This window comes from Oncorhynchus masou, unplaced genomic scaffold (assembly GCF_036934945.1).
Source record: "Oncorhynchus masou masou isolate Uvic2021 unplaced genomic scaffold, UVic_Omas_1.1 unplaced_scaffold_926, whole genome shotgun sequence".
In the NCBI taxonomy this organism is placed as follows: Eukaryota; Metazoa; Chordata; class Actinopteri; order Salmoniformes; family Salmonidae; genus Oncorhynchus; species Oncorhynchus masou.
In genome coordinates this window covers 91,396-158,258 of record NW_027015742.1, presented here as the reverse complement: position 1 = coordinate 158,258, position 66,863 = coordinate 91,396, and the positions used below count along the sequence as shown (strand labels likewise).

Genomic DNA, 66,863 nt, shown 5'->3' with positions numbered 1-66,863 from the left:
TGTCTCATACTATATATATGTCTCATTCTATATATGTCTCATACTATATATGTCTCATACTATATATGTCTCATACTATATATGTCTCATACTGTATATGTCTCATACTATATATGTCTCATTCTATATATGTCTCATACTGTATATGTCTCATACTATATATGTCTCATTCTATATATGTCTCATACTATATATGTCTCATTCTATATATGTCTCATACTATATATGTCTCATACTATATATGTCTCATACTATATGTCTCATACACAGTAGAGCTGAGTACACTGACTGTACCAAGCAAACATCAGGAACACCTTCCTAATATTGAGTTGCAACCCTCCCCCCTTTTACCCTCAGAACAGCCTCAATTCATCGGGGTAGGGACTCTACAAGGTGTTGAAAACGTTCCACAGGGACTCTACAAGGTGTTGAAAGCGTTCCACAGGGACTCTACAAGGTGTTGAAAGCGTTCCACAGGGACTCTACAAGGTGTTGAAAATGTTCCACAGGGACTCTACAAGGTGCTGAAAACGTTCCACAGGGACTCTACAAGGTGTTGAAAGCGTTCCACAGGGACTCTACAAGGTGTTGAAAGCGTTCCACAGGGACTCTACAAGGTGCTGTTCCACAGGGGCTCTACAAGGTGTTGAAAACGTTCCACAGGGACTCTACAAGGTGTTGAAAGCGTTCCACAGGGACTCTACAAGGTGCTGAAACGTTCCACAGGGACTCTACAAGGTGTTGAAAACGTTCCACAGGGACTCTACAAGGTGTGTTCCACAGGGACTCTACAAGGTGCTGAAAACGTTCCACAGGGACTCTACAAGGTGTTGAAAGCGTTCCACAGGGACTCTACAAGGTGTTGAAAGCGTTCCACAGGGACTCTACAAGGTGTTGAAAGCGTTCCACAGGGACTCTACAAGGTGTTGAAAACGTTCCACAGGGACTCTACAAGGTGTTGAAACGTTCCACAGGGACTCTACAAAGGTGTTGAAAGCGTTCCACAGGGACTCTACAAGGTGTTGAAAGGTCCCACAGGGACTCTACAAGGTGTTGAAAAGCGTTCCACAGGGACTCTACAAGGTGTTGAAAGCGTTCCACAGGGACTCTACAAGGTGTTGAAAGCGTTCCACAGGGACTCTACAAGGTGTTGAAAGCGTTCCACAGGGACTCTACAAGGTGTTGAAAGCGTTCCACAGGGACTCTACAAGGTGTTGAAAGCGTTCCACAGGGACTCTACAAGGTGTTGAAAGCGTTCCACAGGGACTCTACAAGGTGTTGAAAACGTTCCACAGGGACTCTACAAGGTGTTGAAAACGTTCCACAGGGACTCTAGAAGGTGTTGAAAACGTTCCACAGGGACTCTACAAGGTGTTGAAAGCGTTCCACAGGGACTCTACAAGGTGTTGAAAGCGTTCCACAGGGACTCTACAAGGTGTTGGCGTTCCACAGGGACTCTACAAGGTGTTGAGCGTTCCACAGGGACTCTACAAGGTGTTGAAAGCGTTCCACAGGGACTCTACAAGGTGTTGAAAGCGTTCCACAGGGACTCTACAAGGTGTTGAAAGCGTTCCACAGGGACTCTACAAGGTGTTGAAAGCGTTCCACAGGGACTCTACAAGGTGTTGAAAGCGTTCCACAGGGACTCTACAAGGTGTTGAAAGCGTTCCACAGGGACTCTACAAGGTGTTGAAAGCGTTCCACAGGGACTCTACAAGGTGTTGAAAGCGTTCCACAGGGACTCTACAAGGTGTTGAAAGCGTTCCACAGGGACTCTACAAGGTGTTGAAAGCGTTCCACAGGGACTCTACAAGGTGTTGAAAGCGTTCCCACAGGGACTCTACAAGGTGTTGAAAGCGTTCCACAGGGACTCTACAAGGTGTTGAAAGCGTTCCACAGGGACTCTACAAGGTGTTGAAAGCGTTCCACAGGGATGCTGACCCATGTTGACTCCAATGCTTCCCATAGTTGTGTCAAGTTGGCTTGATGTCCTTTGGGTGGTGGACCATTCTGTATACAGACTCATTATTGTTATTTGATTCTGTAACTATTTTGTACTATTTTTATTTTTACTGTATTTTATTTAGTAAATATTTTCTTAAATCTATTTTATTTAAACTGCACTGATGGTTAAGGGCTTGTAAGTAAGCTTTTCACGGTAAGGTCTGTTGTATTCGGCACATGTGACAAATACAATTTGATTTGATACACAGGAAACTGTGGAGTGTGAACAACCTAACGATGTTGCAGTTCTGACACAAAAGGCGCCTAGGTTTTTCGTCTTTCCCATTCACCCTCTGAATGGCACACATTCACAATCCATGTCTCAAGGCTACACTGGTTGAAGTGGATTTAACAAGTGACATCAATAAGGGATTACAGCTTTCATCTGGTCTGTCTATGTCATGGAAGGAGCAGGTGTCCTTAATGTTTTGTGTACTCAGTGTATGACTCTTATACTCAGTACAGCTTATAATGTGCATGTCTAATCGATAGTGAAGAACTACCGTGACCAGTCGATAAGATCTGAAAAAAAAAGATTTTGGAGTTTCATTTCATTTATCCCCCTCATGTTCCCATCACATCAGACATGTTTACACCATTAGACTTGTGATAATCGATAGCAGGGCAATTCAAATCTGGAATACTGCTGGATATGGACCGGTTCCGTAACCAGACGCTGGGAGACGGGAAGCAAGGACAGGATGAGGATTTAATGATAAATAGACATGAAAATAAACATGAACAGCGTCTGGAGATGAGAAATAAAACAACATCAATGCAAACACAGGAATGAAACAGGAAGTGACAGATATAAGGGAGGCAATCAATGGCGTGGTGGAGTCCAGGTGAGTCCGAGGAAGCGCTGGTGCGCTTAATGATGGTGACAGGTGTGTGTAATGATGAGCAGCCTGGCGACCTTCGAGCACCAGAGAGGGAGAGAGGGAGCAGACGTGACAGTAACCCCCTCTAAGGGCGCCACCTTGGCGTCCTACCTGGGTGAGCCGGCTGAGGGCGTGGAAGCCCCGGCCGGCTGGCGTGGGAGCCCGACGAGCAGGCTGAGGCTTGTGAGCCTCTTAAGCCAGCTGAGGCTTGGGGAGCCCGACGAGCTGGCTGAGGCGTAGGAGCCTGACGAGCTGGCTGAGGCGTGGGAGCCTGACAAGCTGGCTGAGGCGTGGGAGCCTGACGAGCCGGCTGGGCGTAGGGCCTGACGAGCCGGCTGGCGTAGAGCCTGGCCAGCCGGCTGAGGCGTGGGGCCCTGACGAGCCGGCTGAGGCGTGGGAGCCTGACGAGCCGGCTGAGGCGTGGGAGCCTGACGAGCCGGCTGAGGCGTGGGAGCCTGACGAGCCGGCTGAGGCGCTGAGGAGCCTGGACGAGCCGGCTGAGGCGTGGGAGCCTGGACGAGCCGGCTGAGGCGTGGGAGCCCTGGACGAGCCGGCTGAGGCGTGGGGCCTGACGAGGCCGGCTGAGGCTTGGGGAGCCTGGACGAGCCGGCTGAGCGTGGGGCCTGACGAGCCGGCTGGGCGTGGGAGCCTGACGAGCCGGCTGAGGCGTGGGAGCCTGAGGGCAGGCTGAGCCGGCTTAAGGCGTGAGGCGAGGGCCTGACGAGCCGACTGGGCGTGGGAGCCTGACGAGCCGGCTGAGGCGTGGGGAGCCTGACGAGCCGGCTGAGGCGTGGGAGCCTGACGAGCCGGCTGGGCGTGGGAGCCCGACGAGCCGGCTGAGGCGTGGGAGCCGACGAGCCGGCTCAGGCGTGGGAGCCTGACGAGCTGGCTGAGGCGTGGGAGCCTGACGAGTTGGCTGAGGCATGGGAGCCTGACGAGCCAACTGAGGCGTGGGAGCCCGACGAGCTGGCTGAGGCTTGTGAGCCTGACGAGGCAGCTGAGGCATCCCCAGTTGCTGGGGCAGAGGCACCCGGACCCGACGTCAGCCCTCCAAAAATAAAAAAGACATAAAAAAATTCCCTGGTGACAGGTGTGCGTAACAATGAGCAGCCTGGCGACCTTGAGCGCCAGAGAGGGGGAGCGGGAGCAGACGTGACAGGATATCTGTTCAACCTGAAACTGAATTGCACCCACCTGGTGTGCCTGGTCTAAATCAGTCCCTGATTACACGAGGAAAACATAAAGAAGCAGTGGAACGATGTGGCTTCCATGTCCAGATTTGAATTTGAGGGGTCGAAGGTACACCACGGTGGCCATTTATGATTTACTTTATAAAACAGCATAATTACATACCATGTAATGTAGCACCTCTCTTACTCTACGTCTCTGCTTGATACTGTAGCAAAGCAGAACGTCTATTAGATTCTAATAAAGAGTTTGGAGTTGAAATGTTCATGACATTCTGATTGCAATTCTTCCTCTAGTTATATTCCCATTAGATTAGATATGTTTATATCGTTAGACTTCTGACGGTCTATAAACCATGATTTATTATTGACACTATCAAACAGCCACAGTGCAGTTTGCAAACCAGATCATCTAGAAGGTAATATCTACATATAGCTCCATACATAAACTGACATTTATTCTGTAGTGAACTGTGGGGTCTGAAGGCTGGCTGTGAGGAAAGTGTGTCTCTCAGCCACTGAATACACTGGCACTTTTAGATGGTTTCTGCTGATGTTTACACTAGTGTTTGTTTCTGTTGATGTTTACATTAGTGTTTCTGCTGATGTTTACACTAGTGTTTGTTTGTGTTGATGTTTACACTAGTGTTTCTGCTGATGTTTACACTAGTGTTTATGTTTGTGTTGATGTTTACACTGGTGTTTGTGTTTATGTTTGTGTTGATGTTTACACCAGTGTTTGTTTGTGTTGATGTTTACACCAGTGTTTCTGTTGATGTTTACACCAGTGTTTCTGTTGATGTTTACACGGGTGTTTGTGTTTATGTTTGTGTTGATGTTTACACCAGTGTTTGTGTTGATGTTTACACCAGTGTTTATGTTTCTGTTTACACTAGTGTTTGTTTGTGTTGATGTTTACACCAGTGTTTATGTTTCTGTTTACACTAGTGTTTGTTTGTGTTGATGTTTACACCAGTGTTTATGTTGATGTTTACACTAGTGTTTGTTTGTGTTGATGTTTACACCAGTGTTTATGTTTCTGTTGATGTTTACACTGGTGTTTGTGTTGATGTTTACACCAGTGTTTCTGTTGATGTTGATGTTTACACTGGTGTTTCTGTTGATGTTTACACTGGTGTTTGTGTTGATGTTTGCACTAGTGTTTCTGTTGATGTTTACACTAGTGTTTGTTTGTGTTGATGTTTACACCAGTGTTTCTGTTTCTGTTGATGTTTACACTGGTGTTTGTGTTTATGTTTGTGTTGATGTTTACACCAGTGTTTATGTTGATGTTTACACTAGTTACCCTAGTGTTTATATTTGTGCTGATATTAACCCTAGTGTTTATATTTGGGCTGATGTTTACTCTAGTGTTAATATTTGTGCTGATGTTTACTCTAGTGTTTATATTTGTAATTATGTTTACTCTAGTGTTTTATTTGTGCTGATGTTTACTCTAGTGTTTATATTTGTGCTGATATTTACCCTAGTGTTTATATTTGTGCTGATGTTTACTATAGTGTTTATATTTGTGCTGATGTTTACTCTAGTGTTTATGTTTGGGTTGATATTTACCCTAGTGTTTGTGTTTGTTTTATGTTGATATTTACCCTAGTGTTTATAATAGTGCTGATGTTTACTATACTGTTTATGTTTCTCTACAAACTCCACCCGCCCTCCAAAACCTCTGCCAAAAAGCCTTCATCCAATGTGTTGTAGACATATCTACCCCCCACACAACACCTCAACCTCAAACTCCCAACACCAACTATCATAAACATGCTCCCTAACCCCCTTGCCATCAATACCCGCCTCCTACTGTACCAACCAACCAACCAACCCCCTGGTAATTTGAATGTTAATCTCAAACAAACACACACTGCCCTGAATCTCTTTTATCAATCCCTACCAGTCTGTGTGCCCCAAAACTACCCACAACCACCCACCCTTCATCCAAAGAACCCTGTGTCTCTCATTGCCTCCCAGGCAGCACTTCAGTGATCTGCCTGCCTGCCTTCCTGTCACACTCCAAAGGTCCACGTGCCTCATGATTACTGTTCTATGTATAATAGGTAGCATTCATCATCCACTAGTGACAGGAAATGATGGAGGAGTCTGGGGCGCGGAATAAAACCCAGCGCCAGAGCACTAATCTCTTCTTCTCCTCTTTTCTTTCTCTGTTAATACAATGACATGCTCATATTCCTCCCATTAACACACTCATCCCCACTCCACTAATACAATGACATGCTCATATTCCGTTCACTCATTAACACACGTTCACTCATCCCCACTCCACTAATACAATGACATGCTCATATTCCTCCCGTTAACACACTCATCCCCACTCCACTAATACAATGACATGCTCATATTCCTCCCGTTAACACACTCATCTCCACTCCACTAATATACAATGACATGCTCATATTAAAACACTCTCCCACTTAAATTCCTCCGTTAACACACTCATCCCCACTCCACTAATACAATGACATGCTCATATCTCACACTCATCTCCACTCCACTAATACAATGACATGCTCATATTCCTCCCATTAACACACTCATTCCCACTCCATTAATAGAATGACATGCTCATATTCCTCCCGTTAACACACTCATCCACACTCACATCCCTACAGTAAAGTGTGGGGATATAGAAGTTCATTTGTTACATTGTTGCCCCTGTCTTACCCCTTCCTTGTTTTAAGATAGCACCCCCTTCCTCCCTCCCTCTCTGTCTCCCTACCTCCCTCTCTGTCTCCCTCCCTCCCTCTCTGTCTCCATCCCTCCCTCTCTGTCTCCCTACCTACCTTCCTCCCCCTCTCTGTCTCCCTACCTCCCTCTCTGTCTCCTCTCTGTCTCCCTACCTCCCTCTCTGTCTCCGTATCTACCTTCCTCCCTCCCTCTCTGTCTCCCTACCTACCTTCCTCCCTCCCTCTGTCTCCCTACCCCTTCCCTCTTTCTTTCCATCTCTCACCCTCTTCTACATATCCTTTTTTGATCTTCCTCTATCCCCATCTTCCTCTATCCCCATATTCCATTATTCATTTTATTTTTCACTTTTATTTTTCACATTCTGTCTTTCACAACCCTCTTTCTGCAGCTCCCCAGCTAATTTGAATCAAGCTGGAAATGGGGACGTTCAACCCTCCCTCCCTCCCTCCCTCCCTCCCTCCCTCCCTCCCTCCCTCCCTCCCTCCCTCCCTCCCTCCCTCCCTCCCTCCCTCCCTCCCTCCCTCCCTCCCTCCCTCCCTCCCTCCCTCCCTCCCTCCCTCCCTCCCTCCCTCCCTCCCTCCCAATGCATTGCAGCTCCTCCCTGCACCTTGCTCAGCAGCAGCCCCTCCCTCTATCTCTCTCCTCTCTATCTATCTCCTCTCTATCTCTCTCCCCTCTCCCTCTCTCCCCTCTCCCACTCTCTGTCTCACTCAGCTCGGTGCAGCATGTATGTTAGAGTGTCTGAGACACTGGAGCCTGTGTTTACATGCAAGCCTATCAGTGGAGGTGGATTTAGAGCATCTGGAGGATCCAGGCATCTCCCATGCTCCTCACCGGGGACTCACCTCCTTTTATCTCGCCTCGGGTATCCCATTTCTCCCTTTGAATCCTCCTTTCAATGGCCTCTTCAATCTCTGCCCTGCTCTCTGAGGCATTTTGGATTTCCTTGGCAACGTGGAGCAGCTTAAATTAGAATTCTGTGCATGACGGTCCTGGTAAGTAGCCTCCTCTGTCTGTTCTGTGGGTTTCCAGCACTGAGCCATAGAGGCAAGCTCATCATGGTGCATTGGTGGGGCAGAATTGGCAGGAAAATTTTTGTCTGGACAAATGGTATGTATTGAAAGGGGGAAAGGGAGAGCGAGAGAGAGAGAGAGAGAGAGAGAGAGGGAATGTTCAATGATCATTCTACTGAATACGATTCAGGACCAGGTTTGTTCTGTCACCCGGATGCTGCCATTTATTTAAATGTGTAAGAGCATACATGTAGGCTACTGTGTGTGTGTATCGTGTGTGTGTGTCTGTGTGTGTGTGTGTGTGTGTGTGTGTGTGTGTATGGTGGTGTGTGTGTATGGTGTGTGTGTGTGTGTTTGCATTTGTGCACCAGTTTGTACCTGTATGTTGTGTGTGTACGGTGTGTCTGTCTCTGTGTATATTGTCTGTGTGTGTGTACGGGGTGTCTGTGTGTGTGTACGGGGTGTCTGTGTGTTATAGTACAGTGTGTGTCTGTGTGTGTACGGTGTGTACGATGTGTCTGTGTGTGTGTACAGTGTGTCTGTGTGTGAGTACGGTGTGTCTGTGTGTGAGTACGGTGTGTGTGTGTGAGTACGGTGTGTGTGTGTGTGAGTACGATGTGTGTGTGTGAGTACGATGTGTGTGTGTGAGTACGATGTGTGTGTGTACGGTGTGTCTGTGTGTGTGTACGGGGTGTCTGTGTGTGAGTACGGTGTGTGTGTGTACGGTGTGTCTGTGTGTGTGTACGATGTGTCTGTGTGTGTACGGTGTGTCTGTGTGTGAGTACGGTGTGTGTGTGTGAGTACGGTGTGTGTGTGTGTGAGTACGATGTGTGTGTGTGTACGATGTGTGTGTGTGTGTGTGTACGGTGTGTCTGTGTGTGTGTACGGGGTGTCTGTGTGTGAGTATGGTGTGTGTGTGTACGGTGTGTCTGTGTGTGTGTACGGGGTGTCTGTGTGTTATAGTAGTGTGTGTGTGTGTGCGGTGTGTCTGTGTGTGTGTACGGGGTGTCTGTGTGTGTGTACGGTGTGTCTGTGTGTGTGTGTACGGGGTGTCTGTGTGCGTGTACGGGGTGTCTGTGTGCTATAGTACAGTGTGTGTCTGTGTGTGTACGGTGTGTACATTGTGTGTGTGTGTGTGTGCGGTGTGTCTGTGTATAACTGTTTCTCTTTGTGTGTGTGCATGAATGTCTCTGTATGTGAGTCTCTCATGTGCTCCCGTGTCCCTGCAGTCTCCATATGTATTTTAAAGGTGTGTCATATTGCTAGTGTAGGGGTGTGTGTGTGATGGAGCGTGCCTGCCGTGTGTTCCTGTCTGAGTGCTCCTCCACCACCATGCTTATTGTAGCGCCAACTAATCTGTCCTTGTTAGCACGCCTCTTTCTAAAGACCCTAAACACGTCGTCTAGCCTGACACTGATTTGCTTCCGGAGGTCAAACCTCATTCAATCACAATGAATTTGCTCTGTTCCCTCTGGGGTTGAAAGAATGGTGTTTCATTTCACCCACAGGTTCCAGGGAAGGCTTTTTGTCCCATTTGTATGTAGGTCAAACACCCCAGCCTCTCATCCGTTCTCTCTCTCTGTGTGTGTGTGTGTGTGTGTGTGTGTGTGTGTGTGTGTGTGTGTCTGTGTGTGTCTGTGTGTGTGTGTGTCTGTGTGTGTGTGTGTCTGTGTCTGTGTGCTTGTGTGTGTGTGTGTGTGTGTGTGTGTGTGTGTGTGTGTCTGTGTCTGCTGAGTCTGTGTGTGTGTGTGTGTGTGTGTGTGTGTGTGTGTGTGTGTGTGTGTGTCATCCTTTCATCCTTCCAGCCTGCATTATTTGCATCCCTCATAATTCTGCCCGGCTGCAGTGCTCTGGCACACAGTATAAATCTATAGAGACTCTTCTACCTCCTATAGATGTACAGTACAGGAGCTGCCTGCAAGCCACTAGCTGACACCTCTAGCTGGTGAAGTTGAGGCTGTTTTTGCTTAGAGACACACTACACTGTTGGTTACTGGACACGAGGCTCCCTAAGATAGGCGAGACGGGGAAGAGACTTCTCTTCCACTGGTTTCACCCCACTGCTATTTTGTAACACTGTGAGACACAAAGATGCAAAAATGCAATGTTTCCTAAATTGCTTCCTAATCTAAAAAAATAATCCTATCCAACACTACCTAGTTCATCTCCTTCATCACTACCTAGTTCATCTCCTTCATCATTACCTAGTTCATCTCCTTCATCACTACCTAGTTCATCTCCTTCATCACTACCTAGTTCATCTCCTTCATCACTACCTAGTTCATCTCCTTCATCACTACCTAGTTCATCTCCTTCATCACTACCTAGTCCATCTCCTTCATCACTACCTAGTTCATTTCCTTCATCACTACCTAGTTCATCTCCATCATCACTACCTAGTTCATCTCCTTCATCACTACCTAGTTCATCTCCTTCATCACTACATAGTTCATTTCCTTCATCACTACCTAGTCCATCTCCTTCATCACTACCTAGTCCATCTCCTTCATCACAACCTAGTCCATCTCCTTCATCACTACCTAGTTCATTTCCTTCATCACTACCTAGTTCATCTCCATCATCACTACCTAGTTCATCTCCTTCATCACTACCTAGTTCATCTCCTTCATCACTACCTAGTTCATCTCCTTCATCACTACCTAGTTCATCTCCTTCATCACTACCTAGTCCATCTCCTTCATCACTACCTAGTTCATCTCCTTCATCACTACCTAGTTCATCTCCTTCAGCACTACCTAGTTCATCTCCTTCGACCCACATGCACCTCTATGTAGTATTGTTGTGTCAGTAGGATACATGTTGGCATCAGCAGCCTCTGAAACGGTAGAAACATGGTCCACTCATCTCACATCCAACTAGTCCCCGACACAAGCATATGTTGTAGGCCATTACGTGAAATCTTTTTTCCTGTCTTCTCTAATATGTCATGATTATGAAGAACAAAATACAGAGGGAAACAAACAATCTAAACCTGAGATAGAGGTCACTTTGGAAATGTTGAAGAAACACAACATTGGGCTGAAAGGTTTCACCTGACACACAGGGCTACATTAATATACTGATAGAAAAGGGTTTGATCTGACTCACAGGGTTACATTAATATACTGATAGAAAAGGGTTTGATCTGACACACAGGGTTACATTAATATACTGATAGAAACGGGTTTGATCTGACACACAGGGTTACATTAAAACGGGTTTGATCTGACACACAGGGTTACATTAATATACTGATAGAAAAGGGTTTGATCTGACACACAGGGCTACATTAATATACTGATAGAAACGGGTTTGATCTGACTCACAGGGCTACATTAATATACTGATAGAAAAGGGTTTGATCTGACACACAGGGTTACATTAATATACTGATAGAAAAGGGTTTGATCTGACACACAGGGCTACATTAATATACTGATAGAAAAGGGTTTGATCTGACACACAGGGTTACATTAATATACTGATAGAAAAGGGTTTGATCTGACACACAGGGTTACATTAATATACTGATAGAAAAGGGTTTGATCTGACTCACAGGGTTACATTAATATACTGATAGAAACGGTAGAGGGATTGTTTTCCTTCCAATATTCTGAAAATATGCACAACCAAATACTTCAAGAGTAAATTCGATGCCTCCTCTACACATCAAAATAACAGAAATGAATATGTCTTTTAAAAACGTATGGATTGTGAGGTCAGAATGCTGCCGTGACGACCATTCGTTATATGGTAAAGGAGTAAGATAGGAGGTTCTCTCTCCAGATGAAGCCAGAAAGGACAACCAAATATTACTGAAAGTAACTTACATACATACATACATACATACATACACACATACACACATACACACATACATACATACACACACACACACACACACACACACACACACACACACACACACACACACACACACACACACACACACACACACACACACACACACACACACACACACACACACACACACACACACACACACACACACACACACACACACACACACACACACACATAGGAAAACTCCCAGAATAGTTGATTCTTTCAAAAAGATACGCCACTGTTCAAAAGTTTGAGGTCACTTAGAAATGTCCTTTTTATTGAAAAATAAAAGTCCATTAAAATAACATCAAATTGATCAGAAATACAGTGTAGACATTGTTAATGTTGTAAATGACTATTGTAGCTGGAAGTGGCAGATTTTTTATGGAATATCTACATTTTGGCACACAGAGGCCCATTATCAGCAACCATCACTCGTGTTTCAATGGCACGTTGTGTTAGCTAATCCAAGTTTATGATTTTAAAAGGCTAATTGATTATTAGAAAACGTGCTGATTAAAGAAGCAACTAAACTGGCCTTCTTTAGACCAGTTGAGTATCTGGAGCATCAGCATTTGTGGGTTCGATTACAGGCTCAAAATGGCCAGAAACAAAGCACTTTCTTCTGAAACTCGTCAGTCTATTCTTGTTCTGAGAAATGAAGGCTATTCCATTCGAGAAATTACCAAGAAACTGAAGATCTTGTACAACACTGTGTACTACTCCCTTCACAGAACAGCGCAAACTGGCACTAACCAGAGTAGAAAGAGGAGTGGGAGGCCCTGGTGCACAACTGAGCAAGAGGACAAGTACATTAGAGTGCCTAGTTTGAGAAACAGACGCCTCACAAGTCCTCAACTGGCAGCTTCAATAATTATGCAAAACAACAGTCTCAACGTCGACAGTGAAGAAGCGACTCCGGGATGCTGGCCTTGTAGGCAGAGTTCCTCTGTCCAGTGTCTGTGTTCTTTTGCCTATCTTAATATTTTATTTTTATTGGCCAGTCTGAGATATTTCTTTGTCTTTGCAACTCTGCCTAGAAGGCCAGCATCCCGGAGTCGCCTCTTCACTGTAGACTTTGAGACGTATTCCAGGTATTTTGAAGGGTAATGAAACATTTTCCTCATTTGGATCTATGTTTGGGTCTCGCAGGGTGAAATGGGAAAGCAGAAGGTCTATAGTAGTGTTTGTATTGTTTGTGCTGCAGCTTTAGGTTGATACATACAGTGTGTGTCACGATAACAAGGTGACAGTAGATATCAAACTACAGAACATCGATGCCACATGAAATGTGGGGCTTTCACATCGTGACTGAGCGAGTGATTAAAACCACGACGGTTACCTGGCAACACGTTACTGTCGGTGGTCTCATGTAACAATCTATGAAACCTTCATAAACACTCTTCTCCAGTTAGTCTTGCCATAATGAAAGCACAGATTCTTTAGCAAGCTCATCTGTTCAAGCACAATGTCAACACGTGATTCCTTATAATAAGTACAGCAGCACGCACATGATCTGGATATCAGGCTCATTCATATCAATGATGTGCAGTAGAAACGTACTGGAACAATATAATGTTCATTAAGTACCACTGAAAGCAGGACAATGTGTGTGAGCGCCACAGCGCCCCCTGGTTGTTTCAATACACTCACTGTTCATAGGCTACTACCGTTCGCTGATGTATGAGCCTATTGTGGGCCGCTGCTGTCTTTAAACATGCGATTGGCTCAACCGTGACATATCAGACAGGAAGTCATCACTCAGCACTGTTTTGACTCTGTAAGTAGATGTGTCTCACACATAATTCTGTTTTATCCTCTCAGACCACACAGAGATGCTACAGAGATGCGGTCATGGTATAATGATTGTCTATAGCCTTGCTGTTACATTGTTCTCCTGGCCTATAGTGGTCATATGAAGGGTCTGTTCTGAATGTACACCTCAGGGTCTTGGTACTTAAACTGAACCCAATAACCATGGGCTCTTTCTCCCATTTAACCTGTGTAATTGATTGTGTTGTCTGTACAGTTGGGTAGCATGTAAGCACTGGGAACGCCAATCTATATGCAGTTCCAAGATTGATAATTGCACTTTGATCGATTTGATTCAAATGGGAATGTTTTAACTATCTAGCAGAGGATGCCTCCATAGCGTCCTACTTGGCTTTTAACAGGATGGAAAACCAAATAGTGGTTAAAGTTGAGGACAATGCAGACGATGGCTGCACACAGTCTCTCTGGTGGTCTGACTGGTCATTACAGTAGTGAGGCGGTTCACTAGCCCCACTTCTGTTACACACAAGACGGAATAGAATGCAAGTCATCAACAAGCCATGACTCGTTCAACTCTTGACACGCAAAAAAAACAGATCTATAGATTAACATGTACACTGTAGGCCAACTTCCTGTTCAACAGTCCATCCACACCGCCCATCTCTTCCATTGTGTGACCCTGTTGTGAGCAGTAGCTTTTCATGTAAATCAAGTCTGTGCCAAGGATATTTAGTCTGCCTGTCCTGTACACTAGTCCTCGGTGAGATATGGGGGGAAGTCAGAGAGTGAATGGAGCTACAGAATGCTGTAATAGTGATGTGGAAGGATGGATGGATTATAATCTCAACAGGAAGAGTGTTAAGGATGCTGCTGAAACCACAGCATTGCAGTAAACAGATGTAGGATCTTAATTTGGTCACACTTTTATTGCTGAAAATGTTCCTGCAAAGCAGGAAATAAAAATGGTTGTGTATTCAAGGTTTAAACGTTTCTATACATTTCAGCCGATTCAATTTTGGATTGGAGACGCTTAATGTGAGTATGGAAGGAGAGTTTACAGTCTTGATTTTCCCTAACGAAAAATCTATCAGCCAGGACAAAAATGTCCATTAATTGTAATCCACATAATAATTCCCACTTCCTGTTGCTGCAGGATTATTTTCCTGCTGTAGCAAAGTTGCTCAAATTAAGATCCTAAATATGTAATGGTTCCTTCCTGTCAGGGACCGTTAAGACGGTCGGACCACATGTGGACCGCGTGCAGTGCAGGGAGGACGACAGGTGAGACAGACAGACAGACAGACAGACAGACAGACAGACAGACAGACAGACAGACAGACAGACAGACAGACAGACAGACAGACAGACAGACAGACAGATCAGATCAGATCAGTCACGGGGTAGCCTACTCAATCTTGCTCTCTACAAATGTATTCACAAGGTCACAGTGGCGCTTCGCTGCAGCAGCCTCTCCCATTTAAATGTAATCATAACAGCTTTATGTAAAATATGATCCAGGCATGGTGGAGGATGTGGTTTGATTCTCCCCCTGACTCCTACACTCCACCGGCTCTATAATGCAGTGATCTTTGCATATTCTAAAACAAAGTGTGGGCTCCCGAATAAACACTCCTCCTGCCCATTTGTTGTAATTGTCACTGTGAATATTTAGGGAAGTATTGGCTAGAGTGAGCTATATCAGCTAAATGAATATGAGAACGAAGATAGCTGGTGGTAATTATTATACGGGCGATTTGGGATGAAAAAAAATCTCCCAGAATCGTCCATTGTGCTGTCCATAAAGGGCCTTAAGAAGCTTGGCCGGTGGAAAATTGCCTTCAGGATTGCATTGAGCCACAGTTTTCAATTCTACTGGAAACTTGGATCCCTGTTGATACAGAGGGGAAAAGGTTTGTGTAATTACCAGCTTAGGCTGCTGCTATAGCGGGGAATCTCCAAGAGGAATGGTGTTAATGAGGAAAGAAGCACATCCCTTTACATAATTATTATTAGACATTCAGTCAGAGCAGAGAGAGACAGATCTGTGTGGAAATATGACCAATTAGACTCGGCGCAGGCTTTGCACCGCAAGTCATTTCATACAGAACAAAGCACCCAAATGAAGTGAAACCAACCGAACAGCGACCATTACAATGTGTTCAGCACTCGTACAGGGATGTGTCATGCAGCACCATTTTCTGCACATTACATAACGAGCTGATGTTCTTACAGATCAGATATTCTATTTGGGTTTTTCACATTTCAGGTATTCTTCGTCTGGTGCGTTCCAGTTCCTTCAACACAACAGGGTATTAGAACAGAGTGTAGCTAATTACGTAAGACGTCTTACTTACTAGTCCCTATGTACTGTACATTGGAGCAGGCCTATTGGTGGTAGTGGTGGGATCTCCTTGTAGGGCCAAGTCCAATGGATAAGCATGACAGAGGCATAGATTAACAGCAGTGGAGGCTGGTGACTTGAAAAATGGAGGAGGATGGGAGACCCACGGTGTAGGAGCGGACCGCAGGGAAACGACAGTGTGTTTCAGAAATCGTCAAAGACGTATTATTTTAACCGATGTGATTACGTGTTATCATCTTTGCTAAGTAAATACCGGAGGAAAGTGGAAAGCCTACTTGAGCGCACGTGGAAAAATGCGCTGCGTCAACATCTCTCTTTAATCAACATTTTTTTGGATGATGAGATGGAAGTTATCTAATCATTTGGAATTGTTTTCCCAGAAAAGACAGTCGATAACGTTCGATGTGTTCAGCAAGTAAAACATTGTAAAGTGCAATTACCTCTGAAAGCTCCTTGTCGTTGCCCTTGTTGGCAGAACTTTCCCTTTCCCCATGTCCTCTATCAACGAAGCTTTTTCCCAGAAGCTTGAATCTGACGTGGGCATTTATATGCTCCCTGCTTTTGTTTTGCCGTTTAGCTGATCGATCGATGTTCTTCAGGTCGCTGTACCCACCATTCCACCAAGGCTCAGACTGTCCAAAAAGCGGGCGAGCAATACAGGCTTTGATGACAGGCTCCCTGTTTAACCAGCTATACTTTCGAAACCAGTTGGTTTTGAACAGAGGTCAGAGGTCAACCTTTGCTTTAAATTTGCACCTTTTCTGTGTAGCCCAGAGAATGAAAGGGGTTCTTCAACAAAACGTCCACAACATTTTCGTCAGTGTTGGCCATTCTACCATTCTGGTAGAATTTGTATTTATAAATTGCACTAACTCGACACAAAAATGTAGTTTTAAAACTAAGAAAATAATGTATAATATACCTCCTCCGTCTCCTGTAATTTGAAAAAAACTAATTTGAATTGAATAATATCCCCAAAATGCTCAAATATCACTTTTCCTCTCTATCCAACAATGTCACAAAGCTTCTCAACACATTGAACCCCCATAATGCTCTGTGGCACAATCCCAATATAACACTAGGTTAATTCTCTGACTATAATTCTGTGATTGGATGGACAACATGTCAATTCATGCTGCAAAAGCTTTGATTGGTTGCAGGACGTACTCCGGAAGTGGTCATAATTAGGGGGTGAGGCCTATGAGCCTCCTAGGTTTTGTATTGAATTCAATGTAGCCAGAAGAGGACGGAAGCTAGCTGTCCTCCGGCTACACCATGGTGCTACAGTACTGTTGACGTTACTGTAGACCTTCACTGTAGACCTTCATTATAATCAATTATTTGGTGACATATGAATATATTTAGCATAGTTTTATCTAAAAATTATAACTTTTAAATGTTTCTAATGATTTTATTTGTAAGAAATTGGTCCTCCCCTTCCTCCTCTGAGGAGCCTCCACCAATTAACAGTAACCGCATATTGTTTTGTTGTTAATTCTACAAAGTAATCAGTCATTTACACTAAAAAGTCATATTCAGAGTATTTAAATGATGGAGAATTAGCCTACATGAGCAGGGGCCACTTGGAGGACATTTTCGGGGTCCCTGTGTCTTCAGATTCACGGACACCCAAATATCACCTGAGTATATTTTAACATGGCCTGTGGATTAACCAGACACACCATTTCTCTTATTAGTAGTAATCATTTGCCATTGACCTTGAAACATGTTATCATAATGGGGAACCATTAACTTGAAGAGCATATCAAGATATTATTTCTGAATCAGAAGGTATAACACAAGCTCTCTGGTAGGAGCTCAGCTCTTCGAATCCCCCAGCCTAGTTTTGCTATCTTCACTTCAGTGTGCAAGGGCTTATTCTGTGGGATTCAAGGCTGCAGATAGAAACGATTTGCAAAGCTGGTAAAATCCCCTATTCTGCAAGACAGAGAACAATGGCTCTTCTATTAACACTCCATTTCTGTCTGGATGTGCTGTGACATTGTGCCCTAACAAATCAGCCCACGGGGGAATCCCAATGTGGTCGTAGTATAAAACGTGTTCTTCTCCTTTCCTGCACCAGCACTGACTGGAAAAAGTGAAAGCAATCATGATATGGAGGCATTCAATACTTAGCTTTCACTTTCCACATGTTGTCAGATCAGCCGAGAAAAGGAGATGAGGAAGCCTCTTTAGACTATTGGGACCAACTGCTGTCTGGTTGCCATGGCAGCGGACAGTCTTTCCAAGTGTTCTGTGTCTGAGATCCAGTAACCAATTGTAGTTCTTGCTCTGGCAGTTCCTCCCATGGTACACATACATTAGAGAAAAAGACAGACCCCTAAAATAGTCCCAATCCAATATCATAGACAAGCAACCAGGATGTTGAAACCTTTGGAGTAAACATGAATTTGAACTGAGATCACTTTTCAGTCCAGTAGCAGCCGGGGAGGCTTTCACCTAAACAAACCTACATGTACATAATACAACAATACAACCTCGTACCCTAGTACAGTGACTCGGTACCGGTACTACTTGTATATAGCCTGTATATAGCCTCATTAATGTTATTTTATTGTGTTACTGTTACATTTTTATCTATTTGTTAATGTTCTTTCGTTTTAACTGCATTGTTTGGAAAAGGCTCGTAGGTAAGCATTTCACGGTAAAGTCTACCTACACTTGTTGTACTGAATTTGGCGCATGTGACAAATAACATTTGATTTGATTTGTTTGTGTTGTGTGGTTGGAGCCCTGTGTTCCAAGCTGTCAATTTTATCCCCTTGTTTTGTGTGTTCTCTAGAGTAGGCGTGCCTGCTCAGATCTCCTTGTTTTGTGTGTTCTCTAGAGTAGGTGTACCTGCTCGGGTCCCCTTGCTTTGTGTGTTGTCTAGAGTAGGTGTGCCTGCTCGGGTTCCCCTTGTTTTGTGTGTTCTCTAGAGTAGGTGTACCTGCTCGGGTCCCCTTGCTTTGTGTGTTCTCTAGAGTAGGTGTACCTGCTCGGGTCCCCTTGCTTTGTGTGTTCTCTAGAGTAGGTGTACCTGCTCGGGTCCCCTTGCTTTGTGTGTTCTCTAGAGTAGGTGTACCTGCTCGGGTCCCCTTGCTTTGTGTGTTCTCTAGAGTAGGTGTACCTGCTCGGGTCCCCTTGCTTTGTGTGTTCTCTAGAGTAGGTGTACCTGCTCGGGTCCCCTTGCTTTGTGTGTTCTCTAGAGTAGGTGTGCCTGCTCGGGTCCCCTTGCTTTGTGTGTTCTCTAGAGTAGGTGTGCCTGCTCGGGTCCCCTTGCTTTGTGTGTTCTCTAGAGTAGGTGTGCCTGCTCGGGTTCCCCTTGCTTTGTGTGTTCTCTAGAGTAGGTGTGCCTGCTCGGGTCCCCTTGCTTTGTGTGTTCTCTAGAGTAGGTGTGCCTGCTCGGGTCCCCTTGCTTTGTGTGTTCTCTAGAGTAGGTGTACCTGCTCGGGTCCCCTTGCTTTGTGTGTTCTCTAGAGTAGGTGTACCTGCTCGGGTCCCCTTGCTTTGTGTGTTCTCTAGAGTAGGTGTACCTGCTCGGGTCCCCTTGCTTTGTGTGTTCTCTAGAGTAGGTGTGCCTGCTCGGGTCCCCTTGCTTTGTGTGTTCTCTAGAGTAGGTGTGCCTGCTCGGATCTCCTTGCTTTGTGTGTTCTCTAGAGTAGGTGTGCCTGCTCGGGTCCCCTTGCTTTGTGTGTTCTCTAGAGTAGGTGTACCTGCTCGGGTCCCCTTGCTTTGTGTGTTCTCTAGAGTAGGTGTGCCTGCTCGGGTCCCCATTTTTTGTGTTCCCTCCAGTGGTGTGCCTGCTCGGGTCCCCTTTGTGTGTTCTCAATCAGCTGTCACTCTTTGTGTGTTCTCTAGAGTAGGTGTATCCTCACTGTTTTAAAGGGTCCCATTGGAACTTTGTGTGTTCTCTAGAGTAGGTGTGCCTGCTCGGGTCCCCCCCTTTGTGTGTTCTCTAGAGTAAAAGGGGTGTGTCCTGCTAAGTGTATTGAATACCTATTCAATCCCTTCATCTGTTTGTGTGTTCTCTAGAGTAGGTGTGCCTGCTCTGGGTCCCCTTGCTTTGTGTGTTCTCTAGAGGGGAGCACAGATGTGTGCCTGCTCGGGTCTGTTGCTTAGATAAGAGAAGTGTTCTCGAGACAGTTCTAAGTGTGCCTGCTCGGGTTTGCTTTGTAAAATCAACCTGCTGCACATGCAAAGTGTACCTACTCGGGTTTATCAAGTACTTAATAACACTCAGCTTTTCATTTTACGCAATCTACAGTATGTGCCTTCTTTTGAGAGTATTTTTAAAATGTTGAAATGCCTTTGAAATCCCTTTGTTTGATGTGTTCTCTAGAGTAGGTGTGCCTTTTGGTCCCAATCTGTTCTGAGAAGTGTGTATCTCAACATCAAGGTGTCCAGGTCCCCTTTTTTTTTGTAAGTCCTGATTCTCAGGTCCAAAGCTTTGATCTAAATCTTGTAGTGTTCTCTAGAGTAGGTGGGCCTGTTTTAGGTAAAGCTCAAAGCATAAAAAATAAGTTGTGTTTGTTTCTAAATAGGTGTGCCTATTGGGATCCCCTTGCTTTGTGTGTTCTCTAGAGTATGGTGTACTGTATCTTGAGATGTGAGGGTAACTCATTAGCTTCATGGCATGTTCTTGAGATGTGAGGCTAACTCATTAGCCTCTTGCATTTCATGGTATTACAGTATCATTGAGATGTGAGGCTAACTCATTAGCCCTTCAGATGCTGTCACTCAAACCTCATTAGCATATCCATCACTGTTTTAAAGGGGGAAAGGCCCATTGGAACAGGCTCCTGTTGGAGATAGGTGGCTAACTCATTAGCTTCATCATTACAGATGGACTGATACCATTAGTCTTTTGTCTTTTCCCCCCTTTGTGGTAGGCATTCGCTTCATGGTAAAACAGTATCATTGAGATGAGGCTAACTCATTAGCTTCATGGTATAAATCATTGAGATGTGAGGCTAACTCATTAGCTTCATGGTATTACTGTTTGTTGTAATGTGAGTCTAAAATTACAATATCATTGAGACAGAGGCTAACTCATTAGCTTCATGGTATTACAGTATCATTGAGATGTGAGGCTAACTCATTAGCTTCATGGTATTGAGTATCGTTGAGACGTGAGGCTAACTCATTAGCAGTATCATTGAGATGTGAGGCTAACCCCATTGTTCATGGTATTAAGTATCTTGAGATGTGATAACTCAGATTAGCTTCATGGTATTACAGTATCATTGAGAGTGAGGCTAACTCATTACAGATGTTGAGATGTGAGGCTAACTCATTGCTTTATGAATTAGATATCATTGAGACAGAGGCTAACTCAGACAGTTCAATATCAATGAGATGCTCTAATTTACTTCATTTCTCATGTAAAATGAACCTAACTCATGCAATGGTATTACAGTATCATTGAGATGTGATAAACTCAGCTTTTCATGGTATTACAGTATAGTATCATTGAGATGTGAGGCTAACTCATTAGCTTCATGGTATTACAGTATCATTGAGATGTATCTTTGTTGTGATGGTTTTGAGATGTGAGAATATTAGCTTCATTTTGGCTCAATCTGTTGAGATGTGTCTAACTCATTCAACATCATGGTATTAGAGTATAGTATTTTTGAGATGTGAGGTCAACTTTCATTAGATTCTCATGGTATTACAGAAATCATTGAGATGTGAGGCTAAGTAGTCAAACGGAAGTATCATTGAGATGTGAGGCTAACTCATTAGCTTCATGGTACAGTAAATTGAGATGTGAGGCTAAAGCATAAAAATCATTGAGATAAGCTAACTCATTGTTTCATGGTATTACAGTATCATTCCATTTTAAATTGAAGGTCATTGAGATGTGAGGCTAACTCATTAGCTTCATGGTATTACAGAATCATTGAGATGTGAGGCTAACTCATTTTCTTCATGGTATTACAGTATCATTGAGATGTGAGGCTAACTCATTAGCTTCATGGTATTACAGTATCATTGAGATGTGAGGCTAACTCATTAGCTTCATGGTATTACAGTATCATTGAGATGTGAGGCTAACTCATTAGCTTCATGGTATTACAGTATCATTGAGATGTGAGGCTAACTCATTAGCTTCATGGTATTACAGTATCATTGAGATGTGAGGCTAACTCATTAGCTTCATGGTATTACAGTATCATTGAGATGTGAGGCTAACTCATTCGCTTCATGGTATTACAGTATCATTGAGATGTGAGGCTAACTCATTAGCTTCATGGTATTACAGTATCATTGAGATGTGAGGCTAACTCATTAGCTTCATGGTATTACAGTATCATTGAGATGTGAGGCTAACTCATTAGCTTCATGGTATTACAGTATCATTGAGATGTGAGGCTAACTCATTAGCTTCATGGTATTACAGTATCATTGAGATGTGAGGCTAACTCATTAGCTTCATGGTATTACAGTGTCATTGAGATGTGAGGCTAACTCATTAGCTTCATGGTATTACAGTATCATTGAGATGTGAGGCTAACTCATTAGCTTCATGGTATTACAGTATCATTGAGATGTGAGGCTAACTCATTAGCTTCATGGTATTACAGAATCGTTGAGATGTGAGGCTAACCCAACCTGACTTATTGGTTACACTTCATGTGTCAGTACCTTTGACAGAGCTTTTGATTTATTTAGATGGGATTCATTTTAATAACTGTCTCTAAGTATTATTTGGTCCAATAATTTGAGTAATTTGGTAAAGGAATTTTGAAGCAGGAAAGTATGAATTAGAAGTATCAACCTCTTTTAATACCCTGGTTTTCACTGATAGGCATAGCAGAATTGCTGCCTGTAAAATCAATATTTTTCTTGCCTTGAAGGTCAGTCACTATGTTACCAATTTGTGTGGAAGGGAAGAGAAATAACAACATCCAACACGTTGTTTGCGTTTTGTGTTCCGACAAGTGGAAATGTGGAAATATGTTGTGTGCTGACGGTGTTCCCATTTCTCTGTTACAAAGTCAAACAAAATCCTTCATACTTCATGTGTTGTGAATGATTGAAAACATGTAGTGAATGATTGACAACTATCCTTATTTGCACAGCTGACACAATAGGCCAAGTTGTCTCATCTATAGTATGTTGTGTAAGGTTGTTTGCTATAGTTAGTTTTGAATATTTTGCCTTGAATAGTTTTCTTTGAATAGATAGCCTTGAATATTAAACATTGAATAGCTGGCCTTGAATAGTTAGCCTTGAACATTAAGCCTTGAATAGTTAGCCTTGAAAAGTCACTGGTCATAATAACAACCCCCACCCGTTGCACGCCAGCAGGAATATCTCACTGGTCATCCCCAAAGCCAACATCTCCTTTGACCGCCTTTCCTTCCAGTTCCCTGCTGCCAATGACTGGAACGAATTGCAAAAATCGCTGAAGTTGGAGACTTATATTTCCCTCACTAACTTTAAGCATCAGCTATCTGAGCAGCTTACCGATCACTGCACAGCCCATCTGTAAATAGCCCATCCAATCTACCCGCCTCATCCCCCATATTGTTTTTATTTACTTTTTTTTCTCTTTTGTACACCAGTATTTCTACTTGCACATCATCATCTGCACATCTATCACTCCAGTGTTAGTTTGCTAAATTGTAATTACTTCGCAACTTTGGCCTATTTATTGCCTTACCTCCTCACGCCATTTGCACACACTGTATATAGACTTTTTCTGTTGTGCTATTGACTGTACATTTGTTTATTCCATATGTAACTCTGTGGTGTTGTTTGTGTCACACTGCTTTGCTTTATCTTGGCCAGGTCGCAGTTGTAAATGAGAACTTGTTCTCAACTGGCCTTCCTGGTTAAATAAAGATGAAATGAAAAAAAAAAATAGTTGAATAGCCTTGAATAGTTGGCATTGAATAGTTAGCCTTGAATAGTTAGCATTGAATAGTTAGCCTTGAATAGTTAGCCTTGAAAAATGAGGCTCATAGGTCATAGAATAGTATTTGGATTTATTATGGATCCCCAATAGCCAAGACAGCAGCTACTCTTCCTGGGGTCCAGCAAAATTAAGGGAATTATACAATTTAAAAAAACATTACAATACATCCACAACACATTAAGTGTGTGCCCTCAGGCCACTACTCTACTACCACATATCTACAATACATAATTTTGTTATCGTGTGTGTGTGTGTGTGTGTGTGTGTGTGTGTGTGTGTGTGTGTGTGTGTGTGTGTGTGTGTGTGTGTGTGTGTGTGTGTGTGTGTGTGTGTGTGTGTGTGTGTGTGTGTGTGTGCATGAGTCTGTGCCTGTTTCTTCACAGTCCCCGCTGTTCCATTAGGTGTATTTTTATCTCTTTTTTAAATAAAAATGTACCGCTTGCATGAGTTACTTGATGTGGAATAGAGTTCAATGTAGTCATGGTTCTATGTGGTTCTGTATAGACAGGGAATGTGTAGACATTCACAGTGTAAGTGGACCACTCCCTGTGATAACCAGCTTCCTTGCTCAGCTGCATCTTACAGGAGAGAGAGGGGGGAACGGATGGTAGAGAGAAAAATGTGTCAGAATGTGATGAGAACGAGAGGTCCAGAGAGGAAAGGGAGGAAGGTCCACTGTGATTCCTCCCAAGGTCATTATTAAGAGGACATGGAGAGAGGGATGGAGAGACAGGGAGAGAGGGATGGAGAGACAGATGGAGAGACAGGGAGAGAGGGATGGAGTGACAGGGAGAGAGGGATGGAGAGACAGGGAGAGAGAGATGGAGAGACAGGGAGAGAGGGATGGAGAAACAGGGAGAGAGTGATGGAGAGACGGAGAGAGAGATGGAGAAACGGAGAGAGAGATGGAGAGACGGAGAGAGAGATGGAGAGACAGGGAGAGAGGGATGGAGAGACAGGGAGAGAGAGATGGAGAGACGGAGAGAGAGATGGAGAAACAGGGAGAGAGGGAGGTGGAGACAGGGAGAGAGGGATGGAGAGACAGGGAGAGAGGGATGGAGATGGAGAGACGGAGAGAGAGATGGAGAGACAGGGAGAGAGGGATGGAGAGACAGGGAGAGAGGGATGGAGAGACAGGGAGAGAGGGATAGAGAAACAGGGAGAGAGGGAAGTGGAGACAGGGAGAGAGGGATGGAGGAACAGGTTCTATGTGGTTCTGTATAGACAGCGAATGTATAGACATTCACAGTGCAAGTGGACCACTCCCTGTGATAACCAGCTTTCTTGCTCAGCTGCATCTACCAGGAGAGAGAGGGGGGGTGGATGGTAGAGAGAAAAATGTGTCAGAATGGGATGAGAACGAGAGGTCGAGAGGAAAGGGCTAGCAGTCCTACAACTGCAGGAGAGAGGAGGAAGAGGAAGATCCACTGTGCTTCCTCCCAATGTCATTATTAAGAGGACATGGAGAGAGTGATGGAGAGACAAGGAGAGAGGGATGGAGAGACAGGGAGTGAGAGATGGAGAATCAGGGAGAGAGAGAGGTGGAGAGATGGAGGTGGAGACAGGAAGAGAGGGATGGAGAGACAGGGAGAGAGGGATGGAGAAACAGGGAGAGAGAGAGATGGAGAAACAGGGAGAGAGGGATGGAGAGACAGGGAGAGAGGGATGGTGAGACAGGGAGAGAGGGAGGTGGAGAAAGGGAGGTGGAGAATGGGAGAGAGGGATGGAGAGACAGGGAGAGAGGGATGGAGAAACAGGGAGAGAGGGATGGTGAGACAGGGAGAGAGGGATGGAGAGACGGAGAGAGGGAGGTGGAGACAGGGAGAGAGGGATGGAGAGACAGGGAGAGAGGGATGGAGAGACAGGGAGAGAGGGATGGAGAGACAGGGAGAGAGGGAGGTGGAGACAGGGAGAGTGGGATGGAGAGACAGGGAGAGAGGCAGGGAGAGGGGGATGGAGAGACAGGGAGAGAGGCAGGGAGAGGGGGATGGAGAGACAGGGAGAGAGGCAGGGTGAGAGAGATGGAGATGGAAACAGAGAGAGAGGTAGGTGGAGAGAGGGGTTGAATTTCCTGTTTTTATGGGTTGAATTTCCTCCAAAGTGGAAAGAAATGAGATCATGCACTAAACTCCAATACAAACATGCAAAGTGATTTGAGACAGAAAGCAACATTGGTAATGGGTTCTCTTGTCATTTTAATTTTAAGGGTTATTTCAATTACATTGTTTGGTTTATTTCTGCCCCATGTAAAATAACAAATAAAAATACAAACATTTGCAAGTGAATCCCGGATGACATAACTCAGTAAAATATCCTGTAACCCTTCTCTCACTGCAACATATTTTCACAGGAAGACGAAACATCAAATAAGACTGCATGACTTTAGGTTAGGATACAACTAAAGCACCAAAGCACAGCAATGCCTTTCATCCACACGTCCATGTTATTGTCTGGACATGCAGTGGGCGATACAGGCTACGTTTACACAGGCAGCCCAATTCTGATCTTACGCCCAGTTACGCCCAGTTATGAGTTGGTCAAAAGAACAATTCTTCGCAAAAGATCAGAATTGGTGTGCCTGCGTAAATGCAGCCTTAGTCATGTGTTAGCGAGTTGTTATTCCAGACCCCTTTGACTCATTGTGTTTGGCATTTCATCACAGTTCAAAATGACGTCACAACATTTACATTCAAGTGCTTTTATCAGTTCAAATATCAACATGTCTCCTTCGTCCTTTTTATTTTCCTCGGCTGGTAGACTGATGTCCTGTCTGGGCTCAATGAAGACCAGCCATTTTATCTATCAGATGTTACAAAAATAAACAATCTCTAAAGCTTTGCATGGAACAAAATGTTATGTTTGTCATGTTAGTTTCTTTTCTTCCCCATGTGCTGGTATTTTTTTGTGTGTTAAGATTATTGCGTATTAGTTCGATGTTTGATAGATGTTTGATTGTGTGGAATATTCCAAACCCTCAATTAGCATCAGTGAGATTTCACAGTCATTAACCCAATATATTCATGAACCCAAGGTTCAATTCTCATCTATATTGTGTGGCATATCCCAAACCCTCAATTAGGTTGGGTGGAGGTCTGTGAATGCTTTTAAACCAACCTGATCTATCCATTCACAAGCCACACAATAATACTGTATGGTGAAAGGTTGAAACATGTTCTTGCAGTTTGAAACCAACAGAGTAGATTTTGTTGTATTACAGGAGTCGTTGTATTACAGGAGTTGTTATATTACAGGAGTTGTTGTATTACAGGAGTTGTTGTATTACAGGAGTTATACTGTCACTATACAACCCTTTGAAAAATGTGAATTTAGATTGGAGGAGAAATGTAGAAGACAGTTAGACCTACTGGGTCGCTGGTCCTGCTAAAAGAACAGTCCCAACTGTTCTAATGGCAGTACTTTCTCTCCGTCTGGCATTTGTAAGGTGTAATTTGTGTTACCACACTGCTACCAGCAGAATCCCTCTCATCCTACTGTCACGTCTGTTTTGTTAATCGTACAACTATGTGACACAAGTTGCACAAAGAGAGATACTATCGAGCACTTCCGCCGAACAATTGAAGCACTCTTGAAAAACCATTATGTGTTGCAGAGAATGAGCTCCCTCACTTCTCATCTGTGTGAGTTCAAGCTGTTTATATGCTGATTCAGTACCACCACTTATCAGCAGTGACGACATGCCGGCTCTCTGGCAGGAGACTGTTTCTGTTCCACTTGATACTTCCATTCATACTCGACAACCTGGACAGCTTTGTACAACTCTCTACTGTACACTCATCATTTTGCTCCTCTCGCTGGGGGAAACCCAGTCCAGGTAGAGCTGTGGTTCTGATCTAGTGCGTAGTACTACTGGCGTATTATACTTTCATTAAACTGTAATGGAGTGTTTCTCAGAAATACCTGAAAAACAGATGTCTGTCGATCAAAGTGAAATACTTCCTAGAGTATTTATCTTTTGGAGAACGATATCGGAGACCACAGAAATGTTTAATAACAATGGTTAGCTTACTACTTCATCAACCACATAAACCATGAAATCTTACTGTACTGCCCAGTGGTTAAATATGATGTCGACCGCAGCCACTCTTGGAAGCCAAATGCAGCATGTGCCATAGAACTAGAATCCATAGAACAAGCCTCCCTATTCAAGTCAATGATGGCATAATGGGTGGATTATATTTCTATGGTATGTGCCACATAGTTTTGGTTACTGCGGTTACCGTGGTCCTAAAATGGAACCTTTGATCATTCGTTTATGTCCAGGAATCTGTCCCTGGAGAAATGTACAGTCTAGTGAACATGTTTAGTCCCTGGAGAAATGTACAGTCTAGTGAACATGTTTAGTCCCTGGAGAAATGTACAGTCTAGTGAACATGTTTAGTCCCTGGAGAAATGTACAGTCTAGTGAACATGTTTAGTCCCTGGAGAAATGTACAGTCTAGTGAACATGTTTAGTCCCTGGAGAAATGTACAGTCTAGTGAACATGTTTAGTCCCTGGAGAAATGTACAGTCTAGTGAACATGTTTAGTATCTGTCCCTGGAGAAATGTACAGTCTAGTTAACATGTTTAGACCCTGGAGAAATGTACGGTCTAGTGAACATGTTTAGACCCTGGAGAAATGTACGGTCTAGTGAACATGTTTAGTATCTGTCCCTGGAGAAATGTGAACCTCTCCCAGGAGTGAACATGTTTAGTATCTGTCCCTGGAGAAATGTACAGTCTAGTGAACATGTTTAGTCCCTGGAGAAATGTACAGTCTAGTGAACATGTTTAGTCCCTGGAGAAATGTACAGTCTAGTGAACATGTTTAGTCCCTGGAGAAATGTACAGTCTAGTGAACATGTTTAGTATCTGTCCCTGGAGAAATGTACAGTCTAGTGAACATGTTTAGTCCCTGGAGAAATGTACAGTCTAGTGAACATGTTTAGTCCCTGGAGAAATGTACAGTCTAGTGAACCCTGGAGAAATGTACAGTCTAGTGAACATGTTTAGTCCCATGTTTAGTGACATGTTTAGTCCCTGGAGAAATGTACAGTCTAGTGAACATGTTTAGTATCTGTCCCTGGAGAAATGTACAGTCTAGTGAACATGTTTAGTATCTGTCCCTGGAGAAATGTACAGTCTAGTGAACATGTTTAGTATCTGTCCCAGGAGAAATGGAGAACATGTTTAGACCCTGGAGAAATGTACAGTCTAGTGAACATGTTTAGTATCTGTCCCTGGAGAAATGTACAGTCTAGTGAACATGTTTAGTATCTGTCCCTGGAGAAATGTACAGTCTAGTGAACATGTGGAGAAATTACAGTCTATGAACATGTTTAGTCCCTGGAGAAATATACAGTCTAGTTAACATGTTTAGTATCTGTCCCTGGAGAAATGTACAGTCTAGTGAACATGTTTAGTATCTGTCCCTGGAGAAATGTACAGTCTAGTGAACATGTTTAGTATCTGTCCCAGGAGAAATGTACAGTCTAGTGAACATGTTTTTTATCTGTCCCTGGAGAAATGTACAGTCTAGTGAACATGTTTAGTATCTGTCCCTGGAGAAATGTACAGTCTAGTGAACATGTTTAGTCCCTGGAGAAATGTACAGTCTAGTGAACATGTTTAGTCCCTGGAGAAATGTTTAGTGAACATGTTTAGTATCTGTCCCTGGAGAAATGTACAGTCTAGTGAACATGTTTAGTATCTGTCCCTGGAGAAATGTACAGTCTAGTGAACATGTTTAGTCCCTGGAGAAATGTACAGTCTAGTGAACATGTTTAGTCCCTGGAGAAATGTACAGTCTAGTGAACATGTTTAGTCCCTGGAGAAATGTACAGTCTAGTGAACATGTTTAGTATCTGTCCCTGGAGAAATGTACAGTCTAAATGTACAGTCTAGTGAACATGTTTAGTATCTGTCCTGGAGAAATGTACAGTCTAGTGAACATGTTTAGTCCCTGGAGAAATGTACAGTCTAGTGAACATGTTTAGTATCTGTCCCAGGAGAAATGTACAGTCTAGTGAACATGTTTAGTATCTGTCCCAGGAGAAATGTACAGTCTAGTGAACATGTTTAGTCCCTGGAGAAATGTACAGTCTAGTGAACATGTTTAGTATCTGTCCCAGGAGAAATGTACAGTCTAGTGAACATGTTTAGTATCTGTCCCAGGAGAAATGTACAGTCTAGTGAACATGTTTAGTCCCTGGAGAAATGTACAGTCTAGTGAACATGTTTTATCTGTCCCTGGAGAAATGTACAGTCTAGTGAACATGTTTAGTATCTGTCCCTGGAGAAATGTACAGTCTAGTGAACATGTTTAGTATCTGTCCCTGGAGAAATGTACAGTCTAGTGAACATGTTTAGTCCCTGGAGAAATGTACAGTCTAGTGAACATGTTTAGTCCCTGGAGAAATGTACAGTCTAGTGAACATGTTTTATCTGTCCCTGGAGAAAAATAGTGAACATGTTTAGTCCCTGGAGAAATGTACAGTCTAACATGTTTAGTCCCTGGAGAAATGCACAGTCTAGTGAACATGTTTAGTCCCTGGAGAAATGTACAGTCTAGTGAACATGTTTAGTCCCTGGAGAAATGTACAGTCTAGTGAACATGTTTAGTATCTGTCCCTGGAGAAATGTACAGTCTAGTGAACATGTTTAGTATCTGTCCCTGGAGAAATGTACAGTCTAGTGAACATGTTTAGTATCTGTCCCTGGAGAAATGTACAGTCTAGTGAACATGTTTAGTATCTGTCCCATGTTTAGTATCTGTCCCTGGAGAAAGTACAGTCTAAATGAAATGTACAGTCTAGTGAACATGTAGTCCCAGGAGAAATGTACAGTCTAGTGAACATGTTTAGTATCTGTCCCAGGAGAAATGTACAGTCTAGTGAACATGTTTAGTCCCTGGAGAAATGTACAGTCTAGTGAACATGTTTAGTCCCTGGAGAAATGTACAGTCTAGTGAACATGTTTACATGATTAGTCTAGTGAACATGTTTCCCTGGAGAAATGTACAGTCTAGTGAACATGTTTAGTCCCTGGAGAAATGTACAGTCTAGAACATGAAACCTGGAGAAATGTACAGTCTAGTGAACTGTATGTTCAGTCCCAGGAGAAATGTACAGTCTAGTGAACATGTTTAGTCCCAGGAGAAATGTACAGTCTAGTGAAACCACAATGTTTGGTTAGTTACTGTAGTGAACATGTTTTCCCAGGAGAAATGTACAGTCTAGTGAACATGTTTCGTATATACAGTCTAGCGAAACCACAATGTTTGGTTAGTTACTGTATGTTCAGTATGTATGCCTACATTACCTGCATGCAAGTGAGCCTTCCTGTTGCATGTATTTCATCAGATGTTTTTGGACTTGAGACCTTTTCTTTCACCATGCATTTTGGGAGAAACAAACAGTATTTCTGATTGACTTTTGAGTTTGTAGATTCTTGTTGCACTGTGCAGACAGCCTTTCCTCCTCTCGGTCTCTGTGGACTTTAGCCAGGAGTCAGTGAAATGGTTTGAGGACAGTGACATTTACCCTGTCCTTTAGGGACATTTAGCAACATTAGCGCATATTGATGGATGATACAGATTTTTAGATTGACTGTCAAATAAAGCCCTCTCAATACAGAGAATGTCCAGAGAGCTATTATTCTAACTTAGCATGGCTTCTTCACAGAGCACATCCCACAGACATGGATGAGCCTCAAAATTGTATGATCGATGTGGGAACCAGAGCTTGAAGGCTTTTGCAAGTTAAAGCGTCCCTGAGTCTAAAGCAAATAAGAGTTTAAACAGTCTCTCTCTCTCCGTTTATCACTTCTCTGCAGCAATCTCCGTTGTAAATCACTCCAAGGTCGACAGCTCGCCAGCCAGCCGCATGGTGGTGTTGTGTTTAGTTGCAGGCAGCACACTTGTTTAGGTAGCACTTTGTTCATTTAATCCATTGAATTAAAGCACATTTGGGTAAACTATTTCTCATTCCAACTACTTGTCACAGGGAGATTGACAGGTGACTCAAGGTGTTTCTAACATCTGGAACAGTAACTGACAGACCCTGGAGCCCACAAGGCAGCCCATTTCTCCCTCGGCCAGCAGATGAAGAGTTCATAAAGCCAGGATAAAGAATGTATCTGTCACGGTTGGATGGACAGTAGTTCTTTGGGGTTTACAGAAGACTTACAGTCCTATGTCGATAGAGCAGCAGTTGGTGTTTAGGACCGTGACACACAGATAAGAGAAGAGTAACAGAGAAGAGTAACCTGCAATCGGAATAGACAGAGAGTCTAGAGTACAATGTCCTTCAGGCAATTGTACAGAACAATACATTGTGTTCCATACAAGCCTGGCATAATTCTCTTTCACATTGGAAGTAGGTATCTCTCCATCATTTGTCAATTAAACTGACATTTGTTTATGGCTGTAAATACTTTGTCTGCTTCATTTAGTTGATTGAGGTTTATGCGAGAGTCTAATCGGAAGTGAGAAGGACGAATTTGAGCATTGTCGTTTATTGCATTAAAAAAAAACAATTAAAGCTGTAATTCAGATGTGTCCTCTGTGACTGGCGTAGTTACTAAACAGCACAGGAATAGTTTGAAGAAGATTGTTGTTGTGAAAGGAAATCTGAGGTTTTCTGTTCACCTTCTGGTATTTCACCTGATATTTATACCACTTGTCTAACCCAGAGCCTTTAGTCCAAATCTGAGGCGGATGTAACCCCGTGACATCATCTTCTGGGCAAGAGTTATGATTTTTGTCTGTTGTGTGGCTAAAGTATTGTTTGTTAAATAAACACAAATGTTTTTTATATCAATAATACTTCAGGAGATAAGCGTCAAACCTGACAAAATAATATATTTAAAAAAAATGTGTTTATACATGTAGTTCTCCTTTAAATGTGCCAACCATCCCTCTTACTTCTGTCTCCGCAGGTAAGCAGTAGAATGGTGTCCGGGGAGGCAGGTGGGCACAGCTACCTGGTGGCGTGCTGGCAGCCCATCCTGGTCCTAATGCTGGGCACTGTCCTCTCCGGATCCACCACCGGCTGCCCGTCCCGCTGTGAGTGTAATGCTCAGGAACGTTCCGTGGTGTGCCATCGACGGAGGCTGGCCTCGTTTCCCGAGGGCATCCCCATCGAGACGAAACTACTGGACCTCAGCAAGAACCGTCTGAAAAGCCTGGGGCCTGAGGAGTTCATCAACTACCCACAGCTGGAGGAGCTGCAGCTCAATGAGAACAATATCTCTTCCATGGAGCCCGGGGCTTTTAGCAACCTTGTCGGCTTGCGGACTCTGGGGCTGCGCAACAACCAGCTTAAGCTAATCCAGTTGGGAGTGTTCACAGGCCTCAGCAACCTCACCCAGCTGGACATTAGCGAGAACAGAATTGTCATCCTGCTGGACTACATGTTCCAGGAGCTGTACAATCTGAAGGCTCTGGAAGTCGGCGATAACGACCTGGTGTTCATCTCTCACCGAGCGTTCCATGGCCTCAGCAGCCTGGAACAGCTGACCATGGAGCGCTGCAACCTGACGTCGGTGCCCACTGAGGCCCTGAGCCATCTGCACAACCTGCTATCGCTGCGACTACGCCACCTCACCGTCAATGCCGTCAGGGATTACTCCTTCAAGAGGCTTGAACGCCTGAAGGTGTTAGAGATCTCCTACTGGCCCTACCTGGACACCATGACCTCCAAATGCCTGTACGGCCTCAACATCACCTCCCTGACCATCACAAACTGTAACCTCACCGCCATCCCTTACCAGGCCATCCGACACCTTGGGCACCTTCTCTTTCTCAACTTGTCTTTTAATCCCATTCACACGGTGGAGGGGAACAAGCTGCACAATCTAATGAGGCTCCAGGCCTTCCACTTGGTAGGAGGGAGATTAGCCACAATCGAGCCCTACTCCTTCCGGGGCTTGAACCATCTCCGAGTCCTCAACGTATCCAGCAATAGCCTGAGCACCCTGGAGGAATCTGTGTTTCACTCCGTGGGGAACCTGGAGACCCTGGCACTGTACGGGAACCCACTGGCCTGCGACTGCCGACTGCTCTGGGTCTTCCGTCGCCGCTGGAGGCTCAACTTCAACCGGCAGCAGCCCTCCTGCTCTTTGCCCGAGGCCGTGCAGGGCAAGGAGTTCAAAGACTTCCCCGACATCCTCCCCTCCGATTCCTTCACCTGCCAGAAGTCCAGGATACAAGACCACAAGGCACTGCAGAGGCACGTAGACGAGGGCACAACGGTCCATTACACATGCCAGGCGGACGGCGACCCAGCCCCCGTGATCATGTGGCTGTCCCCCAAGAAGCAGTTCATCACCACCAAGTCCGTGGGGCGTCTCAGCGTGTCCCCCGAGGGCACGCTAGAGGTGCGCTACGCCCAGATCCAGGACAACGGTACCTACCTGTGCATCGCCAGCAATGCTGCAGGGAATGACACCAAGCCTGCCCACCTGCATGTGCACAGCTACTCGCCCAACTGGCCGCACCAACCCAACAAGACGTTTGCTTTCATCTCCAACCAGCCCAGCGAGGACGGGGCCAACGGGACCCTGGCCCAGGTTCCCTTCCCATTCGACGTGAAGACTCTGATCATCGCCACCACCATGGGATTTATCTCGTTCCTCGGCGTCGTCCTCTTCTGTCTCGTCATCCTCTTCCTCTGGAGCAGAGGAAAAGGCAACGTCAAGCCAAACATAGAGATTGAGTATGTACCGCGTAAGGCGGAGGCAGGTGAGAGTAGTCCAACCGGCGATGCGCCACGTAAATTCAACATGAAAATGATGTGAGACTCAAGCTTACTGACTTCAAATTGAGGGTGGACACACTATATTCTCTTTAAATATATGTGGAATTTATGAGAGATAGACATCTTGATACTATACCCAAGACTGTTTTACCTTCAGGGACTGAATCTTAAACAGCGAGTGTTGGATTTAAAAGTATTCAAATCTCTGTGCGTTTTTATGGGCAATAGTCATAAAGAAAATAAGCCAGTCATGTTTTATGCTCCTTTCAACCTGAAAAGGGAGATTGTCTTTATCTAGTCTTTTGATTGTTTTATTTTCTCTGTGTCTTGTTCTTCTTACCATGTACAATGAGCAAAGGAATGGTCGCAATACCACTTAAAGGGGTAGTTCACAATAATACTGAAATTGACAGCAGCAACGGTAAGAGGAATATCATGTCAATTTGTTTGAACTATACCTTTAATGGTTATGGGTTTTGAGCATATTACTGTATTATGAGCAGGCGCAATTCAAGCAATGTACGTTCCTTAGCATTCGGGAAAGTATTCAGACCCCTTTGACTTTTTCTAAATGTTGTTACGTTACAGACTTATTCTAAAATTGATTAAATCGTTTTTTTAACTCATCAATGTACACACAACACCCGATAATAACAAAGCAAAAACAGGCTTTCAGACCCTTTACTCAGTAAACACCGGTATTTGGGGAGTTTTTCCCATTCTTCTCTGCAGATCCTTTCAAGCTCTGTCAGGTTGGAGGGTGAGCGTCGCTGCACAGCTATTTTCAGGTCTCTCCAGAGATGTTCGATGGGGTTCAAGTCCGGGCTCTGGCTGGGCCACTCAAGGACATTCTGAGACTTGTCCCGAAGCCACTCCTGCGTTGTCTTTGCTGTGTGCTTAGGGTCATTGTCCTGTTGGAAGGTGAACCTTCGCCCCAGTCGAGGTCCTGAATGCTCTGGAGCAGATTTTCATCAAGGATCTCTTTGTTCTTTGCTACGTTCATCTTTGCCTCGATCCTGATTAGTCTCCCAGTTTCTGCTGCTGAAAAAAATCACCACAGCATGATGTTGCCACCACCATGCTTCACCGTCGGGATGGTGCCATGTTTCCTCCACACGTGACGCTTGCCATTCAGGCCAAAGAGAGTGTTTAGGTGCCTTTGGCAAACTACTAGCCGGCTGTCATGTGCCTTTTACTGAGGAGTGACTTCCGTCTGGCCACCGTACCATAAAGGCCTGACTGGTGGAGTGCTGCACAGATGGTTGTCCTTCTGGAAGGTTCTCCCATCACCACAGAGGAACTCTGTCAGAGTGACCATCGGGTTCTTGGTCACTTCCCTGACCAAGGCACTTCTCCCCCATTGCTCAGTGTGGCAGTGAGGCCAGCTCTAGGAAGAGTCTTGGTGGTGCCAAGCCACTGTGTTCTTGCAATGCTGCAGAAATGTTTGGTATCCTTCCCCAGATCTGTGCCTTGACACAATCCTGTCTCTGAGTTCTACGGACAATTCCTTCGACCTCATGGCTCGGTTTTTGCTCTGACATACACTGTCAACTGTGCGACCTTATATAGACAGGTGTGTGCCTTTCCAAATCATGTCCAGTCAATTGAATTTACCACACGTTGACGACAATCAAGTTGGAGAAACATCTCAAGGATGATAAATAGAAACAGGATGCAAATAATTTTTTGAATTTGAATACATTTTCAAAAAATTCTAAAAACTTGTTTTCGCTTTGTCATTATGGGGTATTGTGTGTAGATTGATGAAGATTTTTTTTATTTAATCCATTTTAGAATAAGGCTGTAACGTAACAAAATGTGGAAAAAGTCAAGGGGTCTGAATACTTTTCGAATGCACTTAAGAGATAAAAGTAAGCTAGAAAGGCATAGAATGGTATATTCTAAGTTGTAAAACAATATATATATTATCCTTGACAATCATCAAAATCACAAAGGTCATCGGTATAAATCACGGAATAAGTACAATGTAAAATATCAGCAATGAAGTTAGGGTCCTCTGATGCCATTTTGTCTACTTAATGTGCAGTGGCTCAAATCCTTTCCTAGCAAACTAGGAACATTCCCTGAACATTAGCTAAGATTCCCCTTAAGTTCTAGTTAGGGTCTTAGGATGATTAACATCCCAAAAACATTAAAATAATGTTTTTGTTAACAAAATCGTTTTGTACAATTTTTTTGTTTTTATGAAATATCCTTGGAATGTTCTCCTAACATTCCCTAAAATGTTGTGCACAACATCTGTAAGAAACACCACAGGACATTCCCCAAACGTTCTCATTAGGTTACCAAGGTAATGTAATAACACAATGTAGCAGTAATGTTTTTTACAACATACGGCCACAACAAAATATGAGAGCATCGTTCTGGGAACATTCTTGCAAAATGCAAATGTTTTATACAAACATTGTATAACCATCAGCACAAGTGGACAGTTTTTTGTGTTATGAGAACATTTGCCGCAACCTAACAAATGTTCTGGGAACTTTCACAAAATTAATTTTGGTTTGCTGGGTTGTTTGTATAATCACAAACCATGCTTCAAATGACAAGTGTGATAGTCAATTTGAAGCCCCATGTTTTCTTTGTCAGTGTGTTCTCCTGTTTGCAGTGATCAGGAACCAGTTGTTGTAATACAGTTGATGTGTTAACAGGGTTTTATGTGGTGAAATACATTTTACAGCCATAGTCTGCTCTGAAAGTAATGTGTTCATAAACCCGCTGGTTATGAAATAATGGACGGAATGAAAGCATATTAAAACAATAAAGTTTTATACAGTAATTGTATTAATTTTTGATGCTATTCCACTCAAGTACATTGAAAGGGCACCAAATGAGTCTATTTGCCTGCTGTATATCCCCGAGTGTGAATACAGTAGTAGGCACTGTTGACAAGCCTCGGATTTCAGGTCTCAGAGTTGGTTTTCTCCCTTTTGTATGCGGTAGCCGAGCCAGATGGGGGATGCTATAACCCGTTTATTCTTTCATGCTGTGAGTGCAGCTGTGAATAATTTACAGGGGATGACGTTGCTATGAGAACACCAAAGAAGCCAATATGAAACTGTGTCATCCTGACACTCTAGGAGTTGAACACGAAAGGATATTATTGGAGTTGATCCTGCTACAGTATCAGAGGCCAGGGAGGAGCTATGAAATGTAGCAGTGGTTCCCAAACCTTTTATAGTCCCGTACCCCTTCAAACATTCAACCTCCAGCTGCAGCTCCAGCACCACTCTCAAATGTTGTTTTTTTGCCATCATTGTAAGGCTGCCACACACACACTATACGATACATTCATTAAACATAATAATTAGTTTTTGTCACAGCCCGGCTTGCGGGAAGTGATAAAGAGCTCTTATAGGACCAGGTCACAAATAATAATATAATAATAATCGATAATTTTGCTCTTTGTTTAACCATCTTACATAAAAAAAACGTACTTGTTTATGGAAACTGTGAATAACTCACCACATGTTAATAAGGTTGTGCTTAAAAGGAGGCACATAACTCTGCAATGTTGGGTTGTATTAGAGAGTCTCAGTCTTAAATCATTTTCCACACACAGTCTGTGGCTGTATTTAGTTTTCATGCTAGTGAGGGCCGAGAATCCACTCTCACATAGGTATGTGGTTGCAAAGGGCATCAGTGTCTTAATTAACAGCGTGATTTGCCAAGGCAGGATACTCTGAGTGCAGTCCTTTCCAGAAATCTAGCAGTGGCTTCTGATTAAATTAAGTTTTCACAGAACTGCTTGTTGCAATTTTGATGAGGCTCTCTTGTTGGGATATCGGTAAGTTGACTTTAGGCAGAGTATGAAAGGGGATAACGAATCCAGTTGTTTGTGTCGTCCGTTTCTGGAAAGTACCTGTGTAATTGTGCATCCAACTCACTCAGGTGTTTCGCTAGATCACATTTGACATTGTCAGTAAACCTGAGTTCATTTGCACGCAAAAAATCATACAATAACGGAAAGACCTGTGTGTTGTCCTTGTTAATGCAGACAGAGAAGAACTCCAGCTTCTTAATCATAGCCTCAATTTTGTCCTGCACATTGAATAGTTGTGGAGAGTCCCTGTAATCCTAGATGCAGGTCATTCAGACGAGAAAAAACATCACCCAGACAGGCCAGTCATTTGAGAAACTCGTCATCATGCAAGCGATCAGACGAGTGAAAATTATGTTCAGTAAAGAAAACTTTAAGCTTGTTTCTGTATTTAAAAAATGTCAATACTTTGCCCCTTGATAACCAGCGCACTTCTGTATGTAAAAGCGTTACATGGTCGCTGTCCATATCATTGCATCGTGCAGAAAATACACGAGAGTTCAGGGGCCTTGCTTTAACAAAGTTAACCATTTTCACTGTAGTGTTGAAAACGTCTTTCAAGCTGTCAGCAAGAGCCTCTCGGTGGATGCTGCAGTGCAGAGCCTCTCGGTACCCAAGAGCCTCTCGGTGGATGCTGCAGTGTACCCAAGAGCCTCTCGGTGGACGCTGCAGTGACCCAAGAGCCTCTCGGTGGATGCTGGACCCAAGAGCGGTGGATGCTGCAGAGTACCCAAGTGACGTCAGTGGATACACTGCGGTGGATTGCAGTGTACCCAAGAGCCTCTCGGTGGCGCTGCAGTTACCACTCCACTATGCCTCCCTGTCATGGCTTTTGCGCCATCAGTACAGATACCAACACATCTTGACCACTAAATGTCCATTTGTACAGATACCAACACATCTTGACCACTAAAGTCCATTTGATGTCACAAAGCTGTCCAGTACTTTAAAAATATCCTCTCCTGTTGTCCTGGTTTCCAGTGATTTGCAGAAGAGGATGTCTTCCTTAATTGACCCCATATAAATGTAACAGACTTATACCAGGAGCTGTGCCAGGCCCGCCACGTCTGTTGACTCATCCAGCTGTAACGCATAGAATTCACTGGCTTGTATGCGAAGCAGTAATTGTTTCAAAACATCTCCTGCCACCTCACTGATGCGTCGTGAAACAGTGTTGTTTGACGAAGGCATTGTCTTAATAGTTTTTTTTGGCCTTTTCCCCCAGCATTGTCCCAGCCATATCTGTGGCAGCAGGAAGAATTAAGTCCTCCACAATAGTATGGGGCTTGCCTGTCCCAGCCACTCGGTAGCTCACCATATAAGACGCTTCTAGAACCTTCTCATTAATGGTATCTGTTGCTTTTATACATGCCTTACTTTTGGAAAGTCGTCTTAATTCTCGCAAAAAAAACCTGTGGCTTATTTTTCAAATTGGCATGTTTTGTTTCTAAATGTCTGCACAAGAGTGAAGGTTTCATCGAGTTGTGAGATAGTACTTTTGCACATATAACACTGGCTGAGGAAAGGCACTACTCCCAACAAGAGTTTGGGGTTACTTAGAAATGTCCTTTTAAAAAAAAGAAAAGCACATATTTTGTACATTAAAAAAACATCAAACTGGCTCTAACCAGAATAGAGTGGGAGGCCCCGGTGCAAAATTGAGCAAGAGGACAAGTACATTAGAGTGTCTAGTTTGAGAAACAGACGCCTCACAAGTCCTCAACTGGCAGCTTCGTTAAATAGTACCCGCCAAACACCAGTCTCAACGTCAACAGTGAAGAGGCGACTCCGGGATGCTGGCCTTCTAGGCAGAGTTGCAAAGAAAAAGCCATATCTCAGACTGGCTAATAAAAATAAAATATTAAGATGGGCAGAAGAACACAGACACTGGACAGAGGAACTCTGCCTAGTTCTCTGCCTTGAAGGCAGAGTTTCCTCTTCATTGTTGACGTAGAGACTGGTGTTTTGTGGGTATTATTTAATGAAGCTAACAGTTGAGGACTTGTGAGGCATCAGTTTCTCTGTACGCCTATGTAGATATTCCATTAAAAAACAGCCGTTTCCACCTACAATAGTCATTTACAACACTAACAATGTCTACACTGTATTTCTGATCAATTTGATGTTATTTTAATGGACAAAAAAAATGTGCTTTTCAAAAATAAGGACATTTTTAAGTGACGCCAAACTTTTGAATAGCAGTGTAAGTGAACCCCAAATCAATGAATTTCATCATATTTGCACCTCTTCGCTGGTCCAACGTCCCTGTCTGTTGTTCAGTGCTTTCCCTGGTAAAGAGGCAGGAGCTCTTCGGCTGAATCAGATTCACAACTGTTAGTGTCCATGCTAGCTGGGCTAACAACAAATGTAGAATTACTGATGCTTGCATTGAATGTGCTCAATGAAGCAGAACAACTTGTGTTGTCGACAGGTGCAGGTGTAGTACTGCTGGTAGCAGTAGTACTGCTGGTAGTAGCAGTACTACCAGTAGAGCTGGCATGTGTCTCTATGGACGCGGGCCTTCCTTTTCTTTTTTTTTTTTTACCATTTATCAATTTTCGAGCAAACGGAATGAGCAGCAGCTACATACGGACCATTAGTGGAATTCCCGCGAGAGAGTAACGGTTAATGTGATTGGATGTTAATGACTTGACTAGGTTACCTGTATTTGACATTGTGTTGTTATTTCGCTGAACACTAGATGGTTTAATTTTATTTTTGGCAGTGAAACGTGGATATTCAGGCGAGAAACAGACCTCACCCAAATGAATAGCCCTGCTGAAAAATATAAACGGACTGATCGAAAATGTGAAGAAAAAAACCAAGACATTTTTTATAGTTTTTTTTGTCGTTGTTGATGTGAATCCCATTTTTATTTGGCGACCCCCCCCCCCCCCCAGATTGGGAATACCTGAAAAATAGGAATAATTTCAACCTAATGTGGAGTTTAAATTGAGTACATAGGGATAGCTTTAATTCATTACACTATCAAATGCAACCTGGCTACTATATATCCTATACCTCCTATATCTCCTACAGCTCCTTTAGCTAAAAAAGCTAATATATCTCATATATCTCCCATTGCTAATATAGCTCCTATAGCTAATATATCTCCTATAGTCCTTAATGTCCTATAGCTCATATATATTTCTTATATATCCTATATCTCATATATCTCCTATAGCTCATATGTCTCCAATAGCTAACATATGTCCTATAGCTCCTATATCTCCTACAGCTCCTATAGCTAATATATATTTGCTACATCTCATATAGCTGCTATATCTCCTATAGCTCCTATAACTAATATATCTACTATAGTTCCTATAGCTCCTATATCTCCTATAGCTAATATATCTCCTATAGCTCCTATATCTAATATATCTCCTGTAGCTCCTATATCTCCTATAGCTCCTATATTTGCTATAGCTCCTATATATCCTATAGCTCCTATATATCCTATAACTTATATATCTCCTATATCTCCTATAACTCATATATGTCATATATACCATATATATCCTATAGCTACTATATATAATATATATATATCCCATTTAGCAGACGCTTTTGTCCAAAGCGACTTACAAGTCGGCTTGGGCCACTACTTTTACATATGGGTGGCCCCAGCGGGAATCGAACCCACGACGCTTGGCGTTGCAAGCGCCATGCTCTACCGACTGAGCCACACAGGACCCTATATCCTATAACTTATATATCTCCTATAGCTCCTATATCTCATATAGCTTCTGTATCTCCTATAGCTCCTCTATTTCCTATAGCTCCTATATTTGCTATAGCTCCTATATATCCTACAGCTCCTATATATCCTATAGCTCCTATATCTCCTATAGCTCCTATATCTCATAAAGCTCCTGTATCTCATAAAGCTCCTGTATCTCATAAAGCTCCTGTATCTCCTATAGCTCCTGTATTTCCTATAACTAACATAGTTCCTATAGCGCCAATATCTCCTATAGCTCCTATATATCATATATCTCCTATAACTACTATATATCCTATAACTCATATATCTTCTATATCTTCTATATCTCCTATAACTCATATATCTCTTATATATCATATATGTCCTATAGCTACTATATATCCTATAACTTATATATCTCCTATAACTCCTATATATCCTATAACTCCTATATCTCCTATATATCCTATAGCGCCTATGTATCCTATAACTCCTATATCTCCTATATCTCCTATAGCTCCTATATCTCCTATATCTCCTATATCTCCTATATCTCCTATATATCCTATAGCTCCTATATATCCTATATCTCCAATATATCCTATATCTCATATATCTCCCATATATCCTATATCTCCAATATATTCTATATCTCATATATCTCCTATATCTCCTATATATCCCTCCTATTTGTGCCAAGACACTTTTGTTGGTTTTCTTCTACATTATTTTCAAACAAATTATTGTATTTTGTATGAGACTGAGGCCTTTACAATTTTTGTTGTTGATATAGTGCAATATTAGCCATGTTAAGCAGTTTCCTCCGAATCCCTGATCAGACACTGTTATTAAGTTGATAATAATAGACTTAACAGAGATTTCTGCTATTTGCATGCAATGGGCACAACAATTACACTCATCCTAAACCAATTAGGATGCAACAGGCTCTAGCATTTATTTAGCCAACAAGCAGGTTAGAAAGTTAGACATTTCTGCTATTGCCGTGCTGTGCTACATCATCATGTCAAAGGATGGAAGAGCCTTAGGTAAGTTCAATGTTATGCTAGTTAACTGCCAGTTTGCATAGCCAATCAACTAACCTAAATAATGGTTTGTATCATTAAATATTAAATTACTAGTCAACGGATGCCATGACTATGAACGGCATTTGTCATGCAATTGTTAGTCTGTGGTATAACTCTGGTATAACCCTGGTATGTAGACCTGCTGACAGAGGGTTTAAGTGTTAGCCTTCTGCTAAATGGAATGTTAGCATGTGCTCAGGTGAGGTGTGTGTTTGTGGCTGTGTGCGTTCCAACCACCCTGCCCTCCAGCCCTGTTCCCTGCCAGTGACTGAACCACTTGCCATGTAGAAACGTGGGTCGACGAGCCAGACCGGCCTCGGGGACGGAGGGGGGCTTAACGCAGGGGGAGACGGGTGCCAAAGTGTAGTCTGCTGATCAACAACAAGAAGTGCTAATGAAATGTACTGTGTGTGTATGTGTAAGAAAGAGAGCGAGAGGGATGTGAGCTGTCTATTTGGAATGCATGCATGAATCTGAGTGGTGTAAATTAAAAACTAGCGAGGACTGCCTAATACGACAGAGTGGTGTCAATGAATACTAGCGAGGACTGCCTAATATGACAGAGTGGTGTAAATGAATACTAGCGAGGACTGCCTAATACGACAGAGTGGTGTCAATGAATACTAGCGAGGACTGCCTAATACGACAGAGTGGTGTCAATGAAAACTAGCGAGGACTGCCTAATACGACAGAGTGGTGTCAATGAAAACTAGCGAGGACTGCCTCATACGACAGAGTGGTGTAAATGAATACTAGCGAGGACTGCCTAATATGACAGAGTGGTGTAAATGAATACTAGCGAGGACTGCCTAATACGACAGAGTGGTGTCAATGAATACTAGCGAGGACTGCCTAATACAACAGAGTGGTGTAAATGAATACTAGCGAGGACTGCCTAATACGACAGAGTGGTGTAAATGAATACTAGCGAGGACTGCCTAATACGACAGAGTGGTGTAAATGAATACTAGCGAGGACTGCCTAATACAACAGAGTGGTGTAAATGAATACTAGTGAGGACTGCCTAATACAACAGAGTGGTGTCAATGAATACTAGCGAGGACTGCCTAATACAACAGAGTGGTGAGCGGCGTAACCTGTGAGCCCATCTCCTGTTTCTGTAGCCTGAGGCAGTTTGATGTACCCAGTATGGAAACAACCGCCCGAAGACTATATCCAAGTGCTTATTAATGTCAATGGTTGTGAAAGCTCAGAATACAATACTGTACCATCTATGGAGTAGTGACAGTACATAGCAATGTTGTACAGAGGAACCATTCATAATTCAATAGATATGGATGGGTGGAATCTTGAACAAGCTACACACATTCATCTATTATGATTAAGGGTGCTTAGAGATGTAGGTTACTGTAATAAATACAAGCGTGTTGTATATGAATGACATGGATTCATGTGGCAGGGATGTGTCTGCTGTCTAAGAGACCTGGCGGGAACCAGGTGCCTGCTGGGATTTTAAAGTAAAACCACAACACATGGATACCCTATAGATTCAGTACCAGGAAGTAGAACAGGTGGAAGTTCTCTACAGAGAATCTCTAAAGTGAAATGTTTGCTGCCTGTGACGTCTCCGACTCTGTCACATCAAGCTAAAGGACATGATTTATGTTTGCACTGTTGGCGTTTTCCCTCCCAGAATGGATCGATACCTCTCAGGCACTGACATGCTGTTACGGTCAATGCAGAAGGGGAACCTGTTCATAATTCTACACAGCTAATGTCTCAGCTTCCGTTAACCCTGTCCGTACAAACAAGAGACACAACATTTAAAACTAGCTGCTATGGCAAGATGAAGACAACAAAATTGACCCAGGGTTTATGCTCCATATTAAAGGTTACGTGATAACTTGATCCAATGTGGATATCAACAATAGCTGAGTTGCTAAGTGTGGGTGTGTGCAAATAGTAGTCTTTATATAGACTTATACAAATGCCTTCAGAAAGCATTATTCAAATATTGTTGTGTTACAGCCTGAATTCAAAATGGATTAAATAAATGTTGTCCCTCCCCCGTCTACACACATTACCCTATAATGACAAGAGATACATTTTTGCAAATGTATCTGGCAGCAATTACATCTGTTAGTCTTTCTGGGTAAGTCTTTAAGAGCTTTGCACACCTTGAGTGTACAATATTTGCACATTATTCTTGATAAAATTATTCAAACTCTGTCAAGTTGGTTGTTGATCATTGCTAGAAAGCCATTTTCAAGTCTAATGCCATAGATTTGTAAAAATGATTCCACATTGACATTATTGGGGTTTTGTGTGTAGGCCAGTGACACAACATCTCAATGTAATCCATTTTAAATTCAGGCTGTAACACAACAAATTGTGGAGGAGTCAGGAGATGTGAATTCATTCTGAAGGCCCTGTATATGGAGATGTAGGCCTTGGAGCTATGCCACAATAACATTTAAACTCTAAACATATGAAGGCATTAGAGCGTATGGTGAAGTGTAGCGTAGGATATGTATACCGTAGACATATATACTGTACACATGAAATGTGGCCTTGTGGGTAGAGTGTCTGCCCTGAGAGTTGGGAGTTCGATCTCCAGCCGAGTCATATAAAATCAATTGGACCCGATGCATAAAGGTGATGTATTGTGGGTAATGCCCTGCGATAGACCAGCGTCCCGTCAAGCTGCTATAGAAACAGGGGCAGGCTCCTGCTCCTATGAGCCATTCCGGCTTGCACAAGCCAAGGATACTTACCACAGTAACTCAAATTCAACAAACCTTCTTGTTGTCGTCTCCAATGGACTCATCTGCCATTTGTAAAGTCACACAGTATTACCGGACACCATTTCCTCCAGGGGGTAAACAACTGAAAGCTGTGAATACAAGGCCACAAGATATAATGGGTCCCAGGAGAAAGGATGGGGATTCAATGTGGGAGTAGAGCAGCACCTTAATAGAACAGGATAATGCCTCTGTGAGCCCATGTGAATGTTCAGGGCTTCAGATATCTGTCTAAAGCGCACTGAGTAGATTGAAACATGGACTCTCTAGAGGGGAAATGTGATTTGTGATGGCCGAAGTGTTTGTGTGTGTGTGTGTGTGTGTGTGTTCATGAATGTGTGTGTTTGTGTGTGTGTGTGTCTATATGTTCCTGCAGTGTCATTGCTATTGTGTGTGTGTGTGTGTGTGTGTGCATGCGCCAGCTGTGTGACTGACATCTGTGAAGAACCCCCAGGGACAAACGAGATCTCTGTCCTCTCTGTGAAGAACCCCCAGGGACAAACGAGATCTCTGTCCTCTCTGTGAATAACCACCAGGGACAAACGAGATCTCTGTCCTCTCTGTGAATAACCCCCAGGGACAAACGAGTTCTCTGTCTTCTCTGTGAAGAACCCCCAGGGACAAACGAGATCTCTGTCCTCTCTGTGAAGAACCCCCAGGGACAAACGAGATCTCTGTCCTCTCTGTGAATAACCACCAGGGACAAACGAGATCTCTGTCCTCTCTTTGAAGAACACCCAGGGACAAACGAGATCTCTGTCCTCTCTTTGAAGAACACCCAGCGACAAACGAGATCTCTGTCCTCTCTGTGAAGAACCCTCAGGGACAAACGAGATCTCTGTCCTCTCTTTGAAGAACACCCAGGGACAAACAAGATCTCTGTCCTCTCTGTGAAGAACCCCCAGGGACAAACGAGATCTCTGTCCTCTCTGAGAAGAACCCCTAGGGACAAACGAGATCTCTGTCCTCTCTTTGAAGAACACCCAGGGACAAACAAGATCTCTGTCCTCTCTGTGAAGAACACCCAGGGACAAACGAGATCTCTGTCCTCTCTGTGAAGAACCCCCAGGGAAAAACGAGATCTCTGTCCTCCCATTGAAGAACACCCAGGGACAAATGAGATCTCTGTCCTCTCTGTGAAGAACCCCCTAGGGACAAACGAGATCTCTGTCCTCTCTTTGAAGAACACCCAGGGACAAACAAGATCTCTGTCCTCTCTGTGAAGAACCCCCAGGGACAAACGAGATCTCTGTCCTCTCTGTGAAGAACCCCCAGGGACAAACGAGATCTCTGTCCTCTCTGTGAAGAACCCCCAGGGACAAACGAGATCTCTGTCCTCTCTTTGAAGAACACCCAGGGACAAACGAGATCTCTGTCCTCTCTGTGAAGAACCCCCAGGGACAAACGAGATCTCTGTCCTCTCTTTGAAGAACACCCAGGGACAAACAAGATCTCTGTCCTCTCTGTGAAGAACCCCCAGGGACAAACGAGATCTCTGTCCTCTCTTTGAATAACCACCAGGGACAAACGAGATCTCTGTCCTCTCTGTGAATAACCACCAGGGACAAACGAGATCTCTGTCCTCTCTTTGAAGAACACCCAGGGACAAACGAGATCTCTGTCCTCTCTTTGAAGAACACCCAGGGACAAACAAGATCTCTGTCCTCTCTGTGAAGAACCCCCAGGGACAAACGAGATCTCTGTCCTCTCTTTGAAGAACACCCAGGGACAAACAAGATCTCTGTCCTCTCTGTGAAGAACACCCAGGGACAAACAAGATCTCTGTCCTCTCTGTGAATAACCACCAGGGACAAACAAGATCGCTGTCCTCTCTGTGAAGAACCCCCAGGGACAAACGAGATCTCTGTCCTCTCTTTGAAGAACACCCAGGGACAAACGAGATCTCTGTCCTCTCTGTGAAGACCCACCAGGGACAAACAAGATCTCTGTCCACAGAGACCTAACAGAGAACAGATCAGGGTGGTGCTGACCTCACATAGAGACCTAACAAGGAACAGATCAGGGTGGTGCTGACCTCACATAGAGACCTAACAGGGAACAGATCAGGGTGGTGCTGATCTCACATAGAGACCTAACAGAGAACAGATCAGGGTGGTGCTGACCTCACATAGAGACCTAACAAGGAACAGATCTGGGTGGTGCTGACCTCACATAGAGACCTAACAGAGAACAGATCAGGGTGGTGCTGACCTCACATAGAGACCTAACAGAGAACAGATCAGGGTGGTGCTGTCCTCACATAGAGACCTAACAGAGAACAGATCAGGGTGGTGCTGTCCTCACATAGAGACCTAACAGAGAACAGATCAGGGTGGTGCTGACCTCACATAGAGACCTAACAGAGAACACATCAGGGCTGGCAATTAAGTCCTTTTTCTAGCATTCTAGTCTATTTGTCCTTCAACCCTTAGAGTTTCACTAAAGGCCTTGTTTAAAACGCCATAGCACTTTTAACCATATCCCTTATCACACGAATAGAAAACAAATTAATTATTGACCGACAGTCCAAACATGCATTATTCAAGTACCGTACCATTGCATTTCACATTGGATGTCATACTGTACCTCACACAAGGCAGGTTGCCTTGCACTGCACACGACTGGGATGCTGTGTTTAATATTAAAATATCAACATATAAAACAGTCAGTCCCAGGAAACATAGAACTCTATTGTGCCTGTGTGAACTGAGAGGAGCTTCTGAGATTTAACTCCAGCAACTGATTGATGGTGGTCCCAGAAAACATTGACCGTTTTGTTTGTGGAACATATTATTCTCTTGAGTCAACAGAGAACAGGTCTTGTGGTAAGTTGAGAGTACAGGGAGCTAATAGTCAAAGTGAATACATAACTGATTTATCAGTTGGTCTGTGAGAGAGAGCTAGATATACAATACTGTTCAAAAGATTGGGGTCACTGTCATGCCCTGACCTTAGAGAGCCGTTTTATTTGGTTAGGTCAGGGTGTGATTTGGGTGGGCATGGTTCCCAATCTAAGGCTGCTGTCTATCGTTGTTTCTGATTGGGATTCATACTTAGGCAGCCTTTTTCCCACCTAATGTTGTGGGTAATTATTTATTTTCTGTGTGTGTTTGTGTGCGCCACGGTTACGTCATGTTCGGTTTCTGTTTACCTGTCTTTTGTGAAGGTTTCACTTTATTAAAGATGTGGAACTACATGCACGCTGAGCCTTGGCTCATCAATGACAGGGAGTTTGAAGACAGGAGATTATGGCAGGGGACAAGACCCGGTCACGGTCGCCGGAGAGGTAGCTCCCCCAAAAACATTTTGGGGGCACATGGGGAGTTTGGCGGAGTCAGGGTATAGACCTGAGCTAACTCCCTGTGCTTACCGTGGGGAGCAAGTGACCGGTTATGTGGGGATGCGCACTGTGTCTCCAGTGAGTATTCACAGGCTGGTGCGCTCTGTGCCAGCGCCCCGCATTTGCTGGGCGGAAGTGGGCATCAGCCAGGACGGGTTGTGCCGGCTCTACGCTCGAGACCTCCAGTGCGCCTCCACGGCCCAGTGTATCCGGTGCCTGCTCCACGTACCAGGCTTCCAGTGCATCTCCCCAGTCTGGTGAGACCTGTTCCGGTTCCACGTACAAGGCCTCCAGTATGTCTCCCCAGCCTGGTAAGCCCTGTGGCAGCTCCACGCACCAGGCTTCCAGTACGTCTCCTCAGTCCGGTGAGACCTGTTCCGGCTCCACATACGAAGCCTCCAGTGATGATCCATGGCCCGTAGCCTCCAGTGATAATCCATGGCACGAAGACTCCAATGATGATCTATGGCCCGGAGCCTGCAGTGAAACTCCAGGGCACGGAGCCTCCAGCGACGGTCCCCAGTCCGGAGCCTCCAGCGACTGTCCCTAGTCCGCAGCCTCCAGCGACGGTCCCTAGTCCGGAGCCTCCAGCGACGGTCCCTAGTCCGGAGCCTCCAGCGACGGTCCCTAGTCCGGAGCCTCCAGCGACTGTCCCTAGTCCGCAGCCTCCAGCGACGGTCCCTAGTCCGGAGCCTCCAGCGACGGTCCCTAGTCCGGAGCCTCCAGCGACGGTCCCTAGTCCGGAGCCTCCAGCGACGGTCCCTAGTCCGCAGCCTCCAGCGACGGTCCCTAGTCCGGAGCCTCCAGCGACGGTCCTAGTCCGCAGCCTCCAGCGACGGTCCCCAGTCCGGAGCCTCCAGCGACGGTCCCTAGTCCGGAGCCTCCACTGACGGTCCCTAGTCCGGAGCCTCCAGCGACGGTCCCTAGTCCGGAGCCTCCAGCGATGGCCCCAGTCCGGAGCCTCCAACGACGGTCCCCAGTCCGGAGCCTCCAGCGACGGTCCCTAGTCCGGAGCCTCCAGCGACGGTCCCTAGTCCGGAGCCTCCAACGACGGTCCCCAGTCCGGAGCCTCCAGCGACGGTCCCTAGTCCGGAGCCTCCAGCGACGGTCCCTAGTCCGGAGCCTCCAACGACGGTCCCCAGTCCGGAGCCTCCAGTGACGGTCCCTAGTCCGGAGCCTCCAGCGACGGTCCCCAGTCCGGAGCCTCCAGCGACGGTCTCTAGTCCGCAGCCTCCAGCGACGGTCCCTAGTCCGGAGCCTCCAACGACGGTCCCTAGTCTGGAGCCTCCAACGACGGTCCCTAGTCCGGAGCCTCCAGCGACGGTCCCCAGTCCGGAGCCTCCAGCGACGGTCCACAGTCCGGAGCCTCCAGTGACGGTCGCCAGTCCGGAGCCTCCAGCGGGGGTTCCCAATCCAGAGCCTCCGGCAATAATCCACGGTCCGGTTCCTCCGGCAACGATCCACAGTCCGGAGTCTCCAGCGACGATCCACGGTCTGGTTCCACGGAGGTGGAGGGATCAGCGTGCGGAGCGGGGGTCTACGACCCGAACCGGAGCCACCTGGACCCTCCCCTATAGAGTCAGGTTTTGCGGCCAGAGTCCACACCTTTGGGCGTAATGTCACACCCTGTCCTTAGAGAGACGTTTTATTTCTATGTTAGGTTAGGTCAGGGTGTGATTTGGGTGGGCATTCTATGTTTTCTATTTCTTTGTTTTTGGCCGAGTTTGGTTCCCAATCAGCGGAAGCTGTCTATCGTTGTCTCTGATTGGGAATTATACTTAGGCAGCCTTTTTCCCACCTAATGTTGTGGGTAATTATTTATTTTCTGTGTTTGTGTGCGCCACGGTTGCGTCACGTTCGGTTTCTGTTTATCTGTTTATTTTTTATTTTTTATTTTTTTTTCCATTATAATAACATCAACTTGATCAGAAATACAATGTAGACATTGTTGATGTTGTAAATGACTATTGTAGCTGGAAACGGCAGATTTTGTTCTTTAATGGAATATCTACGTACATTGGTGTACAGAGGCCCATTATCAGGAACCATCACTACTGTGTTCCAATGATAGCTAATCCAAGTTTATCATTTTAAATGGCTAATTGATCATTAGAATACCCTTTTGCAATTATATTAGCACAGCTGAAAACTGTCATTCTGATTAAAGAATCAATAAATCTGGTCTTCTTTAGACTAGTTGAGTATCTGGAGCAACAGCATTTGTAGGTTCAATTACATGCTCAAAATAGACAGAAGCAAAGGACTTCCTTCTGAAACTCATCAGTCTTTTCTTTTCTTAGAAATTAAGGCTATTCCATGCGAGAAATTGCCAAGAAACTGAAGATCTCGTACAACGCTGTGTACTACTCCCTTCACAGAACAGCGCATACTGGCTCTAACCACAATAGAAAGAGGAGTGGGAGGCCCCGGTGGACATCTGAGCAAGAGGACAAGTACATTAGAGTGTCTAGTTTGAGAAACAGACCTTTCACAAGCCCTCAAATGGCAGCTTCGTTAAATAGTACCCGCAAAACACCAGTCTCAACGTCAACAGTGAAGAGGCGACTCCGGGATGCTGGGATTGTAGGCAGAGTTGCAAAGAAAAAGCCATATCTCAGACTGTCCAATAAAAATAAAAGATTAAGATGGGCAAAAGAACACAGACACTGGACAGAGGAACTGCCTCGAAGGCCAGCATCCCTGGGTCGCCTCTTCACTGTTGACATTGAGACTGGTGTTTTGTGGGTACTGTTTAATGAAGCTGCCAGTTGAGGACTTGTGAGGTGTTGTACGAGATCTTCAGCTTCTTGGCAATTTCTCTCACGGAGGAATAGAATGGCATAACACTTGAAAACAGTCTGCCATCTGTAACACAATGTATAATGGCATAACACTTGAAAACAGTCTGCCATCTGTAACACAATGTAGAATGGCATAACACTTGAAAACAGTCTGCCAACAGTCTGCATCTGTAACACAATGTAGAATGGCATAACACTTGAAAACAGTCTGCCATCTGTAACACAATGTAGAATGGCATAACACTTGAAAACAGTCTGCCATCTGTAACACAATGTAGAATGGCATAACACTTGAAAACAGTCTGCCATCTGTAACACAATGTAGAATGGCATAACACTTGAAAACAGTCTGCCATCTGTAACACAATGTAGAATGGCATAACACTTGAAAACAGTCTGCCAACAGTCTGCCATCTGTAACACAATGTAGAATGGCATAACACTTGAAAACAGTCTGCCATCTGTAACACAATGTAGAATGGCATAACACTTGAAAACAGTCTGCCATATGTAACACAATGTAGAATGGCATAACACTTGAAAACAGTCTGCCATCTGTAACACAATGTAGAATGGCATAACACTTGAAAACAGTCTGCCATCTGTAACACAATGTAGAATGGCATAACACTTGAAAACAGTCTGCCAACAGTCTGCCATCTGTAACACAATGTAGAATGGCATAACACTTGAAAACAGTCTGCCATCTGTAACACAATGTAGAATGGCATAACACTTGAAAACAGTCTGCCAACAGTCTGCCATCTGTAACACAATGTGGAATGGCATAACACTTGAAAACAGTCTGCCATCTGTAACACAATGTAGAATGGCATAACACTTGAAAACAGTCTGCCAACAGTCAGCCATCTGTAACACAATGTAGAATGGCATAGCACTTGAAAACAGTCTGCCAACAGTCTGCCAACAGTCTGCATCTGTAACACAATGTAGAATTGCATAACACTTGAAAACAGTCAGCCATCTGTAACACAATGTAGAATGGCATAACACTTGAAAACAGTCTGCCAACAGTCTGCCATCTGTAACACAATGTAGAATGGCATAGCACTTGAAAACAGTCTGCCATCTGTAACACAATGTAGAATGGCATAACACTTGAAAACAGTCTGCCATCTGTAACACAATGTAGAATGGCATAACACTTGAAAAAAGTCTGCCAACAGTCTGCCATCTGTAACACAATGTAGAATGGCATAACACTTGAAAACAGTCTGCCATCTGTAACACAATGTATAATGGCATAACACTTGAAAACAGTCTGCCATCTGTAACACAATGTAGAATGGCATAACACTTGAAAAAAGTCTGCCAACAGTCTGCCATCTGTAACACAATGTAGAATGGCATAACACTTGAAAACAGTCTGCCATCTGTAACACAATGTAGAATGGCATAACACTTGAAAACAGTCTGCCAACAGTCTGCCATCTGTAACACAATGTGGAATGGCATAACACTTGAAAACAGTCTGCCATCTGTAACACAATGTAGAATGGCATAACACTTGAAAACAGTCTGCCAACAGTCTGCCAACAGTCTGCCATCTGTAACACAATGTAGAATGGCATAACACTTGAAAACAGTCTGCCATCTGTAACACAATGTGGAATGGCATAACACTTGAAAACAGTCTGCCATCTGTAACACAATGTAAAATGGCATAACACTTGAAAACAGTCTGCCAACAGTCTGCCAACATTCTGCCAACAGTCTGCCATCTGTAACCTAATAGAGAATGACATAACAACAGTCTGCCAACAGTCTGCCAACAGTCTGCATCTGTAACACAATGTAGAATGGCATAACACTTGAAAACAGTCTGCCATCTGTAACACAATGTAGAATGGCATAACCCTTGAAAACAGTCTGCCATATGTAACACAATGTAGAATGGCATAACACTTGAAAACAGTCTGCCATCTGTAACACAATGTAGAATGGCATAACACTTGAAAACAGTCTGCCAACAGTCTGCCATCTGTAACACAATGTAGAATGGCATAACACTTGAAAACAGTCTGCCATCTGTAACACAATGTAGAATGGCATAACACTTGAAAACAGTCTGCCAACAGTCTGCCATCTGTAACACAATGTAGAATGGCATAACACTTGAAAACAGTCTGCCATCTGTAACACAATGTAGAATGGCATAACACTTGAAAACAGTCTGCCAACAGTCTGCATCTGTAACACAATGTAGAATGGCATAACACTTGAAAACAGTCTGCCATCTGTAACACAATGTAGAATGGCATAACACTTGAAAACAGTCTGCCATATGTAACACAATGTAGAATGGCATAACACTTGAAAACAGTCTGCCATCTGTAACACAATGTAGAATGGCATAACACTTGAAAACAGTCTGCCATCTGTAACACAATGTAGAATGGCATAACACTTGAAAAAAGTCTGCCAACAGTCTGCCATCTGTAACACAATTTACATTTAAGTCATTTAGCAGACGCTCTTATCCAGAGCGACTTACAAATTGGTGAATTCACCTTCTGACATCCAGTGGAACAGCCAATTTACAATAGTGCATCTAAATCATTAAGGGGGGGGGGGTGAGAAGGATTACTTATCCTATCCTAGGTATTCCTTGAAGAGGTGGGGTTTCAGGTGTCTCCGGAAGGTGGTGATTGACTCCGCTGTCCTGGCGTCGTGAGGGAGTTTGTTCCACCATTGGGGGCCAGAGCAGCGAACAGTTTTGACTGGGCTGAGCGGGAACTGTACTTCCTCAATGGTAGGGAGGCGAGCAGGCCAGAGGTGGATGAACGCAGTGCCCTTGCTTGGGTGTAGGGCCTGATCAGAGCCTGGAGGTACTGCGGTGCCGTTCCCCTCACAGCTCCGTAGGCAAGCACCATGGTCTTGTAGCGGATGCGAGCTTCAACTGGAAGCCAGTGGAGAGAGCGGAGGAGCGGGGTGACGTGAGAGAACTTGGGAAGGTTGAACACCAGACGGGCTGCGGCGTTCTGGATGAGTTGTAGGGGTTTAATGGCACAGGCAGGGAGCCCAGCCAACAGCGAGTTGCAGTAATCCAGACGGGAGATGACAAGTGCCTGGATTAGGACCTGCGCCGCTTCCTGTGTGAGGCAGGGTCGTACTCTGCGGATGTTGTAGAGCATGAACCTACAGGAACGGGCCACCGCCATGATGTTGGTTGAGAACAACAGGGTGTTGTCCAGGATCACGCCAAGGTTCTTAGCGCTCTGGGAGGAGGACACAATGGAGTTGTCAACCGTGATGGCGAGATCATGGAACGGGCAGTCCTTCCCCGGGAGGAAGAGCAGCTCCGTCTTGCCGAGGTTCAGCTTGAGGTGGTGATCCGTCATCCACACTGATATGTCTGCCAGACATGCAGAGATGCGATTCCGCCACCTGGTCATCAGAAGGGGAAAGGAGAAGATTAATTGTGTGTCGTCTGCATAGCAATGATAGGAGAGACCATGTGAGGTTATGACAGAGCCAAGTGACTTGGTGTATAGCGAGAATAGGAGAGGGCCTAGAACAGAGCCCTGGGGGACACCAGTGGTGAGAGCGCGTGGCGAGGAGACAGATTCTCGCCACGCCACCTGGTAGGAGCGACCTGTCAGGTAGGACGCAATCCAAGCGTGGGCCGCGCCGGAGATGCCCAACTCGGAGAGGGTGGAGAGGAGGATCTGATGGTTCACAGTATCGAAGGCAGCCGATAGGTCTAGAAGGATGAGAGCAGAGGAGAGAGAGTTAGCTTTAGCAGTGCGGAGCGCCTCCGTGATGCAGAGACGAGCAGTCTCAGTTGAATGACTAGTCTTGAAACCTGACTGATTTGGATCAAGAAGGTCATTCTGAGAGAGATAGCGGGAGAGCTGGCCAAGGACGGCACGTTCAAGAGTTTTGGAGAGAAAAGAAAGAAGGGATACTGGTCTGTAGTTGTTGACATCGGAGGGATCGAGTGTAGGTTTTTTCAGAAGGGGTGCAACTCTCGCTCTCTTGAAGACGGAAGGGACGTAGCCAGCGGTCAGGGATGAGTTGATGAGCGATGTGAGGTAAGGGAGAAGGTCCCCGGAAATGGTCTGGAGAAGAGAGGAGGGGATAGGGTCGAGCGGGCAGGTTGTTGGGCGGCCGGCCGTCACAAGAAGCGAGATTTCATCTGGAGAGAGAGGGGAGAAAGAGGTCAGAGCACAGGGTAGGGCAGTGTGAGCAGAACCAGCGGTGTCGTTTGACTTAGCAAACGAGGATCGGATGTCGTCGACCTTCTTTTCAAAATGGTTGACGAAGTCATCTGCAGTGAGGGAGGAGGGGGGGGGGAGGAGGATTCAGGAGGGAGGAGAAGGTGGCAAAGAGCTTCCTAGGGTTAGAGGCAGATGCTTGGAATTTAGAGTGGTAGAAAGTGGCTTTAGCAGCAGAGACAGAGGAGGAAAATGTAGAGAGGAGGGAGTGAAAGGATGCCAGGTCCGCAGGGAGGCGAGTTTTCCTCCATTTCCGCTCGGCTGCCCGGAGCTCTGTTCTGTGAGCTCGCAATGAGTCATCGAGCCACGGAGCGGGAGGGGAGGACCGAGCCGGCCTGGGGGATAGGGGACATAGAGAGTCAAAGGATGCAGAAAGGGAAGAGAGGAGGGTTGAGGAGGCAGAATCAGGAGAAAGGTTGGAGAAGGTATGAGCAGAGGGAAGAGATGATAGGATGGAAGAGGAAAGAGTAGCGGGGGAGAGAGAGCGAAGGTTGGGACGGCGCGATACCATCCGAGTAGGGGCAGTGTGGGAAGTGTTGGATGAGAGGGAGAGGGAGAAGGATACAAGGTAGTGGTCGGAGACTTGGAGGGGAGTTGCAGTGAGGTTAGTGGAAGAACAGCATCTAGTAAAGATGAGGTCGAGCGTATTGCCTGCCTTGTGAGTAGGGGGGAAGGTGAGAGGGTGAGGTCAAAAGAGGAGAGGAGTGGAAAGAAGGAGGCAGAGAGGAATGAGTCAAAGGTAGACGTGGGGAGGTTAAAGTCGCCCAGGACTGTGAGAGGTGAGCCGTCCTCAGGAAAGGAGCTTATCAAGGCATCAAGCTCATTGATGAACTCTCCGAGGGAACCTGGAGGGCGATAAATGATAAGGATGTTAAGCTTGAAAGGGCTGGTAACTGTGACAGCATGGAATTCAAAGGAGGCGATAGACAGATGGGTAAGGGGAGAGAGAGAATGACCACTTGGGAGAGATGAGGATCCCGGTGCCACCACCCCGCTGACCAGAAGCTCTCGGGGTGTGCGAGAACACGTGGGCGGACGAAGAGAGAGCAGTAGGAGTAGCAGTGTTATCTGTGGTGATCCATGTTTCCGTCAGTGCCAGGAAGTCGAGGGACTGGAGGGAGGCATAGGCTGAGATGAACTCTGCCTTGTTGGCCGCAGATCGGCAGTTCCAGAGGCTACCGGAGACCAGGAACTCCACGTGGGTCGTGCGCGCTGGGACCACCAGATTAGGGTGGCCACGGCCACGCGGTGTGGAGCGTTTGTATGGTCTGTGCAGAGAGGAGAGAACAGGGATAGATAGACACATAGTTAACAGGGTACAGAAGAGGCTACGCTAATGCAAAGGAGATTGGAATGACAAGTGGACTACACGTCTCGAATGTTCAGAAAGTTAAGCTTACGTAGCAAGAATCTTATTGACTAAAATGATTGAAATGATACAGTACTGCTGGAGTAGGCTAGCTGGTAGTGGCTGCGATGTTGACACTACACTAATCAAGTCGTTCCGTCGAGTGTAATAGTTTCTACAGTGCTGCTATTCGGGGGCTAGCTGGCTAGCTAGCAGGTTAATTGCGTTACGTTACTTTAAAAGAACGACAATAGCTGGCTAGCTAACCTAGAAAATCGCTCTAGGCTACACAATTGTCTTAGATACAAAGACGGCTATGTAGCTAGCTAGCTACGATCAAACAAAACAAACCGTTGTACTGTAATAGTTACTACAGTGCTGCTATTCGGGGGCTAGCTGGCTAGCTACGTTAAAAGAACGACAATAGCTGGCCAGCTAACCTAGAAAATCGCTCTAGGCTACACAATTGTCTTAGATACAAAGACGGCTATGTAGCTAGCTAGCTACGATCAAACAAAACAAACCGTTGTACTGTAATAGTTACTACAGTGCTGTTATTCGGGGGCTAGCTGGCTAGCTACGTTAGAAGAACGACAATAGCTGGCCAGCTAACCTAGAAAATCGCTCTAGACTACACAATTGTCTTAGATACAAAGACGGCTATGTAGCTGGCTAGCTACGATCAAACAAATCAAACCGTTGTACTGTAATGAAGTGAAATGAAAATGTGATACTACCTGTGGAGCGACGCGGAATGTTGACCGGGTAGTTGGAGTTCAATTCGGTAGAGGTTGGCTAGCTGTTGGCTAGCTAGCTAGCAGCATTTCCTACGTTAAGGACGACAAATAGCTGGCTAGCTAACCTCGGTAAATTAAGATAATCACTCTAAGTCTACACACTCTAAACTGCACAATTATCTTGGATACGAAGACAGCGAAGACAACTATGTAGCTAGCTGACACTACGCTAATCGAGTCGTTCAGTTGAGTGTAATAGTTTCTACAGTGCTAGTGGACAGTGGATGTTAGCTAGCTGCTTAGCTAGCTGCTGGGCAGATACGTTAGGACGACGAAATACGATAATTATGCAATTGTCGTTGATACAAAGACGGCTATGTAGCTGGCTAAGAAGAAATTGCTAAGATTAGACAAATCAAACCGTTGTACTATAACGAAATGTAATGAAAAGTTATACTACCTGCGGACCGAAGTGTAGATGCGACCGCTCGCTCCAACCGGAACCGGAAGTTTTTGTAGAATGGCATAACACTTGAAAACAGTCTGCCATCTGTAACACAATGTATAATGGCATAACACTTGAAAACAGTCTGCCATCTGTAACACAATGTAGAATGGCATAACACTTGAAAAAAGTCTGCCAACAGTCTGCCATCTGTAACACAATGTAGAATGGCATAACACTTGAAAACAGTCTGCCATCTGTAACACAATGTAGAATGGCATAACACTTGAAAACAGTCTGCCAACAGTCTGCCATCTGTAACACAATGTGGAATGGCATAACACTTGAAAACAGTCTGCCATCTGTAACACAATGTAGAATGGCATAACACTTGAAAACAGTCTGCCAACAGTCTGCCAACAGTCTGCCAACAGTCTGCCATCTGTAACACAATTTAAAATGGCATAACACTTGAAAACAGTCTGCCAACAGTCTGCCAACATTCTGCCAACAGTCTGCCATCTGTAACCTAATAGAGAATGACATAACAACAGTCTGCCAACAGTCTACCAACAGTCTGCATCTGTAACACAATGTAGAATGGCATAACACTTGAAAACAGTCTGCCATCTGTAACACAATGTAGAATGGCATAACCCTTGAAAACAGTCTGCCATATGTAACACAATGTAGAATGGCATAACACTTGAAAACAGTCTGCCATCTGTAACACAATGTAGAATGGCAGAACACTTGAAAACAGACCAAGTGATTGTCATGACAGAACCGGAGGGAAGTGTTCAGATGCTTAATGTTTCATCAGGACCATAAATTCACTTAGTACAAACCCACAGGGTATAGTGAATATAGATAAGAGCCTAGGGTCTGAAAAAATCTACTGTTATGACCTAGAGAAATGAGAATGACAATGAGTGTGGTGGTGTGTGTGTTGGCCTACTGATGAGGAGGTGTGTGTTGGCCTACAGATGAGGAGGTGGAGCTGTGTGTGTTGGGCTACTGATGAGGAGGTGGGGCTGTGTGTGTTGGCCACAGATGAGGAGGTGGGGATGTGTGTGTTGGCCACAGATGAGGAGGTGGGGCTGTGTGTGTTGGGCTACTGATGAGGAGGTGGAGCTGTGTGTGTTGGTCTACTGATGAGGAGGTGTGTGTTGGCCTACAGATGAGGAGGTGGAGCTGTGTGTGTTGGCCTACTGATGAGAAGGTGTGGCTGTGTGTGTTGGCCTACAGATGAGGAGGTGTGTGTTGGCCTACTGATGGGGAGGTGTGTGTTGGCCTACAGATGAGGAGGTGGAGCTGTGTGTGTTGGCCTACTGATGGGGAGGTGTGTGTTGGCCTACTGATGAGGAGGTGTGTGTTGGCCTACTGATGAGGAGGTGTGGATGTGTGTGTTGGCCTACTGATGAGAAGGTGTGGATGTGTGTGTTGGCCTACAGATGAGAAGGTGTGGCTGTGTGTGTTGGCCTACTGATGGGGAGGTGTGTGTTGGCCTACTGATGAGGAGGTGTGTGTTGGCCTACTGATGAGGAGGTGTGGCTGTGTGTGTTGGCCTACTGATGAGGAGGTGTGGCTGTGTGTGTTGGCCTATTGATGCGGAGGTGTGGCTGTGTGTGTTGGCCTCCTGATGAGGAGGTGTGGCTGTGTGTGTTGGCCTATTGATGCGGAGGTGTGGCTGTGTGTGTTGGCCTACTGATGAGGAGGTGGGGCTGTGTGTGTAGGCCTATTGATGCGGAGGTGTGGCTGTGTGTGTTGGCCTCCTGATGAGGAGGTGTGGCTGTGTGTACAGTAATAAATTATGACAAGGGGCAGGCAGCACGATCACACCGCATTTTCACGACACATTCATTACCCTGTAAACCCTGTAAACGCTGTAAACCCTGTAAACGCTTTAAATGCTGTAAACCCTGTAAATGCTGTAAACCCTGTAAATGCTGTAAACCCTGTAAATGCTGTAAACCCTGTAAACGCTGTAAACCCTGTAAACGCTTTAAATGCTGTAAACCCTGTAAATGCTGTAAACCCTGTAAATGCTGTAAACCCTGTAAACGCTGTAAATGCTGTAAACCCTGTAAATGCTGTAAACGCTGTAAACCCTGTAAATGCTGTAAACCCTGTAAACGCTGTAAATGCTGTAAACCCTTTAAATTCTGTAAACGCTGTAAACCCTGTAAATGCTGTAAATGCTGTAAACCCTGTAAACGCTGTAAACGCTGTAAATGCTGTAAATGCTGTAAACGCTGTAAATGCTGTAAACCCTGTAAACGCTGTAAACGCTGTAAACCCTGTAAACGCTGTAAACCCTGTAAACCCTGTAAACGCTGTAAACGCTGTAAACCCTGTAAACGCTGTAAACCCTGTAAATGCTGTAAACCCTGTAAACGCTGTAAACCCTGTAAACGCTGTAAACCCTGTAAACGCTGTAAACCCTGTAAACCCTGTAAACGCTGTAAACCCTGTAAACCCTGTAAACGCTGTAAACCCTGTAAACCCTGTAATCGCTGTAAAGCCTGTAAACGCTGTAAACCTTGTAAATGCTGTAAACCCTGTAAACCCTGTAAACCCTGTAAACGCTGTAAACCCTGTAAACCCTGTAAACCCTGTAAACGCTGTAAACCCTGTAAACCCTGTAAACGCTGTAAACCCTGTAAACCCTGTAAACCCTGTAAACGCTGTAAACCCTGTAAACGCTGTAAACCCTGTAAACCCTGTAAACCCTGTAAACGCTGTAAACCCTGTAAACCCTGTAAACGCTGTAAACCCTGTAAACGCTGTAAACCCTGTAAACGCTAGCATTCCAGTTCATGATCTATTTATGTTGAGATACTCCAGCTACTTAGTAGTGGGATCCACTGGAGAAAAATGTTGACTACAGTAAAAAAAGAGAAACAGCAAACTAAACATGAAAAGAGCAGATACAGTAACTATGTTAAAAAGCTGTCTCATCACTGGACTCCCAAAAGGACTTCCCAGGCCAATGTACAAATTGTGGCAGGCCTTTGAACTGAACAGGACTTTAGTGTTGTTTTCAGTTCAGTGTTTATAGCACCCCCGCGACCCAAACACAGGGAAAATGAATGATATCTGAGGTTGAGAGATAAAATAAAAAGAGGAGGACACCAACCCTATCTGAACCCATGTTTTTGTTTTCTTAAAACCCTGATAAAAAGAAAATGCATTTGGTTTCATAGGCTATTTATAAAGCATGTACACATCATTTATTTACAAATACTCTTTATTTGCACTTTTGCCAGCAGTATCTTGTCTTGTAAGGGCTACATGGTGCTAAGCGCATGTTTCTTTTTTTTTACATGTATTAATTTAACCTTTATTTAACTTGGTTGTATCATGACGATACAGAACTTCAGTATTTTAAACAGGCCATTGCAGGAGCTCAATGTGGATAGGATCTCCATGAGAAGGGTAATGAATCAGAATGTTTATTATTTGGCTTGCCTCCATTTCCCCTCTGATGTGGCTGATGTGACAAGAGCTTCCTGTCACAGTGATCTATTCTCCTCTGATGTGGCTGATGTGACAAGAGTTTCCTGTCACAGTGATCTATTCCCCTCTGATGTGGCTGATGTGACAAGAGTTTCCTGTTACAGTGATCTATTCCCATCTGATGTGATAAGAGCTTCCTGTTGCAGTGATCTATTCCCATCTGATGTGATAAGAGCTTCCTGTTGCAGTGATCTATTCCCATCTGATGTGATAAGAGCTTCCTGTTGCAGTGATCTATTCCCTTCTGACGTGACAAGAGCTTCCTGTTGCAGTGATCTATTCCCTCTAGGTGATCTACCACATTTCTCCACAGAATGCAGAGGGACTCAGATGGATTTTTAATCAAATGAACTATGCTGATCAAAGCTCACACTCGCTGTGGAGATCCATGCCACCCATGAATCTGGAACATTTTCCATCGACTCAATCAACGTCTCTGGTATGCAATCTGGTTTGCGCTCATGTTATGGATTTGTCACTGCAACCTTAAAGGTCCTAAATTCTGTCACCACCGCCCTTGACTATTTTTATTGACTTGGCCAAAGCTTTTGATACTGTAGACTACTCCATTCTTGTGGGTTGGCTAAGGAGTATTGGTGTGATGACTACCTCTGAGGGTTTTAGAGCTTGAGGTAGTCACCTCATACAGGTACTTGGGAGACTGGCTAGACGGTACACTGTCCTTCTCTCAGCACATATCCAAGCTGCAGGCTAAGGTTAAATCTAGACTTGGTTTCCTCTATCGTAATCGCTCTTCTTTCACCCCGGCTACCAAACTAACCCTGATTCAGATGACCATTCTACCCATGCTAGATTACAGAGACGTAATTTATAGATCGGGAGGTAAGGGTGCTCTCGAGCGGCTAGATGTTCTTTACCATTCAACCATCAGATTTGCCACCAATGCTCCTTATAGGACACATCACCACACTCTATACTCCTCTGTAAACTGGTCATCTCTATGTACCCGGCGCAAGAACCATTGATTGATGCTTATTTATAAAACTCTCCTAGGCCTCACTCCCCCCTATCTGAGATATCTACTGCAGCCCTCATCCTCCACATACAACACCCGTTCTGCCAGTCACATTCTGTTAAAGGTTCCCAAAGCACACACATCCCTGGGTCGCTCCTCTTTACAGTTCGCTGCAGCTAGCGACTGAACAGGCTGCAAAAACCACTCAAACTGGACAGTTTTATCTCCATCTCTACATTCAAAGACTCAATCATGGTGACACTTGTGGCTGCTTCGCGTAATGTATTGCTGTCTCTATCTTTTTGCCATTTGTGCTGTTGCCTGTGCCTAAAAATGTTGATACCATGTTGATGTCGCCACCATGTTGTGATGTCATGTTGTGTTGTTGTCTTGTTGTCATGTTGTGCTAATACCATGTTGTGTTGTCATGTTGTGTGTTGTTGTCATGTTGTGTTGTTGTCATGTTGTGTTGTTGTCTTGTTGTCATGTTGTGCTAATACCATGTTGTGTTGTCATGTTGTGCTAATACCATGTTGTGTTGTCATGTTGTGTGCTGTTGTCATGTTGTGCTAATACCATGTTGTGTTGTCATGTTGTGCTAATACCATGTTGTGTTGTCATGTTGTGTCTTGTTGTCATGTTGTGCTAATACCATGTTGTGTTGTCATGTTGTGTGTTGTTGTCATGTTGTGTTGTCATGTTGTGTCTTGTTGTCATGTTGTGCTAATACCATGTTGTGATGTCATGTTGTGTTGTCTTGCTGTCATGTTGTGCTAATACCATGTTGTGTTGTCATGTTGTGTCTTGTTGTCATGTTGTGCTAATACCATGTTGTGTTGTCATGTTGTGTGTTGTTGTCATGTTGTGCTAATACCATGGTGTGTTGTCATGTTGTGTCTTGTTGTCATGTTGTGCTAATACCATGTTGTGATGTCATGTTGTGTTGTTGTCTTGTTGTCATGTTGTGCTAATACCATGTTGTGTTGTCATGTTGTGTCTTGTTGTCATGTTGTGCTAATACCATGTTGTGATGTCATGTTGTGTTGTTGTCTTGTTGTCATGTTGTGCTAATACCATGTTGTGTTGTCATGTTGTGTCTTGTTGTCATGTTGTGCTAATACCATGTTGTGTTGTCATGTTGTGTTGTTGTCATGTTGTGATAATACCATGTTGTGATGTCATGTTGTGTTGTTGTCTTGTTGTCATGTTGTGCTAATACCATGTTGTGTTGTCATGTTGTGTCTTGTTGTCATGTTGTGCTAATACCATGTTGTGATGTCATGTTGTGTTGTTGTCTTGTTGTCATGTTGTGCTAATACCATGTTGTGTTGTCATGTTGTGTCTTGTTGTCATGTTGTGCTAATACCATGTTGTGTTGTCATGTTGTGTTGTTGTCATGTTGTGATAATACCATGTTGTGTTGTCATGTTATGTTGCTGCCTTGTTGTGTTGTTGTCATGTTGTGCTAATACCATGTTGTGTTATGTTGTGTTGCTGCCACGTTGTGTTGTCATGTTGTTTTATTGTCATGTGTTACTGCCACGTTGTGTTGTTGTCATATTGTGTCTTGTTGTCATGTTGTGCTAATACCATGTTGTGTTGTTATGTTGTGTTGCTGCCATGTTGAGTCTTGTTGTCATGTTGTGTTGTTGTCATGTTGTGTTGCTGCTATGCTGTTGTCATGTTGTGTTGCTGCCATGTTGTTTTATTGTCATGTTGTGTTGTTGTCATGTTGTGTTGCTGCTATGCTGTGTTGTTGTCATGTTGTGTTGCTGCCATGTTGTGTTGTTGTGTTGTTGTCATGTTGTTTTATTGTCATGATGTGTTGTTGTCATGTTGTGTTGTTGTCATGTTGTTTTATTGTCATGATGTGTTGTTGTCATGTTGTGTTGTTGTCATGTTGTGTTGTTGTCATGTTGTGTTACTGCTATGCTGTGTTGTTGTCATGTTGTGTTGCTGCTATGCTGTGTTGTGTTGTTATCATGTTGTGTTGCTGCTATGCTGTGTTGTGTTGTTGTCATGTTGTGTTGCTGCTATGCTGTGCTGTTGTCATGTTGTGTTGCTGCTATGCTGTGTTGTTGTCATGTTGTGTTGCTGCTATGCTGTGTTGTTGTCATGTTGTGTTGCTGCTATGCTGTGTTGTGTTGTTATCATGTTGTGTTGCTGCTATGCTGTGTTGTGTTGTTGTCATGTTGTGTTGCTGCTATGCTGTGCTGTTGTCATGTTGTGTTGCTGCTATGCTGTGTTGTTGTCATGTTGTGTTGCTGCTATGCTGTGTTGTTGTCATGTTGTGTTGCTGCTATGCTGTGTTGTGTTGTTATCATGTTGTGTTGCTGCTATGCTGTGTTGTGTTGTTGTCATGTTGTGTTGCTGCTATGCTGTGTTGTGTTGTTATCATGTTGTGTTGCTGCTATGCTGTGTTGTGTTGTTGTCATGTTGTGTTGCTGCCATGCTGTGCTGTTGTCATATTGTGTTGCTGCCATGCTGTGCTGATGTCATGTTGTGTTGCTGCCATGCTGTGCTGATGTCATGTTGTGTTGCTGCTATGCTGTGTTGTGTTGTTGTCATGTTGTGTTGCTGCCATGCTGTGCTGTTGTCATGTTGTGTTGCTGCCATGCTGTGCTGTTATCATGTTGTGTTGCTGCCATGCTGTGCTGTTGTCATGTTGTGTTGCTGCCATGCTGTGCTGTTGTCATGTTGTGTTGCTGCCATGCTGTGCTGTTATCATGTTGTGTTGCTGCCATGCTGTGCTGTTGTCATGTTGTGTTGCTGCCATGCTGTGCTGTTGTCATGTTGTGTTGCTGCCAATGCTGTGCTGATGTCTTAGGCCTCTCTTTATGTAATGTTGTGGCATCTCTCTCGTCGTGATGTCTGTTTTGTCCTAAATTTGTCTTTTTAATCCCAGCTCCCGTCCCCACAGGAGGAATTTGTTCTTAATAATTGACATGCCTAATTAAATAAAGGTTAAATAAAACATTTACAAATATATAAAAGACTGAAGTAATCAGGAAAGTGCTGGGAAAAAGGAACCTGCCATTTTGATGTCATGGTTGCAGGAAAAACAACATCTTTCACTGACTTGAAATGAAGCGAACACGGTTGTGTTTCATGTGTGGAGGAGAATCAGGAAATGACACCGATTTATTGACCGTAGTGTATTGATTGTAATAGGAGTTAGTGTATTCCCATGGCAACCTTGTTATCGATGTTCTCACGTACTCAAAGGAAAGCAACTTCATGGAAAAAGGAAGGAATCAAGTGTTTGTCTTTGTAAATGTTAGTTTGTTGTACAGTAGTAGGTCTGCACAGCCACGTGTCTTCCTAACACTAACATAAGAACGGCTTGATCTGGCATCATGTTTCTTGTTCATTAGAGGATGATGATACAATCCATTTCAACTGACATAACGCTGTAGTAGAGCCTTAATGAGAATGGAACTACAAATATTTGAGGTGTTGAATGAATTCCTTTTTATTACATTTTTTTTGTGTGTCAAATCGCCAATTGGCGCCCCTTCCCTTATGGGATTAATTGACACATAAACAAACATTACAATAATTCACTATGGTAATTAAATTATCACTCTTCTTCCAC

At 44.4% G+C, this 66,863-nt stretch overlaps 1 protein-coding gene across 3 annotated transcripts; it reads left to right on the top strand.

Annotated features, from left to right (window-relative positions):
* Positions 1 to 7,498: 7,498 nt before the first annotated feature.
* LOC135538180 (leucine-rich repeat and immunoglobulin-like domain-containing nogo receptor-interacting protein 1-B) lies at positions 7,499 to 37,258 on the top strand. Of its 3 annotated transcripts, none has more exons than XM_064964144.1 (2): positions 7,499 to 7,788; positions 32,651 to 37,258. In XM_064964144.1, exons 1-2 carry the CDS (start codon positions 7,777 to 7,779, stop codon positions 34,508 to 34,510), a joined length of 1,872 nt encoding a protein of 623 aa, XP_064820216.1. In that variant the 5' UTR covers positions 7,499 to 7,776; the 3' UTR covers positions 34,511 to 37,258. The 3 variants fall into 3 exon arrangements, with proteins under 3 accessions (XP_064820216.1, XP_064820218.1, XP_064820217.1); XM_064964146.1 differs by lacking the exon at positions 7,499 to 7,788 and adding an exon at positions 31,551 to 31,638; XM_064964145.1 differs by lacking the exon at positions 7,499 to 7,788 and adding an exon at positions 31,985 to 32,088.
* Positions 37,259 to 66,863: the final 29,605 nt, after the last annotated feature.